Source organism: Saccopteryx leptura, chromosome 7 (genome assembly GCF_036850995.1).
Source record: "Saccopteryx leptura isolate mSacLep1 chromosome 7, mSacLep1_pri_phased_curated, whole genome shotgun sequence".
Lineage (NCBI taxonomy): Eukaryota > Metazoa > Chordata > Mammalia > Chiroptera > Emballonuridae > Saccopteryx > Saccopteryx leptura.
The window spans coordinates 14,929,999-15,002,087 of NC_089509.1; the positions used below are offsets into that span (position 1 = coordinate 14,929,999).

Sequence of the window (72,089 nt, forward strand, 5' to 3'; positions counted from 1 at the left end):
AGTAATTCTTTATCTGCATACTTGTCAGATAGTGTTCAGCCCGCGGAGCATCAGGGCTTTAATACCGTTTTGTTTGTGGATCTCTGGGGCTTGGCACACGAAGGTGGATTGCTTGCAGCCTCATGAAGTCATATAGGCCCATTCATGGATCCAGCACCTGGAACAAAGCTTTTTACTTGTATTAATCTCTAAGCCTATTGATTAAAATTAAAAGCTACTATTATTAAAGCTAAATTTCTGACTCTTGAGTTCCCCTATCATGACTAGTGTGGCATTATGTCAGCCCCTTGGACCTTTGCATATCTCTCTTGGGAACTTGGTCCCCAAAGTCATTGAAGTTGATAATTTCTCACTAGTGTGGTAGAGCCTGGTGAGAATATAGTAGTCTGTGCTGCTTAAGCAGCACATATACTCAAAAAAAGAAATTAGAATGCTATAGAGAAGATTAGTATGACCCCTGAGCAAGGGTGAGATGCAAACTCATAAAATATTCCATTAAAAAAAGAAACGAAAAGAGCCTGACCTGTGGTTGCGCAGTGAATAAAGCATTGACCTGGAATGCTGAGGTTGCTGGTTTGAAACCCTGGGCTTGCCTGGTCAAGGTACATTTGGGAGTTGATGCTTCCTGCTCCTCCCCTCTTCTCTCTCTTTCTCCCTCTTTCTCTCCTCTCTAAAATGAATAAATATCTAAAAAAAATAAAGAAAAGAAAATGTAGTATTCTTAGTCACCTCATTTTGTGCACTGATATTAATTCATAACATATTGCAAATGTGTACGTAACTCCATCACTGTTAATGTTTGCTGATTGGGGTTAAGATCAAGTTCTTTACTCACCTTTAAACATATATTGGCACAGACATTTTGAATCCAGTTAGAATCTCACAAGAATAGTCTATCTGGTTGTCTACACTGTCATAATGAGAAGCTTCATCTGCCATTCTTCTTGTAGCAGCTGAGTCTCTTCAGCTTGAGCTTCCAGCTGCAAGTACTGCAGATGTTACTGAACCAAAGGGGGCCATTTACCTCTGTGCATCAAAGCCCAAAAAGATATAAACAGGAGTTTGTAGCCAAGAAAGTAAGGATTTACTAAGGAGATGGCAGCATGCCCAGAGTCACAGGTAGCTAGCTCAAGGACATGGCTTCCAGGGGATGGTTTATATAGGGAAAAAATCATTAATCATGTTGACTAAAGGAGTTAAGAGTGTGGTCTCTACTAATTGGTTAGAATAGGGGGTAATGGATCATTGTTTCTGGTCCTAATGTCAACCATGGAGTTGTTCAATCCAATTTTATAAGGATTTGTTTTGTGGAATTGTTCTGCTTTTCTGGGTCTAAAGCTAAAATGCAACTGAGGCCAAAATATTGTCTGTAGTTTGATTGAAGTCTGTTTCTATGATCACTAGAGCTAGGACCTTGTTCTTAAGACTACTGAATGCTGACCAGAATCTCCTTGTCCTGAGGGCTTAATAATTAAGCAAGGGAGAAGGAGGTGGATGAGTTAGGGTACTGGTTGGGGCCAGTTTCAGTCAAAGGAAAAAAAGTCAAAATAAAGAGCAAGTTAAAGAAAATAAGGATTCTGTGAAGTTTACACAGATAGTTACCTAAAAATGACAACTTAAAACAAAATTCAGAACTCTGGCTTACATAAAGCCCCCCTTGCTAAGATGTCTTGTTTGATGGCCACTTTAGAAGGGCATTCTTGGGTCCATGGACAGAGCATTGGTTGCTGTACTTTACTATGGCAGGAATCAAAGGAGGACAAAAATGCCCAGACAACTTGATGAAGGAAGTGGGATTTATTAAAGTCGAAAGAGCATGTGAGACTTGTAGCTCCAAAACGTAGCTCCCCAAAGTTGATTTTCTTACAGGTTATAAACCTTTACCGTAGCTAAGCAATGGGCATGTGATTTCTTTGTTTAAGGTTTCCCAGGACTCAAGGAGAGGGGAGGGAAAATTTCTGTGGGGTAAACAAGGGGGAAGGGATTTCCAGATCACTGGCCATAGTTACATACAGATCCTGCTCTTTTTTTTTTTTGAGAAACAAAACCCAAGTTTATTTGTTCATTTCTTGCATTTGAAGTACTCCTCAATGACATCGTTTGCCTGAGATTCTTTGCCATAGTCCTTAACTACCACACAACTGTAACCAACCACTTTCCGGTGTTTTCCCTCTGTCGATTTTACAGAGGCCTACCCATTCCCCTAGTTTCTTGTTGTCGTCAACCTTACTTAGGTTGATCTGGTGTTCAGCACAGAGGGCCTCCACCAACTTGACATACATAGGCTCGTCACAGTTGGATGCAAGTATACAAAGGTGGGCTTGGCGCTTATCTAAGGCTTTGGCAGCTTCACGAATTCCGTGGGCTAGGCCGTCGTGGATGAGGGCGGTCTTCAGCACCTCTTGTAAAGCAGTATAAACGACCCTTACACCTCCAGCAGCAATGCCTTCCTCGGCGTGGCGGTGGGTTTTGGGTGGAGCCGCAGCGGCAGGGCAGATCCTGCTCTTCTTGCTTTGTATTGTAACTATGCGTTATAGTTAATTTATTACTGGCTGACTTGGTTACACCTGCTGGCTCCTTTCTCTTGTATTTTTGTTTCTTCCTTCTCAGGGAAGAGGGAGCCTGCCCCTCCTTCCTCACTACTGCAGATCTACCTTCATTGTCTCTAACTGGCCAGTAATAGCAGAGGCGCAAATGTCCTGGTGAAGCCAGCTAAGAAGGTGGTGGCTGCTTTTATGGGTCATTGTGATAGCAGAAACTCATTAAAATTTAGGGATGATGGCTTTGGTTATGGTCAGTTGTAAGGTGACTAACTTTTTTATAATGAAAAGGACAAAAATAAATTGAAGAAAACAATATCATAAATAAAAGAAACATTTTTCATTGCAACAATACACTATATGATAAATGCATAATAACATTTGTGATCTTTTATATTGTAATTATGCTTACATGCCTATTAATTTTTAATAATTGTAAGAAAAAAGTACTCATTTAGATACAAATACATCACATCACACGCAATGGATCAACTCTGCATTAATTGAATACAGACATTTACAGATTAGTCTTTCAATATTAAAAAGGAGGACGTGTAGGAAGACACTTTTCAAGGGAGGATGGAACTTAATAAAAGAAGGACTGTCCTCCCTAAAGGAGGATGATTGGTCACCTTATCAGTGGGCATCATGGTTAATGCAAGTACAAGGTTTGTTCTAGGAACTGGGATACCTAAACAGGCCTGACTTAATGAGATCTGGGAGTGATGCACATTTGTACCCCAGGGGACTGCAAATAATACCCTTTTGTGCCCCAGGAGATGTCAGCGACCCACCTTTGTGCCCTAGACTACAAGCAAAGCCTTTGTGCTCCAAGGATTGAACTATGATCCAATTAACTTTGACTATAATCTGATTAATTTTCCCTTGAAATTCCAGAACTTTTGCCTATTCTTTTTTCCCTTAGGATTTTGGCATGTAACCTCTACCTCCCAGATCTTCAGCTGTCTGAATAGAGCACCCATAAATATGAGTCAATCCTGTCTCTACTTTTTTGGCTGAATTGGTGACAGGCAGCATAAATGCCAATATTCTGGTTTCAATTGCATGTTCTAGGAACTATTTTCTGTGTTTGTACTAGTGAAGGTTATTGAGGTTGAGCTGCTTAGATTCACTAGAAGAATCAAACAAGTAAGCCTTGCTCAAATTCCTGACTCACAAGGTTTTAAGTTTGCTGTGTTAAGCCACTAACTTTGGGATCTTTTACTATACTGCAATAGAAAAAGGTGGAACAATCACAAAACCATTATCACTCTTAAAATAATTAGCAGTAATTCCCTAAAATATCAAATAGCCAATGTTCAAATCACAAATAATCATTAGTCTCAAATTTTTTAAGATTTTACTTCAACCTGGATCTAAGTAAAGTTTCCTTTTCCTGCCCCCCCCCCCAAATTATTTATTTAGAATACTGGATTATTTGTCTTCAGAGTTTCCTACCATCTGGATTTTAGTATTGTTTAATATGTTCTCCTAATCTCCTGTGCTTTCTGCAAATGGTAGAGGCTTGATCAATTTCAGGTTTCATTTGTGGCAAAGCTGTTTCATAGATGGTGGTGTGTATTTCTTTCAGGAGATACAGCACATCAAGTTGTTTCTTGTATTGTGATGTTAGCAGCCATTAACTACCATTGCCTACATTCATTCATTAATTTGGAGTTGCAAATTGGAGATGGTGTCAGTTAGCTATTACTATATAAAAAAGGATCAAAGGATCTCAGCAGCATATACTAAGTATTTATTTAGCTTATTTACCATCCCTTGCATCTCACCTTTCTGTCCAAATCCAAAGTAAAGATGTGGAAAAGTAGTTTTGTCTCCAGTGGCAGATAAAGAGGTAGGCACCAGGCCAAAGCCCTATATATGACCTTTCAGGACTGATGACAGGCAATTACAAGGCCTTGCCTTGCAGGCCTCATGTGGAGGCTGTCCTTCCCACGCCAGGCTTAGTGCCAGGTAATTATAGTCTCTGGAGGTGCCGTTAAGGACTTATTTTATGCCCTCCCTACCCCAACCAGCCATTTTTTACACAGGAGCACATTCCTAGCCTAGGTGCCTCTGTGAAGAGTTCTCTTTAGTGAGAACCTTAGCTAAGGCACTTCTCAGACACATCCTCCAAATTCTCTTTATTTGGGCCTCAGTTGAGGCATTTTTCTCCCTTTTAACCTAGTACTCTTACATTCTGTGCTTTCCCCCCTCTTCCCAGTTCCTGGACCCACAAACCAGCAAGAGCCTTTTGTTTAGAGATCTTCCGAAGGTAGATGATTATTCCTGTCTGCAAAGTATATACCACACCCTAGTCCAGTGTTGTTTCATGGGGAAAACTACACAGGGGGAGCTGGTGGCTTTCTTTTGCCTTTGGCCTGCATTGTTACATCAAGTGTATAAGGCTTAACTGTTGTTTTCATTTGATCACCTTGACACCTGGAGACTCAACAGGGGGACATTGCAACATTACCTAGACAAGTGTGTGGTTACTAGTCGAAGTGAAGAATTCGGTCAATAACACAATCTATCACCATGATATTTCATTACATTTCTTCCTTTATTAATTAGCTAGTGTATTTCTGTAAAAGAAGTATGCTAGTCTTTCCAAATAGTTATTCTTAGCATTTAGATGTCTTAAATGAGTTTTAAAAGATTTTTTAAATGATGCACTTCAAACATATTTGGTATTCAAAATTTATTGCAATTGCTATTCTGATTTTGCTCAAATTGTCCCATCTTTTGCTAGTAGAAACTTGGCGAAGCTGCTTCTGAATCTTTTTGACATGTACAAGTAATCTTTGATAGATTCCTTTCTTCTGGTGTGACAGGATGCTCCAGTCCTGAAATTAGGCATTAACACTTAATTTTATGATACATAGACAGATCTAATGATGGTCAACTTAATTTTTAATGTATGTGACGAGTTTTAGTTGCTGAAGGATTAAGTAATTTTGCAAAGATAACATATATGAAAAATGCTTTAAAAATTCAAATTGTTTAATATGGTGGTGTAATTATTTTTACTGTATTTCTAAAGGAAAGCCAAGACATATTTAGAGAGGGCTGACTTCAGAGAGAATAAGGCAGAAAGATTACTACTGCCATGTATCATGTCAACCTCACCCCCCTCTTCAGTCTAGAAACCGAAGCCACATGACATCTTCTATCCATATCGAGAACTGGGATTCATTTCTGGCTTTTTCCAAAACTTAAAGACAGCTGCTGCATCTCTCCTGTAGTCAAATATATTTAATTCAGTACTCAGTTTGATTCAACAAGTGCTCATTGAGCTCTAGCATTGTGTGAAAGCAACCAGCTGGGCTCTGTGTGAAATATAGAACTACATGAGAAAAATAAAATACATTCCCTGATTATACTATCAAACTGGAGAGAAAGATAAATGCAGGAAAAGCTAGATTATGATTCAGGATAATATACAATTATATGTTCAAACAAGCGGTACAAATATTTATTGCCATAGGATTTCAGAGGAGAGGCAGTTTAACATGATCTGAGATGGATTTATGGATTTGTTCCTGGATCCAAACTCTAAAGAATGAGTTATTTCCATGGGCTGTTACAAAGGTAAGCGTAAAAATGAAAGGGACAGTGGCGAAGCTAGCCACCTTGCAATGCAGAACTGAGGCTGGGAAGTTGGGCAGATCCATTTGGAACACATGGCCCAGAATCAGCCCCTTGTCAAGCCTGAATGTTAGCTGAAGAGATTAGATCTCGAATAGCCATCTGTGCCCTTTATCTCCTCAGCTGCCACGGTGTTTCTGTTCACCAGTTGCTGGCATATTTGTTTTCGAAAAAAAAAATCCAGGCATATGATTTAATTAGGAAAAGAACTATCAGAGATCAAGTAATAAAGAAGAGATATACAGAATAGAGACTTAAGTAAATGGCAAGACAATGAGGTAGTAAACTCAAAGATGGGCAGTCTACTCATTTATTTAACAAATATTGAATACATGTATGTGCATGTCATATGCCAAACTCTATGGATAGAGAACAACATTATTCATTAAGAGCTTATTAATGGCCTGAATAATTGAAGAAGAATCAATACCTTGATGTCGATGACTTAATAATTTAATCCTTAAGAATAGAATTTCAGGCTATGTAATAGTTTAGTGGAGAAGGTATTTTTTGTCACAGATGCCTTTCCTATCGTCTCAGATGATCCCACGTGTTTGGGCACCTACTCAACCACCTATATGTAATGCCAAACCTGAAAAGCGAACAGATCTCTTGCAAGCTGTTGATTCTTTCTCTACCCTCTCAGATTCCTGGCCTCTAAGAGCTCCCAGACGAATAAGGGGGCAGTAAAAGGAAGACTTTTGAATAGTTAAGGGAAATGGTCATTGCCCCTCACTAAATAGTCAGGTATTGCATGTTTTCAAAGTTCCTGGGGCACACCAGCATGCCGCGAGCAGCAAAACAGGTAAAAATCGCTGCTCTGATGGTGGGGGTGCAGCAGTGAACAAGACAGAAGTTTCTGCACTCATGGAGCTGATATTCTGGTGGAAAACAGAAAAACAAATAAATATATACTGTACTTCCAGTTAGTGGTAAATGCTGACAAAACGTTTATAGGTAGGAAAACGAAGAGTGTTAAGTGCGTTGGTGTGCTGTCCCATTTACTGAGATGGTCCAAGGTTGGGAAGGGAGGAGGTTGGCACTCATTAATTTTAGTTTGGGAGAATTGGAGAAAATCCCTCTGAGGTGATAACTTGGAACAGTCCAGGAACAGTGTTTCAGGGAAAGGGAATGGCAAAGGCTCTGTCAGGAAAGGATAGGGATGGTGCAGGGACAGCAGGAGGTGTGGCTGGACTACTGTGCGCTAGGTGGTCAGTGGTAGAAGGGAGAGGAAAGAGCCAGGGTATTTAGGGCTTTGTAGGCCTCAGTAAGAATTTTGGGTTATTGTGATGGGAACTGTGGGATGGTTTTGAGAATGGGAATGATCTAATGCAGGCGTCCCCAAACTATGGCCCACGGACCGCATGCGGCCCCGAGGCCATTTATCCAACCCCCCGCCGCACTTCTGGAAGGGGCACCTCTTTCATTGGTGGTCAGTGAGAGGAGCACTGTATGTGGCGGCCCTCCAACGGTCTGAGGGACAGTGAACTGGCCTCCTGTGTAAAAAGTTTGGGGACCCCTGATCTAATTTATAGTTTTAGATAATTCTAAATGCAATTTGGAGAATAGGCTGTACAGGGCAAGCCTGGAAGCAGATCTATAAGGAGGCAGTTTTGGTAGTCAAGGTGAGAGGTATGATGGTTTGAATGGGGTGTGGGGGTGGAGGCTTAGAGAAGTGTCTCGTCTCAAGATGTATTTTAAAGCTGGGGATGGCAGAACTTATTGATGTACTTGGGTGTAAAGAAAAGAGGTGACTAAAGGGTAATACTCTTTCTTCTTTTTAAGATTTTTTTTAAAATTTCATTTTAGAGAGGTGAAAGAGAGAGAGAGAAGAACAGGGAGAGGAGCAGGAAGCATCAACTCCCATATGTACCTTGACCACACAAGCTAGGGTTTTGAACTGGTGACCTCAGTATTCCAGGTCAATGCTCCATCCACTGAGCCACCACAGATCAGGTGGGAAATACTCTTCTGTACTCCAGGGTGAATGGTAGGCCCACTTACTGAGATGGTGAAAGGCTGGGAGAGGAGGAAGTTTGGCACTCATTAATTATTCATTATTAATCCAATCAACCAATCAATGATGCTCCAAATTTGGGGTGATGGGGATGATGAGTAGTTAAATTCTTCACTCTTACAAGATGATAAGAATGTATAATGGCTTAAAATCACTCTCTAGATTATGATCGAGTTTTTAGAATTTCAGGTGTCAGGGGTATAGAAATCTCTGAAGAAATACAGAATATTTTAGAGTACCACAACTGAAAAAAAATTAAACTGGTCATCTAGAACAGTGGTCCCCAAACCCCGGGCCGCGGACCGGTACCGGTTTGTGGGTCATTTGGTACCAGTCCGCAGAGAAAGAATAACTAACTTACATTATTTCTGTTTTATTTATATTTAAGTCTGAACAATGTTTTATTTTTTAAAAATGACCAGATTCCTTCTGTTACATCCGTCTAAGACTCACTCTTGACGCTTGTCTCGGTCATGTGATACATTTATCCGTCCCACCCTAAAGGCCAGTCCGTGAAAATATTTTCTGACATTAAACCGGTCCGTGGCCCAAAAAAGGTTGGGGACCACTAATCTAGAAGAATTAACACTGGACTGGAGGTCAGAATATTTTCACCATTTGAGATAAGGGAGGGAAAAAAAAAGAATTAGGCATTTCCCTCCAAGGCCTCTGACTTTCCCCTTGACCATGTTCCTCCATTGATCTACCACTTTAATGAGTCAAGGGAAAATGGAAAAGTACAATTTTTTCTTGACAGTGTAGGAATAAGCAATTGGGCACTGCCCATTTGGCTGAAACAGGAAGTTAGAAAATCTTTCTATCCAAGTTTTATAGGCTTTTATCCAAATGCAGCTTTGGCATATGTCACCTAAGAAGAAAAGTACAACACTTCCTTATTTGGCTTAATCCATCTCACACACGAACCTTTCTGTAGCTACTTAAGTAAACGGTATTTACTGCAGATGGCAAAGGTGTAATTTCCATTCCAGGAAACTATCTTTCACTTTTGTTTGCTGTATGCATTCAGGCAACTGCCAAGCCAAAGTTAATTTCCTGTACAATATTTTCTATATATATAATTTTAAAATTCTTTACTTTGAAAAATTTAAACTTACAGAACAATTGCCAAGAATAGTATAATACACTCTTCCTCTGGATTCTCTTTTTGTTAGCACTCTGTCATATTTGCTTTATTACCATCTCTTTATAGCCATATATACATAACAATGCACAGGCACATATAATTAATACTGCTACAGGTATTTGTGTTGTTGAAGCATTTAAAAGTAAGTTGCAGATACCTTAACTCTTATCCCTTTCTTGATGAATCTTCTATGAACAAGGACATTGTCTTTTATAACCACAGAAAAATAACCAAATTAAATTTAATTTTTTTTGTGTTACAGAGACAGAGAGAGAGAGACAGAGATAGGGACAGACAGACAGGAAGGGAGAGAGATAAGCTCCTGACTGTTATATACTGGGAGTTATTCATAATGCTACCGTTTTTTCAGTTTACTATAAAAAATGTAGCTGAGTAATTTTAACCATATGATCAGCCTGACATCTTCAAGTTAATGAAAGAATACAGCAGATGCTGAAAAAATTTGATTAACCAAATTTTCCCTCAGTGGTAATTTCAAGTAGACAGTTAACATTTTTCTGGTCTGAATGATTTATTAGAGATGCTTCATGCTGATAACTTATTGTACCCAACACACGAAAAGCCCATTAGATGGTTTAGTCATCTGAATGCATATTGAATTGCAAAAAACCCCACGATTTAAAAGGTAAGAAATGCAGTTACATTGTGACTACAGACTTAAAAAATTAATTTTTCATTAACTGATAAAGACGTTACAAATGGTTATAGTAGCCTTATGTCTCATTTTCTGTTTTCTAAATACAAATCAGGACCTGGCCAAGCCTTTTTTGCGTGTGGAATATTCAAAAGATGGTTTAAAAAAATCTATACTGTTTAACAATTATTACTTGTGGAATTTTTACTATACACCTTTCACATTTGTACGCACGTAATACTGGCATATGTACGTATATCAGTCAGGTGGTATCATTATGCCCTGTTCTCGAGGAGACTGAGGGCCAGGTAGAAGGAGCTTGCCTTGCGGACACGGCTTCAAACTGCAAGAGCTGGGACCCAGTTTACATACAAAAGGCTGCAGAAAGCAAGAGTCCTCCCATGCCTCCTTGCTTTTTGGGTCCTCTCCTTCAGAACAGGATCTGGAGAGTTTCGTAGCGGAACTCTGTAAGAAGCAGAGTTGCTAGCTCCGGTTCTAGCACGCGGCGCCCGGGCGGCTAGGCCACTTCCCGGGTCCTAAGCTCCGCCCAGCCACTCACGCGCACCGGCAGCCCTTTCCTCTCCCACCGCGTCCTGCTCGGCTGCTTGCTGACTCCGCTCCTGCCGGGCGTCCCCGCCGGGTCTCCGCGCTCAGTGCCTAGCGCTCGGCAGTAGCGCGGACACGCTGCGGAACCACCCAGAGGACACACCCCCAGCGGCCTGCCGTCGCGTCACCGTGACGTAGCCCATGCGCCCTCGCCGTCAGGCCGGGGGCGGGGATGCGAGGCGGGGCGGTGGGGCCGGCGCCAGCGTCCAGCTCTGGGCCTCCGCGGCCATCGCTGCCTGCGCGGTCCCTTTCCCTCTCCGGGTCCCCGCCCTCCGGGGCCGAGTGGAGCTGGGTGGCGTTGGCAGCCTCGCCCAGAAGGGCAGCGCGGCTTCAGGGGCTGGGCCTCCAGCGCAGCGCGATGTCAGGCGCCGCGACAGCTCTGTGAGTCCGAGGCCGCGGCCGTGGCGCTGGGCGGCGGCGGCGGGGCCGGGCCGGGTCCGCTCATGGTGCCGCCACGACGCCATCGCGGGGCAGGAAGGCCAGGTAGGCAGGCAGGGGAGGGCCCCGAAATCGGCCGGAGCCGGCGCTGGCGCTGAGGCCGAATGCCCGCGAGCAGCCCCACCTCCCGCCTCGGGGCGGCCGCGGTGTTTGGACCGGAATGGTAACGGCCTGTCGCGGCAGAGCGAGGGAGAGGCTGACGGGGGCGTGCGAACTGGGTCCGGACCCGGGCGGGGGGACAGCTGCTCCGGTGTCGCCGCCCCGGGACGTGAACGCCCTCCCCGGGGAGGAGGATTCCCTGGAACAGCTGTTTCCTCCCCGTCTCGCGAATTGCTAATTCGGTCTAAAATACAGTGACGGGTGGGTGGAGGAGAGTGGAGGATCCTTTCCTTTTACTACGTGATTACAAACGTGCCCCCAAGACTCGCAACAAATTATAAATCGAACCCCACTCGAGATCAGGGACAGAAAAGACCCTGAGAAACAGGCGCGTGTCTTGGAGTGGGGTGAATTCCTCTGGAGTTCTATATTTACGGAATTCGGAGAAGCTATTTTTCAGTGGTTAGCTATTCTTATATATACAGTTTGTGGAATATTGCTTTTTTTCCTGTACCGTGTACTTCTCTGAATATAATTTGAAGTCTTGAGAATAGTGTAATTGTGAATAGTGTCATTTATGTTTAACAACCTTTGGCATTTTTCTTTTATTTGCGTTTATTTTATTTTAAATTACTGGTTGATTTGAGAGAGAAAAAAAACATTGATTTGTTGTTCCACTTATTTATGCATTCATTGGTTAATTCTTGTATGTGCCCTGACCAAGGGATGGAACCCACAACCTTGGAGTATTTGGACCATGCTCTAACACCAACGGGGCTACCCGGTCACGACACATACCGGGTTCAACCAATGAGTACATTATCAAGTTGAATAATTAACCCATGTTTCTCTCTCTCTCTCTCTCTCTCTCTCATATAAATAAAGAAAATTAAAGATTAATAAAAAAGATGTGATGAATCTTATTTTAAACTCTTCACCTCCAATTAGGTGCATTGAATTCTTCACCTCCGTTTAGACTCAGATCTGCCAAGTTTTCAGGCATTGCTCTTGAAGATCTCAGAAAGGCCTTTAAAGTCAGGTAAATTCTGCACCTTTTAATCACTGTGTGACTTTCAGACTGAAGATTAGTTAACAGATGTCAAATGTTTCTGTTATATTTATTTTCTCATTATTGTATGGTTATTTTTTTTAATCCCTTTTGTATTTTCTAAAAAACAGACTGCAAATGGTGTGTGTATTTGTCATGAACCGAATGAACTCTCAGAGCAGTGGTTTCACTCAGCGCAGGCGAATGGCTCTTGGGATTGTTATTCTCCTACTTGTTGATGTTATCTGGGTAGCATCCTCAGAACTTACTTCGGTATGTAGTGCTTGTCTTGGAATGATGTTGCGTTAAATAATATTGGTGTTAACCTATAGTATCTCTAGTCATTACTATCTCTCATGCTTATTTAATGCAGTATTTTGAATGTTGTTGAAGTATTTGTTGTTGTTTTTTTATATTGACCTAGTGTCAACTTGTTGAAACTGAAAGGATACTCTCATACAATTTTCTTTACCTTTTAAGGGTGATTATTTAGAAAGTGAGTTTCTGTGTATTTTCTTAATATTTGAAGGTGTTTCTGTTTTTATTTTTCTAAATTCAGCTTCCTTCTCTATAAATACTATTTTCTAGAGGAACAACCATCTAGGATGCAAAATTATTTGTCACCATTTAGTAGAAAAAAAGATGCTTTTGGACAAATGAGTGAAAGTGATTAGGGTTTCATGTACAGGTCCCTGCTGTGTCAGTGCATGCACATTGACCTGTTTGCTGCTTCAAACATCACTGTAAAGCACAGTCATTGCCTTTAGGTGAATTTTATTTTGTCTTTATTGATGATCTATTGGTTCTAATATATCATTCTGAATTCACAAGCTAGTTTTTCTTTCTTCTTGTGCAGTTACCTCATTCTGGTTAATGATCCCTGAAAAAAGCCAAGCGACTTTATTTTTAGAAATTACTGCATTTCTACTTACATGTTGCAATCCTAAGGCTAATATACAAAAGTAAACTAGCATTTATAAAATTACCTTAAATGTTATAGAAGTGGTTTGATACTGCTGGTCATCTCACATCATACCTAAGTAAATCATTGACATTGACATTGTATCTAATGAATAAATAAATTTTTATTCTTTTTGGAATTAGGCTCTGGAATACAGGCCAACTGTAATAAATACAGTTAAATTTATTTTTAACTGTTCTATTGCCTTTTTAAAAAATTAACATTCTGTGTTTTAGATACAAAGAAATCTTTAAAGTTGACCCAGAAAAAAGGCCTATCTTTAAATTTTTATTTTAGTTTTAAATAAATAGTTTGGTTTTTTATTTATCGGACAGTAAAATTTACGGCAAAAGAGCACCTGATTGAATTATAATTTACCAATCTATATCTAAGGAAAAAAAGCCTGTCTCTGTTTTTAAAAAAGTAATCACTCTTAGTAAAAGAATATTTTATCATTTCATTTTCCAAGAACATATGTAATGTGTCTAATTCTTCAGCCAAATGTGCTTATCAAACTTTTGAGGTTAATTGTATATTTCATAAAGAATCCTTTTATTGTGGAAAAATATTTAATATTATATATGCAAAGTAGCTAGAGAGTAGTATAATAAATTTTCATGTGCCTATCATTTACCTTTTTTTTTTTACAGAAACAGAGAGAGAGTCAGAGAGAGGGATAGACAGGGACAGACAGACAGGAACGGAGAGATGAGAAGCATCAATCATTAGTTTTTTGTTGCGCGTTGCGACACCTTAGTTGTTCATTGATTGCTTTCTCATATGTGCCTTGACCATGGGCCTTCAGCAGACCGAGTAACCCCTTGCTCGAGCCAGCGACCTTGGGTCCAAGCTGGTGAGCTTTACTCAAACCAGATGAGCCCGCCCTCAAACTGGTAACCTTGGGGTCTCGAACCTGGGTCCTCCGCCTCCCAGTCTGACGCCTGGTTAGGCCCCTATCATTTACCTTTAACAGTTACAATTAACCACTCCCCAAACATTTTTCCTAGAGTAGTTTAAAGCAAATTTTAGCTACTTGTCTTTTCATGTAAAATTATTTCATATTTGTCTCAAGATGAAAATGATTCTTAATTTTATTAAATATAATCACCATGTCATTAGCATATCTAACAACACATCAATTATAATTCCTTAAATTTGGATATCCAGTCCATATTTAAATTTCTTTGGTTGTTTCAGGGACATCGTTTTAGTTTAATATCTAAACAAAGATTACACATTGCATTTGTTATAACTTATAAATCACTTTTATTTCTTAACTGGATTCTCCCCCTTACTGCCCTTTATCATGCCATAGATTTGTTTGAGAAACTATCATTTTTCCTGTAGGATCTGTCACACTGTCTTAGTCTGTTCGGGGTGCTATAGCAAGACTACAGTAGACTGGGTGGCTCGAACAGCAAACATCTCTCACAGTTTTGTAGACTAGAAGGTTCAGGATCAAGGTGGGCTGGCAGATTCTGTGTCCGGTGTGGAACTGCTCCCTAAGTCTTAGATGACAAGACTTTCATTGTGTCCTCACAAGGCAGAAGGGGTGGGAGAGCTCTCTGGGTTCTCTTTTATGTGGCATTAATCTCATTCACGAGGGCTCTTTCTTTACCCATAGGCCCACCTCCTGTATCACCACATTGGAGGGGAGTTAGGATTTTAACATGAAACTGGGGGGACCCAAACATTTAGGCCAGGGGTCCCCAAACTTTTTACACAGGGGGCCAGTTCACTGTCCCTCAGACCGTTGGAGGGCTGCCACATACAGTGCTCCTCTCACTGACCACCAATGAAAGAGGTGCCCCTTCCGGAAGTACTGGGGGGGGGCGGATAAATGGCCTCAGGGGGCTGTAGTTTGGGGACGCCTGATTTAGGCCATAACAGACATTCTGGATTTGGCTAATTGCTTCCTTGGGGTATCATTTAATTAACTTGTTCCTCTTTCTCTTTTATTTCATGTAAAATGGTAGGTAGGAGTAAAATCTTGATTTGATTCAGTTTCAGTATTTAGGAAAAAATACCTTGATGGTACTGGGTACTTCCTTTCATGAATCACAACAAGAGGCACGTAACAGCTTACAAGTCTTACTTTGGGTGATGCCAATTTGAGAACTATAAAGTTCTTTATCAAACTGTAGGTAATAATTGAATATCCTTATGGTAATTGCCCAGATAGAGTATTTCATTAGGAGCGGTGAAGTGGTGATTTTTGTAAGGGTCATTCCTTTTGCATTTATTGGCTTAAATTCTTTAAGAACTTTTTCACAACTACTGTTCGGTTATCCCAAAACATGGTTTTTATAGAAGAGGTTGGATAAGTCTTCATTCTTTTTATTTATTTTAGTTTAATGTTACCTAACAACATGCAGTAGTAACCATTGAGGTTTTTTGAGTGTCATTATACATGCATGGATTTTTGTGTATGTGATGTTTCAAACAATTGTAGTTATTTCTTTTGATGCCTAAACTGTTCTATCTTTGACCACCATTGAAAGCCCCTCAAGTTGTCTCTCCTACACTTTTAATGTGATCCCATTAATCTTTAACATCCTGTTTGCTTTCTGGCAGAAGATACCCTGGGCTTATCTGGTACATTTCTTGTCCCATACTTGAATGTAGTCATTTCTTCAATAACTTCTTTTTTTTTCCCTTAAGATTTGACTTTAGAGGGGGGGGGGGGAAAGAGAGAGAGAGAAGCATCAGCTTGTAATTGCTTCACTTTTAGTAGTTGTTCATTGATTGCTTCTTGTATGTGCCTTGACTGGGCAAGGCCACGGTTTTGAACCAGCGACCTCAGCGTTCCAGGTCAGTACTCTATCCACTGCACCACTATCGGTTAGGCCCATTGTTTCTTTTTTCTTTTCTTTTTTTGTTTATTGATTTAGCGAGGAGGAAGGAATACAGAGAGAAAGAGACAGGAACGTTGATCCGTTCCTGCATATGCCCTGACTGGAGATCGAACCAGCAACCTTCATGCTTCCAGATGATGCTCTAACCAACTGAGATATCCAGCCAAGGCAGACCCATGGTTTCTTTTATCCGAATGGTTCAGTTCCCTGTTTGGATTCTAGAAGTGTTCATTCCTCCAGGGTTGTCATTTTCTCTGGGTCTTTCAGTGCACAAAGCTAGGATTTTTTTTTTTTTTTTTTTTTTTTAGGAAAGAAGAAATCATGAGTTCATACTGATATTTTCAATTTAAACAAAGATTACATGTTTTGTATAATTTCCTAATAACATTAAATTTTATGTAGTTTTCTTCATACACCATTCTGTTTCATTACCTTTTTCTCTGGGTTATTATTCAGCTCTTCAGACAGCTTAAGAATAGCTTTTCTGGCCTGACCTGTGGTGGCGCAGTGGCTAAAGTGTTGACCTGGAAATGCTTAGGTCGCCGGTTCGAAACCCTGGGCTTGCCTGGTCAAGGCACATATGGGAGTTGATGCTTCCAGCTCCTCCCCCCTGTCTCTCTGTCTCTCTCTCTCCCTCTCTCTCTCCTCTCTAAAAATGAATAAATAAAATAAAAAAAATAAAATAAAATCAATCAATCAATCAAAAATGTTCTTTCTTTAAAAAAAAAAAGAAGAAAAAAAATAGCTTTTCTCAGGAAACTTCTATAACCTTCAAAATGGTTTATCTTCCCTTTGGTTCTCTTATGGTACCTTCTATACTCCTGTCATGAGCACCTTATCCTATGTATTCTCCATATATATTTCCTTTCAGGGAATCCTGTCTTATTTTTCATTAGCCCCTAACATAAATACTGTTGCATAGTAGGTTTTCACTGAATGTTGAACAGAACTTTTTTTTGCAAGTTATTCCTGCTTTGTGTGGGCAGATTATCCTTTTTATGCAAGGTAAATACAATGTTTAGAAATTAATCTAAAATATTTTTATAATACCTATAGAGGTTTCCCTTTCAAGTGAACTTCTAGAGTTAAAAATTATATAATGACCTCATTTTATTAGCAATAAGAAATAAGGTTTAAAGTAATATCATAGTTTAAGTAACTTCTTTCTTTACAGTATGTTTTTACTCAATACAACAAACCATTCTTCAGCACCTTTGCAAAAACATCTATGTTTGTTCTGTACCTTTTGGGCTTTATCATTTGGAAGCCGTGGAGACAACAGTGTACAAGAGGATTTCGAGGAAAGCATGCTGCTTTTGTAAGTTTTAAATTTGAAGTGTTTGTTGGAGAGAGCTACAGTTTTTCAAAGTTGAAAGATGTATTAGTTTCTTGAAGGAGAGTCCAATTTTAAGTGGTTCAGTTATGTGAGTGAACATAGTATAAGAAAAACCTACTTTTGTCCAAAATTTTAACTATATTTTAATCACCTTGGTATAAGAATAACTTGTGAGTGGGAGGGAGGTAAAGAGGGACAAATACACAGTAACAGAAAATGATTTGACTTTGGGTGATGGGTACACAATGCAATCAATAGTTCAAATGCTAGAGATGTTCACCTGAAACCTATGTACTCTTATTGATCAATGTCACCCCATTAAATTTAATTTAAAAAAAGTAACATGAGAGTTCAAAGGTATGTAATCACCTTTTTCTCTTTACTTCAGGGTATCTTGAGTAGTTAAAATTTTTTCAGCTGGCCAAAATCAGTTAATGTGAAGAAGAAAATGTAAGTAAGGAATAGGAAGGATGCCTGGATCTTTGATCTTCTGCAGAGTGAATGAGAATCATCTAGTTGGTTGTAAAGTTTATTGTAGAAGCAAAATAATTCAAGGTTTATGTATTAAAATGAAAATAGCATATTTCAGGGCATGTTTCAGATGTTTGGCTAATCAAATTATAATCTTTCAATGATGTAGCATAACATGCTGATTCATGGAAATAGAAATTGAATTTTTGAGAATGAAGAATATAAAACTCTCATATCCTTTTTTTTAAATCCTTATTTTTCATTCTTTTTTCTCTTTTTAAAATTGTGGTAAAATATACATAATATCAAATTTATCATTTTAACCATTTTATTTTTTTCTTTTTTTGTTGTAGTAAATATATATAACAAAACTAGCCATCCAAAACATTTTTAAGTGTCTATAGTTCATTGGCATTAACTACAATTATTTGGTTGTGCAACCATCACCACTATCCATCCCCAGAACTTTTTCCTCTTCCCAAACAGAAACACTGTCCCTATTAAACAACTCCCATCTTCCCCTCCCCCCAGCCCCTGGTAACCACTGGATTACTTTCTGTCTCTGCTACTTCTTTTCTTTCCTCTTTTTTGTGGATTAAAAAACTATTATTTTTGTCTTATCTAATGAGTACATTCTTGAGAAATGTACTCATTTGATTTTTGTCAGGGGCCTTTCAGTAACAATTTTTGAGGTAAAATCTGGAAGTATATACTAATGTATGCACAAAAAAATTAACGTATGAAAAATATGTGTATAGAATACACATATATATACATTATATATATATAAAAATATATATAATATATATACACACACAGAGTAGGGCTAAATTAGGTTTGCACTTGTTCACATGGAAAATAATATAATAATAAATAATATAAGAATAAACTATGTTTCATGTATTCACAATAGTAAGCCTACTGTGGCCCCATCCTGTATATAAAATATTTAACCTTTTTTTTAAAATTTATTGACTTGGCATTGGACAACAAAATTATACAGGTTTCAGGTGCATAGTTCCACAGCGCATCATCTGTATGCTGCATTGTGTGTTCACCGTCCCAACAGTAATACATATACACTGTAAGAATGCAGATGCATTGTCCTATTACATTCAGGCTTGTTGTATGTATGTGTATTCATACATGTACATCATAAAAAATTTAGAAAATATAGATAGACAAAAAGAAGAAAACGATAAATTCTACCATTCAAGGAATAACTGTTGACAGTATTTTCACATATATCCTGCTATTCTTTTTCATGTATGCATTTTTGTTTCATTTTTTACAAAAATAAAATTTATTGTTATATCCTGTTTTATAACTTGCTATCATGAATAACTTTCTATGTAACTTAGTATTACTAGAACATCTTTTAATGCTAAGTTTTTTTGTTTTTTTTTCTGAAGCTGGAAACGGGGAGAGACAGACTCCCGCATGTGCCCGACCGGGATCCACCCGGCACGCCCACCAGGGGGCGATGCTCTGCCCACAGGGGAGGATGCTCTGCCCCTCCGGGGTGTCGCTCTGTTGCGACCAGAGCCATTCCAGTGTCTGGGGCAGAGGCCAAGGAGCCATCCCCAGCGCCCGGGCCATCTTTGCTCCAGTGGAGCCTCAGCTGCGGGAGGGGAAGAGAGAGACAGAGAGGAAGGAGAGGGGGAGGGGTGGAGAAGCAGATGGGCACTTCTCCTGTGTGCCCTGGCCGGGAATCGAACCCAGGACTTCTGCACGCCAGGCTGACGCTCTACCACTGAGCCAAGCGACCAGGGCAATGCTAAGTTTTTTAATTGTAGTAGTGATAAATGTTTATTGTAACAAGAAGAACAAGAATAGTCCATCCATAATCTCATCATTCTAAGGCCACTATAAATATTTGATACTAAAAATATAGTTGCTAAACTTGTAGACCTTGGCTGTAGAGAACATTTTATGAATTTGACCCTAAAGACAAGGGATATAAAGGCAAAAATAAATGAATGGGACTACAGTGGTCCCTCATATATGGCGGGGGTTAGGTTCCAGAACCCCCCTCCCCACGATAGGTGAAAATCTGCAAAGTAGCAACCTTATATTTGTTTTATTATTTATATATATTTTAAGGCTTTACAAGCCCTCCCCACAGTCTTATAAACCTTTCCCACACTGTTATTAACCTTTCCCACACGCTTATGAACACTTCCTATGCTCTGAAACACTTTCTACAGTCTTAAACCTACATAATTTTAGCAACATGCAAAATTCTATATGGGTACTCAACAGTGAATACTAATATGTTTTAATTAATATCTTTTATATATTTTTTATATTTTCAATTTTTTAGGCTAGAAAATGCTTATTTTACTGCAAAAATAATTAAGATTATAAATATATAAAAATACCTATATACTGCAAAATCCTGCAATATAGTGAAAAATCCGCGATATAAAATTAGATATATACAATTTAAAAATCTGCAGTACAGTGAGACTGTGAAAAGTGAACTGCGATATGGCGAGGGACGACTGTATATCAAACTAAAAAGCTTCTCTTCAGCAAAAGAAACCAACAACAGAACAAAAAGGTAGCCTAGCCTACCAAATAGATATTTACAAACGAGATCTTATAAAAGGTTAATATCCAAAATATATAAAGAACAAAGTTCAGCAACAAATAAGCAAGCAATCCAATTAAATGGGGAGAGGACCTGAACAGACTCTTCTCCCACTAAGAGACACACAAGCAACAAATAGATTTATTAAAAGATGCTCATCTTCACTAGCTATTAGAGAAATACAAATCGAAACCACAATGAGATACCACCTCACACCTGTGAGATTGGCTGTTAATCAACAAGACAGGTAGTAGCAAGTATTGAAGAAGCTGTGAAGAAAAAGGAACCCTCATTCACTGCTGGTGGCAATGTAAACTGATATAGTCATGGAAGAAGTATGGTAGTTCCTCAAAAAATTAAGAATAGAACTACTCCCTGGCCGGCTGGCTTAGTAGCTAGAGTGAGCCAGCAATTCCTCTACTGGGTATCTACCCAAAAAACTCGAAAACATTGATATGCAAAGACATGCACCCCTATGTTCATTGCAGCATTATTCACAGTGGCTTAGACATAGAAACAAACAAGGTGTCCCTCGATAGAGGATTGGATAAAGAAATGTGGTACATATATACAAGGAATACTACTTAGCCATAAGAAATGATGATGTATTGGCATTTACGATGACATGGATGGACTTTGACAACATTATGCTAAGTGAAATAAGTGAATCAGAAAAGCTAAGAACTATATGATTTCACACATAGGTGGGGTATAAAACTGAGACTCATGAACATAGGTAAAAGTGAAGTGGGAACCAGGGAGATAGGGTTGGGGGGAGGGGAGTAGACAAGGACAGTACACTGATGGAAAATGATCTGACTTTGGGTGATGGGTATACAACACAACCAACAGTTCAAGTGCTATAAAAATGTTTACCTGGAACCTATGTACTCTTATTGATCTGTGTCATACCATTAAATTAAATTTTCTAAATAAAAAAGTATTTGTTACTACCTATAGCTATGTATTTATGCAAATACATTAAAAGTTATTTATATGTTTGCCTGACCTGTGGTGGTGCAGTGGATAAAGTGTCGACCTGGAATGCTGAGGTCGCTGGTTTGAGACCCTGCACTTGTCTGGTCAAGGCACATATAGGAATTGATGCTTCCTGCTCCTCCCCCCTCCTTCTCTCTTTCTCTCTCTCGCTCTCTCTCCTCTCTAAAATGAATAAAATAAAATGATAAGTTTAGCCTTATACCTAATTAAATAAGTTTAGTCTTACAGTTATACCTAATTTACATCTGTTAGCAGTATATGAGATTGAACCTTTACCAAAACCCCAACATTTGTCAACTTGAGTGATCAGTGGCATCTTGTTTAATATGCATGGTTTTGGTTGCCTTTTCATATATTTATTGCATAATAGAATTCTTTTGCCAGTTGTCTATATCTTGTTCATTTTTTTTTTTTTTTTGTATTTTTCCGAAGCTGGAAACAAGGAGGCAGTCAGACAGACTCCCGCATGTGCCTGACCGGGATCCACCCGGCATGCCCACCAGGGGGCGATGCTCTGCCGCAATCAGAGCCATTCTAGTGCCTGAGGCAGAGGCCACAGAGCTATCCTCAGCGCCTGGGCCAACTTTGCTCCAATGGAGCCTTGGCTGCGGGAGGGGAAGAGAGAGACAGAGAGAAAGGAAGGGGGAGGGGTGGAAAAGCAGATGGGCGCCTCTCCTGTATGCCCTGGCCGGGAATCGTACCCGGGACTCCTGCACGCCAGGCCGACGCTCTACCACTGAGCCAACTGGCCAGGGCTATCTTGTTCATTTTTTGCATTGACATTTTCTTATTGATTTAAGCATCCCTAAAAGCATGGACTCTGGTGTTTGAATCTCGTTCTGTCACTGCTAATTTTGTGACCTTGGGCAAGTTATTTAACCAGTCCCTGAAAACCATTTAAGGATTTCTTGAGGTTAATACTATTATGATTATACTAAGATGGTATTTTTCTTTTTCACTAACTCATCCATTCTTTCCTTTTCCTACTAATCTGAAATGTTATAATAGTATTGTGAAAGGGGTGTAAGTTTTGGAATTAGACTAACTTGGGTTTTCATTCTGTGTTACTTAGATGAAATCTCTCAGCTTCAATTTTATTTATCAATAAAATGAAGATGATAATACCTTGCATGGTTGAATACTTGGCATTAGCTGCTATTATTATTAATAACAGTTATATTCTTACAGGTCTACTCTGGCTTTTTATTTATTTACTTATTTGTTTGTTTGTTTATTTTTACTCATTGAGAGGAGAGGAGTCAGAGAGACAGACTTCCATATGCACCCCTACCAGGATCTACCCAGCAAGCCCACTACAGGGCTCTGCCCATATGGGATGTTTCTCTGTTGCTCAGCAACCAAGCTCTTAACACCTGAGATGGAGGTCATGGAGCCATCCTCAGTGCCTGGGAACAACTCGCTCCATTCAAGCCATGGCTGCAAGATGGGGAGCGAGAGAGAAAGAGAGGGAAGCAAGAGGGGGAGGGGTGGAGAAGCAGATAGGCACTTCTCCTGTGTGCCCTGACCAGGAATCGAACCCAGGACATTCACAGACCAGACTGACGCTCTACCACTGAGCCAGCTGGCCAGGGTCTACTCTGGATTTTTGGTTCTATTCTTTTGACTGACACTAATCCTACTTTATAACACGAGTTTAATAGAAATTTTTATCCTGTTATCTGTAGTTTGCAGATGCTGAAGGTTATTTTGCTGCTTGCACAACAGATACAACTATGAATAGTTCTTTGGTAAGTGTTTCTTTTCTTGTCAGGAATGAAGTGGGTGGAGTTGAGCCATAGCGAGAAGGACTGAAATAGCTTTGATACCACCACAGCTATATTAGGATATATACATTATATATAACAGGATAAAATATATTTTACATATATATATTGGGTGCCCTCTATGATCATTTTAGTTTGGTACTCTCTTTCCTTAGGGATACCTGGGGCCAAAAGTAAGCAGTTGGCCCCTCCTGGGGAGAGGTGAAGAGGAAATAGTTAAGGAGTGAAAATAGTAAAGGAAAGTCCTTTGTCCTTTGTTTTTTACCAGTTTTGTCACTCTGTGTTTATTACTATATTATCACTTAGAAACAAATGTATTTGCGTAACACTGAGAATATATAAGATTGTTTATTTCACAAATTTTTAAAGAGTGCTTTGTATGTATTAAGCACTTGTTTTTGACTTTGGAAACATTCTAGTGTTTTGAGAGCATATGTTTGGGAAGGTAATAAACAAGCAAGTAAAATAATTTATTCACTTACATTTTAGGCATTTATAATCTCATTGGAGAGATAGTATGTAAAAATCATTGTTCTTAGACCATTACTAAAAAATCTCTTTTTAATTTCTTGTTCAAAATGTGGCATTCTATTTGAGAAGAATTTTAAAGTTACTGTAAAATGTAATAGCAGTTTATGAAGCCCAAGCTTGGTGACTTTACTGACAGTACAGTTTCTGATTGTTTTGTTTGTGTATGCATGGTAGGTTATCAGGTGCTGTGAAAGTATATGAAGCTTACAGAAAATGTCATTTCTTTTCTCTGGGATATTAAGCAGCAGTAAGATTATTGTCAGTTAGAAGGCAGAAGTGAGATGGCAGCCTACTCTTCTAAGAGTACTTCTACTAATTTTTGCTGTTTCTGTAAGATGGATATGTCATATTGTTCTAGGCCAAATGCTGTAATGAAGAGTTCACTATAACAAAGACTATTTTCATTTAACTGAGTATTTCTCACTGGCAGAGTTCTATTCAGGAGTTAAAAGAGAAATCAAAGGCATAAAATACAATTTTATGTTAATGTAAGAAACAACTTAATTGAAAAATTGTTTCTTAAATATAGATCATCTGAAGAATATTTGCAAAAACAGTTGAGGAATTTAGAACCACTTAAAAGTATAGACCTTTAGAACATGGTTGGACAAACTTGGCTTTAATTCTTTTGTCTACCACTGGGTTATTTTATAGTTCAGCTTTTAGAAAAGTTCCTTTAAAATACCAATTTATAAAATTGTTGTAAGGACTAATGAGAAATGTACATTTAACTGCTCTGGACTTTATACCTGGCACATAGTAAGAACTGTTAAGTGGTAGCTATCCTATAAAAGTTTTCAGGAATTTTTAGTTTTAGTTGAATCTTAAGTAATAAGAGAAGCAATTTGGCAAATTGCTCACCATATTAAATTGCTCATACATATTATATGGTGAATATCTATTTATTGTCTGTTTTCTCCTTTGGACTACCTGATCACTGAGACAGAGACTTTGTCTTTAAGATACTATTAATTGATTTTAGAGAAAGGAGAGAGAGACGGGGGCGGGGGGTATAAGGAGTAGGAAGCCTTAACTCGCAGTGGTTGCTTCTCATATGTGCCCTGACCAGGAGAGCCAGAGTTTCGAATCAGTGACTTCAGCATTTCAGGTCGATGCTTTATCCAATGTGCCACAGCAGGCCAGGGACTTTTTTATTCACGCTTATATTCCAGAACTTAGAACAAACAGTGTCGACATAGTGGGACTCAATACATGTTTGTTAAAATAATGTATGAAAAGGAATGGGAGATAATCTGTTTATTGAGAGAGAAGTCTGCCTTTATTAAATTTGAATATTAGTGTCATAGCATACCAATGCTGTATTGTTACACTTATAAACGTTAAACTGATTATTTTCTATCATTGTACCTATGTGAATCATTTGAATTTCCTTTTTAAGTCTTGAAAATGAATTTTGGGAAAATTATGCTGTATAAACATGGTGGTCAAAGTCATGTTTTGGGTGCTATCTGTGCCTACATACCATCCACTTAAATTTTAGCCAATATATCAGCTATTATATTTTTGTTTATATTTGTGTCTGTTTCTGTGATGTTACAGAGTGAACCTCTGTATGTTCCTGTGAAATTTCATGATCTTCCCAGTGAAAAACCTGAGAACACAAACACTGATACTGAAAAAAGTAAGCAAAACTTAGTATTTCATATCTTAGAAATGGGTGAAAATCTCAGTTTCATTCAAGCCATCCCAAAACTTAGTGATTTTTGTGATCACTTGGCAGTTCTTCTGTTGCATGTGGTGTTGGCTTGACTTGTAGTCTTCCAGAAGTTTGACTGGAAGCTCCTATTTTTTATATATATACATATATATATATTATGCACACACACACAGACACACATATTTAGCGAGAGAGAGAGACAGGAAGGGAGAGAGGTGAGAAACATTAACTCACAGTTGCGGCACTTTTGTCGTTCTTTGATTGGTTCTCGTATGTACATTGACTGGAGGGTTCCCGCCAAGCCAGTGACCCCGTGCTCAAGCCAGCAGCAATCTTGGGTTCAAGCCAGCAGCCTTTGGGCTCATGTTGATGATCCTGTGCTCAAGCTGGTGACCTTAGGATTTTGAACTTGGGACCTCAGTGTCCTAGGTCAATGCTCTTATTTACTGTGCCACCACTGGTCAGGCCATATACATATATATCTTTTTCTTTTTTTTTTAATGAACAATATTTTCTTCAACAGTGCCATCAAAAACTTGATAGCAAGTTATAGGAATTTTGCTGCTTCTTTGAGTTAAGAACATCAGCTTCAATATAAGGCACTGTACTTACCCATAATGTTCTCTTGCACAAAATGGACCTATAGAGGAGTGTTCTGCATGCTCAACTAGAGCATTATTCTCATAGATTGAGTATGAGAAAAAATCCAAAGTTTAACTATAAATGCTAATAATAATCATACTATAATCCTAAACTAGGCAGTTGTATACGTATATAGTTGCAGAAATCTTGTTTGAATATTGGTCCTACCTTAAACTGTTAAAACATTTTTATAGATGAAAACATTTTTCTGTTAACTCTTTGAATGAGCAAAGCTGCCCCAGGTAATTATATAATTCTAGGGTTTTTTTACCTAGTCTGATCGTAGATGGGTTAAATAATATGCACTTATCAGTAAATTAAAACTTGTGATTTTTGTTAGATGTGGGGAGGAAGTTTAATGATTTGTTCTATACTTTTTCTTTTCAGTTCCCAAAAAGTCTCGTGTAAGGTTCAGTAATATCATGGAGATTCGACAGCTTCCGTCAAGTCATGCATTGGAAGCTAAGTTGTCTCGCATGTCATATCCTACTGTGAAAGAACAAGAATCCTTACTCAAAACTGTGGGGAAACTTACTACAACTCAAGTAGCAAAAATTAGCTTTTTTTTTTGCTTTGTGGTAGGTCTTCTCTTTATTATATGTTTGGAACTAGAATTTTGAGACCATATACATGCTAACTCTACTGTTAAAGTGTAAGACTATTAGGTTGCTTAATCATAACTTTAAACTCTGCTACCTGGTATCATTGCAGAATTACAGTATTGAACTTAATAAATACTTATACACAAAGAATTTAATAAATGCTTTAATGTTACAATTAGTATTCAGAATTAGGCATTGCCTTATGGTCAGAATAATCAAGAGTTTTTTTAAGATTTTATTTATTTATTTTATTTATTCATTTTTAGAGAGGAGAGAGAGAGGGAGACAGAGAGACAGAGAGAGAGAGAGAGACAGAGAGAGAGAAGGGGGGAGGAGCTGGAAGCATCAACTCCCATATGTGCCTTGACCAGGCAAGCCCAGGGTTTCGAACCGGCGACCTCAGCATTTCCAGGTCGACACTTTATCCACAGGTCAGGCTTAAGATTTTATTTTAGATTTTATTTATTGATTTCAGAGAAGGGAGAGAAAGAAAGGGGGGTGAGTGGAGGCATTAACTCGCAGTAGTTGCTTCTCATATGTGCCTTGACCAGGCAAGTCTGGAGTATTGAACCATTCCCGGTTTACGCTTTATCCATTGTGCCACCACAGGTCAGGCAATGAATAGAGTTTTTACACTGTGCTGTATATAAGGACTAGTAAATATACAGATAAGAGTTTACTGTATATATTGATTTAGTCAAATAGTGTTTTTATAGTTTTATATTAAATTCATGTAAGTATGGTCATATTTTAGAAAGTACAGTAAACATTTTTGCAGAATTTCTTATAATGCTATAGTCTCTCTATTATTATTTTAATATAGAAACTGAAAGTATGCTTAAGATTTCACAAAGAATAATCATGGCAAATAAAATACTATTTTGTGCCTGACCTGTGGTGGCGCAGTGGATAACAGCGTTGGCCCCAGAATGCTTGCTTAGGTCGCCTGTTCAAAATCCAGTGTGAGAAGCAATCAATATTAACAACTAAAGTGAAGTTACTACAAGTTGATGCTTCTTGCTCCCTCTCTCACTCTTCTCTAAAATTAATAAATAAAATATTTAAAAATAAATACTATTTTTGATTCAGTTGGCATTAGACTTGAGTTTGTGAAAACTGAAGTTTAGAATAAAAAAATGTATACATATATACGTGTGTATGTGTGTGTGTGTACCTAAACATTAAAAGTAGCCTAATCCAAGTTTATTTAGCATGAGCCTTTAAGATTTAAATTTATACTGAGCATCTTTAAACTCTAGATCAGGGGTCTCAAACAATTTTGTGCGGCCCGCAGACTAATCCACGAAGTTCAAAATATTTTGGATAAAATTAAGTAAGCCTAGGGGCCTACTTGTATTTTTCATTTCTCTAGCATCCTAGCTAGATATTAGCTTAGTTAACAGCAGTTGTGATGCGAACTACAGTTTCTGGTCGTTTTGTGACACTGAGTAAACTGCTTGTTGTACTGATTTTTTTTTGTTTTCAACTGCAGTGAGAAAAGTGTTGCGAAACAGTTGCCTTTTGTAGACCTAGTGCGGCCCGCCGAACAGCTGTGATCTTGCTCTGCGGTCCACATGCTGAGTTGAGTTTGAGACCCCTGCTCTAGATTATGTAGTGCTAATGTTAACATTGTTAGCCTGATGATGGGTTTTTCATCACAGTTTACCTCTCGTACTTACTGCATATCCTATTTCCTGCATCCTCTGCCTGAATAACCTCTATTTTAGTGGTACCTTGATTAATTACATTCTGCACTATAAATCAAGAAGTCTTTGGGAGTTGAAATATGGTAATTAGATATATAATAAAATTAAAGGCTCATATATTTTGATTATGCTGTTCTTATTTCTTTTTACTTGTTTAAATAAGTGTAAGGTAAGACTAACATTTATTTATTGAACCATAACATTTATTATGTTTCAACTCAAGCTTCCTTTGAAAATTGAACCCTAATTTTCAAAGGAAGCTTGAGTTGAAACATAATAAAAAGATCTATGTAGTAAAAGTTAAGAAAGGGGCAGGGGTGAGGAAGATAAGAGCCAGATTAAACAGGTACGATGTGTCTGGGCAGGGCTGTGGAGGAAGCTGGCCACGAAATTGGATGATTATATCAGGAATGAACTTTGACTTAAAGGAAGAAAGCTATTTCAGCTGAGCTCACAGTTCATCTCCAGGCAAATTGGCAAGAAGGCAGCGAGGAAAACTTCCTGGGTCACACAGCCTATTTGTCTATTAAAAGCAAGTCTCTTCTTTCATTGGATAAAGTAAACATTTTCCTAATTCAGAACTCTGAGAGAATGCATTGAGGCACTATTTTGTTTAGCACATTTACTGACAGATATGTGCAGATAATAGCCTTTTAAAAATATTGTGGTAAAAAAGAAAAATAAATAAAAATATTGTGGTAAAATATGCATATCATAAAATTTACTGTTTTAACCCTTTTAAGTGTACAATTCAGTATACCTAAGTACATTGATTTTGTTGTGCAACCATTACCACCTTCTATCAGTAGCACTCTTATCTTACCAAGCAAGCTCTATACCCAGTAACTCCCCCTCCTACTTCGCCTGCCACCATTCTTTGTCTTCATGAGTTTGACTACTCTAAGTACCTCATATAAGTAGAATCATGCAGTATTTGTTCCTTTTTGACTCGCTTATTTTACTTAGCATGACATCCTTGTACATGTGTCAGAATTTCCTTCCTTTTTAAAGATGACTAATATCCCATTGCATGTACATACCACATTTTATTTATCCATTTACCTGTTTATATACACTGGATTGTTTTCATCTTTTTAAAAAATCAATCTTAAGTAAGTAACAAATGCAGAGCATCTTTATTAAAAGCAACTCTGTAGAAAGTTAAAGCAATACAGTCCAGATCTGTAGCTTTTTTGGAAGCTTCATTTAATGGAGTGATAAGCTTAGATGAGGGCTAGAGCGGTGCTGTTCAATAGAAATACGTATGAGCCTCAAATGCGGGTCACATATATATTTTTAAATTTTCTAGTAGCTAACTTAAAAAAAAACAAGTTGAAGTTCTACTTTGTTCTATTTTACTACTTTGTTTTTATTTAACTCACTATATATAAAATATTTCAACATACTTATATAAAAATTATTGAGGTAATTTACATTCTTTTTTGTACTGAAATCTTTTAAACACTTCAATTTCATTTCAATTTTTATTTCAATTTCAATTTCTAAACATGTCAGTTTAGATGAGCTCTATTTCAGTTGCTCAGTAGCTGCATTGGCTTATGTACTGAACAGCTCAGGTCAGAGGGGTTAAGGATTTATATTTGCCAATCTTCCTTTAATATCTATTGTCTAAGGGTTTATGGTGTTTTAATTTTTTTCTGTAAGATATAATAAAGGTCATACAGTCTTTACCAAGAAGGAATACCTTTTATGGTCATTTAAAAATGAATTACCACTCATGAAATAAATACTACATAAATTTTTGCAGTAGATTAATTTTTAGTAAGCAGTTGTCCTTAACTCTGGCATATTGAAAGGAAACATTGTAAAGGTAATTTTTATTGCCAGGTAATTGAGATGGATCTTCTTTGTGATGAGGGTGAGGTGGGTTTGAGAGCCAGAGAATGGAGGTTTGAGAGAGGTGGAGAACTAGAGTCTTTCTGGAAAAACTTCATAAGTAACAATAAGTTGTTAATGATCTTTGAATGCCTGCCATTAAGTGTTCTGTTTTTACTTTTTTATCTTGCATTAGCAGAGACTAGTGAGATTGTTTGGAAAATGAGCACAATATTTAAGGATTAAAGTGGTAAGGAAAGTGGTCCAAGAAAACTAATTATCATCTGATGAGCATTATCTGTTCTTAAAGAAAATCTCCAAGAGATTATTAAAGGCAGGATCTTCTTCCTCTTTTCTAGCACTTCTGCTACAAGTAGATTGTGGCTCCTGTTGCCATATAAGTTTGATATTGCCCGTCTTACCAATTGCAACTTCATTTTCTTATTTATAAGTCAAGTGAAATGATCAGTCAGAGGACTACAGGTAGAATCAGAATAACTTTGCCATAGTTTCGTTATGGCTTTAGCCTTGAGGTACAGTTTTGACTGAATGGAAACTCTCAGCTCTCTGCTACCTTTTAGCAGTGCTCTAAAGTGTATCTATACTGCTTCATTGAAATGAAATGTAAATACTAATAATTAGAATACTCATTTAACAATTAAGTTCCGAGACAAATTAAGAGTTGTCTCTCATAATAGAGACAAATCATTCTTCAGTGGAATGTTACTTAAACAGATTGACTAGATAATTGCATTCCAAGAACAGACAAGTTGTTAATGTACTTTGATAGACTCAGCAACCTGCTTCTTAGTATATATGTTAGCGACACTCATGGACATATGCCCCAGAAGGAATACAGTAGAATGTTCATGGCAGCATTGTTTAAAATAGTCAAAAAGTGTCCATCAACAGAAAACTGGATGAGTTGTGGTACTAATATGCATTAGAATATCTGATAGCAGTAAGAATAAATGAACTCAATATACCACATGCAAGACAGACAGACACACACACCAGGCTTCATCAAAAGAATTATTTGTTATTCTCTAAATCAAAGTAGGCACATGATTGGGAACAGAAGAATGTCCTAGCCTAGATGAGCAAAAGGGAAGAAAAAAAGAAAAAAAATTCTCATAGCTGTAAAACTTCCTTTGTTATATTTAAAGTTGTGAGAACTCTGTACTTTGTCTCCAAACTGAGAATCAGAGAAACAATCACAATTAGCCAGTAAATTCACCATTTTCTTGGATATTTGTGTATTTTCAAAGTGAAGATAGCCTTTTATCAAGCAATCTAGCTAGCTAGCGAGTTCTGTTCATCCTTCCTGGCACCATCTTGTTCTTTTCTCATTGTGCTACGTTGTCAATCCACACATTTTAATGTTTGAGAATTTCCCCTAACTTAAGTTTGATTTATGTAAACTTAATATAGTGCTAGCAGTGCTTGGTTAATGAAAGTTTTACAGTTGATTTGATATTAAATTTTGTTCGGATATTTAAAAAGATCTGAATGTTAATTTTTAACTATTGTTATTTTTTAAGGGAAAATATCTTAGGTCTGATTATAAATATTTGTTCTTAATTTGGACCTATGATTTTTCAGTACAAAGCAGATTTTAAAACCTCTCACAATAACAGTGTATAGGGGGAGAATAAAAGAGGGCTCTATACATTTTAATGGCAAATATAAACGTCATTCATTAGTTTTACTTTATTTTTTATTTGTTTAGTGGTTTTTGGCAAATCTGTCATATCAAGAAGCACTTTCAGACACACAAGTTGCTATCGTTAATATTTTGTCCTCAACTTCTGGTAAGAAATCTACTTTCAAAATCTGCATTATGAATTGAGATTTATTTCTAATACACTATATATACGTGTCTACCTAATACTCATTTTTTTGTCTTGTTATAAGTTATTTTGTTTTTTCTCATTACATTAGTGTACTTCTTAATCTTTATATGCCATACCCTTGTGCCATTTTTATTTCTAACAAATACTTGACAGTATTTTTTATAACAATATGCTGGTTCTTTGTATTACAGTTGTTTTTTCTTTCGCATATTCCTTCCAAAGATCTTTCTCTAGACCCTTTAACTAAATATAATTGCTTATCTTAACTTAGAACTATAATTTGCCTTATGAAAGGTGTTTTTATTTTTAAAATTGAATCACCATCCAAAGCTAGAAGGTAAAAAAACCCTGCTTTTGAAGCTGTAAAAATAACTAGCATACGGCTTGATTATGATGAGGTCCAGATGCTCTCTGAATGCTCAGTTTGACCCTCTTATTTGTTTAAAAGAATAGGACTGTACTTGATCTATATTGTTGAAATAAACATGGTTTAGTTTGGAGGCTGTTTTTGTGCATGATACTTGAACATTTCAGCCTAGGTAACTGCAATCTTATTCTTAGTTATTTTAAAAATGACAAAGCATTAGTTTAAAAGTTGGTGTATAATTTACTTATTTGAATGATTAAATTGGTAGTAAATAATTTTGACAGTATTTAAGCTAGTGTATCTTTTTTTTCACCTCTTTCTCTCCATAGGACTTTTTACCTTAATCCTCGCTGCAATGTTTCCAAGTAACAGTGGAGATAGATTTACTCTTTCTAAACTATTAGCTGTAGTTTTAAGGTAAGAATGTAGTATTTAGTAGCTTGTTTACTCTGTTTAAAAATATGATGTTTAAAATTTTTCTGGTAGTGATAGAAGATAATTTATATTATAATATACTGTATAGACAAAGAAAGACGAGGATAGAAGAAAGTTTGAATAGGCATTTTACTGCTCAGCCCTGTGCCACATCCTTGACGAGTGCTCTAAGCCTCCGAGGAAGGGTAACAGGAGGGCAGGACCCCAAGGCAGCTTTGGTTCCCATGGATGTGACTGCAGACTTCCTGAGTATTGTACTGTCATTCACAGTTCAGTTTGTGTGGCAACTGAGTGCCTATAAACTCCCAAATTTCCATTTCCTTTTTTTAAAACAAGTCCTCCTTTTGGTTTGGGTTTTGGTTTTTATTTCTCCCATAAGACATGCAGTCTTCTCTGATTTTCTCAGCTTTAGTCATTCATTTATTTTATGTATAATTTATTAGAAAATGTTGTATGACATCAATATTGTCAATAAGTGTATTTAAATATTTTATTTTTATATAACTTTGTGAATGTCTTGTCTTCCCTGTGAGACTGTAAGCCCTTGAAGGCCAAAACATTTATGTCACCAAAGGCATAGCTTAGGGCTTTGCTCACCAACAGTACTCAAAAAAGATGTGTTGATTTGATAAAGCTATTGTTTTTGTGAGAAAAAAAAAAACCAGAAAGCAGCGAAGGTAGCCGAATGATTTAATGGAGAGATGAGTGCATATTAGCTATCAGAGTTGTGTTTGCGTCACTGCTCTGTGCCTGGACACTTCCCTTAAACTCCCTAGGAGGACTTCCTGCGTCTCAGCTGTCTGATTTTGATCAAGTACTTCCTCTCTTTGTGCTTAGTTTTCTCTTGTGTAAAATGGGAATGGTAATAACAATGACATCATCTTTATAAAGTAATATTGTTAGATAGTAATTAGATTACTAATTCTTTGACATTTTTATCCCAAAATTAGTCTTGATCATTTATAAGTTTTATCTATATGATTAGTCCTTTTAAGGAATTTATTATTTTGCTCATCAGTAATGACTGTTATTCTCATAGCATTGGAGGTGTTGTGCTGGTAAACCTGTCAGGGTCTGAAAAATCTGCTGGAAGAAATACAATAGGTAAGTGTCTGGTGCTGCATTCTTTGTCTAAGAGCAGACAAGGGAGTTTTGTCATGTCATCATCACACACTTGCACAGAGGGTGTGCACTAACAGGGTGTATGTTTTTATGGGTTTTTTTTGTATTTTTATGAAGTGAGAAGCGGGGAGGCAGACAGACAGACTCCCGCATGTGCCCGACTGGGATCCACCTGGCAAGCCCACTAGGGGGCAATGCTCTGCCCATCTGGGCCATTGCTCCAGTGCAACTGGAGCCATTCTAGCTCCTGAGGTGGAGAGCATGGAGCCATCCTCAGCGCCTGGGCCAACTTTGCTTCAGGGGATCCTTGGCTGCATTAGGGGAAGAGAGAGACAGAGAGGAAGGAGAGGGTGAGGGGTGGAGAAGCAGATGGGCACTTCTCCTGTGTGCCCTGGCTGGGAATTGAACCCAGGACTTCCACATGCCGGGCCGATACTCTACCACTGAGCCAACTGGCCCTTGGAAATAATGTTTAAAAAGTCAGAAATAGTTCACAGAATTTTCATATAGCCTTTACCCAAATTCTCTGTAAACCAGTGGTCCCCAACCTTTTTTGGGCCACAGACTGGTTTAATGTCAGAAAATACTTTCACGGACCGGCCTTTAGGGTGGGATGGATAAATGTATCACATGACTGAGACAAGTGTCAAGAGTGAGTCTTAGACGGATGTACCAGAGGGAATCTGGTCATTTTTAAAAAATAAAACATCGTTCAGACTTAAATATAAATAAAACAGAAATAATGTAAGTTATTTATTCTTTCTCTGCGGACTGGTACCAAGTGGCCCACGGACCGGTACCGGTCCGCGGCCCGGGGGTTGGGGACCACTGCTGTAAACTACATAACTAGAGTACAGTTATAAAAATCAGGACTCAACATTGACTAGAATTATATTATCTAGTTTGTGGTCCGTTTTAAGTCTCACCATTTTTCCCACTAATGTTCTTGTTGCATTTACATGCATGTCTCCTTAATTTCCTTTAATCTGGAATGATCCCTCAGTTTTTGTCTTCAATAACCTTAACACTTTTGAAGGATGCTGTCCAGTTGTTTTGTAGAAAGTCCCTCATTTGAGTTTGTCTAATATTTTCTTATGGTTAAATTTATGTTACACGCTTTTGGTAAGAATACCATGGAAGCGATATTATGTTCTGATAAGGACATTCTATCAGAAGAAACATGATGTCGATGCTAGTGGTGACGTTACCACTGATGTTAATTTTAAGGTGGTATCTGCCAGATTGTTCCCTTATTTTGGATCCATTGTTTAGATTTAACAAAAACAAATATAATCTGAACCCAGCTTAATGGATTTCCTCTGGGTACTTTAGATATTTGAAGTTTATTGACTAGAATAATACTTTTAAGCTATTCCTGGTTCCTGTCCAATGAGCTCTGTTTTTAATTGCCTCACCTCCTCCTCACCTAGAGCAGCTTTGTATGTGTAAAACAATATACGTATTTGTTGTGTGTGTGAGAGATTTTGTCTACAGGCTTTCCCTTTGCTATTAAAAAATGTTTGATAATAAACATATAACAAAACATTGGACTTTTGGATAATAGATTAAAGTATTGAATGTGGTCACTTGGCAGACAGCACATTATTTAGCTGTTTTTAAAGGCTTAAATGTTTTTGAGAGTAAGTTAATACATTAAAGAGAGAATTTATTATGCATGCACTGTGAGCCCTGAATTATGTTAGATATTTTGGAACATTAAAAAGTATAAATTATGTGTTTTCAGTTTTCAAGGAATTCTTGATTGTATCAGTGTAGGAAATTTACAAAGTGAAGCCACTAGAGAATAAAATAATACCACATTTAACTATAGGAAGTGTGATATTATCTAAAATAGAAGACGGGGTAGGGTGGAAATTCAGCAGAATAGAGAGAGGATGCTGCTCTGTGACAGATGGGACTTTAACAGGACTTTGAAGATGGTAGTGGAATATATGTTAAAAATGACACATGGCAACAGCTTAGAGATGGAAAAAAGCATTGTTAAGTTGGACTGTGTCAGGTGGTAAAAATTGTTTATGTAGGGGAAATAGGAAGTATGCATTCCAAAATTTAAAACAAGTTACTTATAGGAATTTAATATTATAATGTATAAATATTTGGTGAAATCATTGAGGTGAACGTTTTTGCATATGGGATGGGCTATGCTTTAGCTCTTTGTATTGGTACGCTCATTTCTTGAAATAAGATCTGACACATTGCTAGATTTTAAATAGGTGTGTGTTGAATGAGTTAATGAACAAATGCTTTAAATCATTATCTTGATATTTACAGGTTCCATTTGGTCTCTTGTTGGAGCCATGCTCTATGCTGTCTATATTGTTATGATTAAGAGAAAAGTAGACAGAGAAGATAAGTTGGATATTCCAATGTTCTTTGGTAAGAATATGTTTAACTTGTGAGGCTCTTTACCGTAAATGGTCAGTGTAGGGTTTTGTTTTTGTTTTTTGAAGGGAATAGGGAAGCCTTCCCCCAACCCTGCATATAATTCTGTAAAACCATTAGGTTTTAAAGATTATGAAGTCCAATTTCCATTTTTCTCTCACCTTGTCCAGCATAGTGGTATACCTATGAGGAATTGCCCATTCCCTCAATGTGACATTAAGAAAGAAACTCATTTAACACCTTTTTTTGCATTAATGTCTTCAGCCCGTGTCAGACATTTTCCTCATTCATATGACAGAATCATGCTGTTACAAAGTGCGTGAGATATACCTGTTGTGTTACACATTTTGCCATTGGTGAATTCTCTGAAGGATTAGACTTGGGAGACTGCCCCCAAATGATATATAAAATACTGGTCCAGTCTATGTACTTTTCATTAAAATTATGGGCCATTTAAGGTTTTTCCATTTGTACTTTATCTTTAAGACTGAGACACTTTTATGACATACATTTTTCAAATTACCCAATTCTAGTTTCTGGCATTTGTTCTTCATTTTGGTAAATAAAATACCTGGTATGATTTATAAATTCTCTTTTTCCAAAAAAATCAGCTCACTAAAAGGCTTCTGTTGTCTGTAGGAAATCTGTGGATATCTTTCAAAAGATACCAGAATACCAAAAGATAAGAAGCCTCAGGTCTGAAGCCTTCTAATGAGGGTTCAAAGTACAGGTTACAGGGTGTCAGGAGGCCTGGAATATAGCTGTTATAACTTCAGTTATCTCCTACTTCTCTGAAAAATGAGGACGTTGGACTAGATGAGCAGCTTGCCAACTGATTTACAGAGGATCTTGGGAAGGCCGGGACGTGGAGTTGTGTGTGGGGTTTGATTCTGGAAAGCACAGCTTTGTTAGGCTTTCTGCATTGTCATTTAAGTTGTAGAAAATATTTTTATACTAAAAGCAGTTTGAATATTTTTATCTAAAGAGTAACAAAAATAGAATGTTTGAAAAATTATCGAACTGAGTAATTCCTCAAGGTTTTTTGAAGTACAGAATTCATTAATCATACCTTAAATATGAAGGCCATTTTAATAATATCTTATTTTAGAGTCATAGAAAATTCCATCTGGAATAGAATGAAATGCTAATATTTTTGTGTTCTTTTTTAAGTTTGGCAACTTGCAAGAAAAATTCCTTAATTTAATAAAGAGAACACACATGGACATGTAGCTTGATTGGTCTTTTTCGTATGTGATATGATGTGGACAGCAATATTGATTTGACCTGAGCTTTAGAATAGACAGGGTTGGTGTATGGCCAGTAGCCACGGCCACCATCACAGCCGCCTGGCCCATGCAGGTTCACATTTGATTTGGACAGACGGTAATGAAACAACGGAGCCAAGAACTGGTGGGCCATTAGCTTTAATCCTAGCTTGTACCCAGCGGGCAAGAAATACACACAGTGGGAAAACACTTCCCTTTGCATTCAGGGCTCCCAAAGCCACTAACTTATCCGAGTTTCCTAGAATCAAAGGTTTCTAGCTCACCAGCCTTATTCACCTCTGTTCCCCATCTCCTTCTCTCTGCACAAACTGCACAAACTGTGACTTCTCCTTCAGCACTCCGCCATCTTGGCTGCTTCTCCTCTCCTCCACGTGGCCTTTCTCTGCCCTCCTTCAGCATGGGCTCCTCTGCCCCATTTTATAGTGTAGGAATCAAAACCTTTAGTCGAATATACAAACAAGGAAGTCTCTGATACAAAGTCACTTATCTGAGGCATAATGGGATTCCTCTTAAGAATGCACCACTCCCTATCATGCAACACTCAAGGGTGTGGGGAAAAGCTTAACTTTAAAACTAAGCCTTAGGGTATAAGGACCCTGCCTGCTTACAGCCTGTCCCCCACACACAATGCAAACTATAAGTGAGCAAACATATATGTCATATTTGCAAACTTATTTGACCAACAGTTTTTTTTTCAAAAAAATGAAATTATTTCCTGTTCAGGTTTATTAACTTAAAATCATGTTTGTTTGATAACCAATTTATGGAACCAAGAAGAACATACATTTGCCTTTTTTTAATGTTGTCTTACACGTTTTTAAAATAAATTTTTGTACTCGTACTCTGTATAGTCAGGAGGCACGAGGACGTACATGAACATTCGTATTGCTCAAATTAGGCACAGGGAAGCGCCAGCATTGGGGAACAGCGAGTAGGTCGCATGACTGTGTGGAGCGCTCACCTCAGTGAAGAACAGGAAAGTATGCAGGCCCAATACTGGAGGGTCTGGAGAATAGATTAAACAATTTGTACGTCCAAATGTCATTAATTTCTGTAGGGTTTTACAGCCTTGGTAGTTTAGAGACCAGAAAATAGATTTGGTTCCTAATTATGCCAATTTTGGCATTTTAATTACAACTTTTTAATGTTATATAAGCCTTTTAAATCATGAGGCCCTTCTGTATGGTTGTCATTTTGTTTGATTTTATTTTTATCACTAGATGTCTTTAATTTGGTTTTGTAGATGCAGGGTACGAGACAGGGATTTAGTGTGAATGAGTTATTGAGGGGGTGCTCTGCAGGAAAACTGCAGGGACGAGAGAAGCAGGGTAGAGAAGAGGAAAGAGCCACATGGTCTCAGGCTCAGTTGAGGGTTGGCCGAATTCATGGCTGGGGGAGGCAGGGGTAGTAAGTCTAGGCACTCCTCAGAGATGTCCTGACCTTGAGCCATTAGGATTTCAGCCTCAAGGGCCAGCCTTGTAAGTGAAGTCATTGGCTGCAGATGGTGCAGAGTGGGTTGGTGGGAGACTTCCTGGGAATGGCAGACTTATTTGCTGTGTGAGGCAGTTCTATAGAGAAGGCATTTAGAGGGCGGCTGTGAGATGGCAGCAGGTAGAGTAGGTGCTCCAGTCTTGTTTAGAATTAAGGAAACATCGTAAACACTTGTTTATTATTTAGCAGCTAATATAAAATATATAGCTATTGAAAATTAACTTTCTTTAAAAAAAAAAGGCTTGATAATTACCTCATGGATTTTATAGTGGATCTGTGATATTAAACTGTATAGAAAGTGCAATAAAAATTACTATAAAATTATAATTTTATAGTCTTCTCTGTATAGTCCTCACATGTATATAAATATGCATTAGTATATTAACTTACATTTCTATAATAGCTAGCCTTTATTAACTGTATTCTTTGCCAGCTACTGTACTATATTTTATATCTTACCTAATTTTTCCAGTAGCCTAATTAACAGTAAAATACTGTTTTACACTTATAGATTGGAAAACTGAGGCTTAAAAGAGCTTCTTCTCTTTCCTAAGGTCTGTGCTACTAGGTAAATGGTAGAGCTAGGATCAGAAAACCCAGGGCAGTCAGATGGCAGATCACACACTTCTAACCACTGAACACGACACTCTCTCTTAAAACTAGTCTACTGAATAGGTACCTGTGCATGTGTTATCTCACCAACCAGCTGATGAGCTCTGGGGGGTCAGGAACCAAGAATTTTATTCTTTCTGGAACCTTCCTCCATTATTCCTAGTATAGCACAGGTGCTTTAAATGTAACTATTTTTTGGGTCCCCAAACTTTTTACACAGAGGGCCAGTTCACTGTCCCTCAGACCGTTGGAGGGCCGGACTATAAAAAAAAAACTATGAACAAATCCCTATGCACACTGCACATATCTTATTTTAAAGTAAAAAAACAAAACAGGAACAAATACAATATTTAAAGTAAAGAACAAGTAAATTTAAATCAACAAACTGACCAGTATTTCAATGGGAACTATGCTCCTCTCACTGACCACCAATGAAAGAGGTGCCCCTTCTGAAAGTGCGGCGGGGGCCGGATAAATGGCCTCAGAGGGCCGCATGTGGCCCGTGGGCCATAGTTTGGGGACCCCTGCTTTACAGACTTGTCACTGACTGATGGCCTACCAGAACGGGATTTCTCCACCAAACTGCCAGTTTCCTTCAACTGCTTATCCCACCAAGTAATGTTACTCCTATGTGGTGGTGCTTCGTTATAAATGTGCTGATATTCACGTTGCACTTTGGTCACGGATTCGAATTTAGCGAGCCACAGAACACACTGAACTTTCCTCTGTACCGTCCACATCTCGACTGGCATAGCCATGGGCTACTTCACTGTATACACGGTGTTACGTCATCATCTGCACATGCGCACATGCTGCCATATCATTCTACAGAAACTGGGAGGGTTTTCCTTTTATTTGGTGCAGATTTCACACTTCTGTCGTCTTTTGTTGCTTTCCTGTGACCGGTCAAAAGTGCACCATGACTTTCCAGACACACTGTATGTTATTAGTAGCTAAAGTTAGCAACCTTTCTTTCTGAAGGGGTTTATTAAGGGGTTTATTCTGCAGTAGTTGTTCCACGCAATGTGGACATTTGAATCTTGACTCTGTGATCACCAGTTGCTTGGTACAGTTTTCTTTCTGGTGTTGAGTTATTCACAGGACTGACTATAAAGACAAAGAAACAGAAGTTCCAGTTAAGAAAAGCTATGGGAACCCTTTGTACAAAATCTGTTTTCTAAGTATAGAGTTATAAGGTTGGAAAATTTAAATGAATTACGAACACTAACTTTTTTCTCTTTTGTACATATTTAGGTTTTGTAGGTCTGTTTAATCTGCTGCTCTTATGGCCAGGTTTTTTTTTACTTCATTATACTGGATTTGAGGACTTTGAATTTCCCAATAAAGTAGTATTAATGTGCATTATCATTAATGGCCTTATTGGAACAGTTCTCTCAGAGTTCCTGTGGTTGTGGTATGTACTGTTTCTTACCCTATGATCTATTAGTTACCAGGTTAGGGACTTTTGGATAGTTGAAGCATTTATGTTTTGTCTTCTGCTGGCCCTTCCTGTACACCTTCTCACCTCACACACTGAACAGTTTGATATAATAACTTCGTTAGGGCGCTTTGTTGTTTAACTTTTAATTAGTCCTGTGTATAGTCGTGTCTTGAACATAAAAGCTCAATAAATATTTAATGAATGAATGACTATGAATGATCTGAACTTGCAAAGTTATTTTTGAAAGTCCATTGTTATGCAAATTAAAGGTTTCCTGGACATCCAGTCTTACAAGGTGTGTGTCTTGTATGAATGACATGAGCTCTAAGTGAGAATCGGAGGGACTGCTTGTTTAAGAGCCTCACTTATTTTGAAGACTTTATTTGTTTATTCTCAGGACTCTTTATGTGGGTGAGCCAGAGATGTAAACCCTAATCTCTGACTAGAGATATTGACATACTTTGAAATGTTATAATATCAAATATGTTGATATGTGATAATAATACTAAAATAGTTTGAAGAAATATCATGTATGTAGTTTAAGAAAGCTTTCAAATATAGTGCTTGATAGGAACTTAAAGAGAAACACAAATTGTACTTAAACTCCTAAGTGAATTTTATTATATGACACGTAAGACTGCTGGCTAGTTTTCCCTTGCAAAAGGCTGCAACAAAAATAGCCTTTTCTATGAAGTCATTCTTTATGTTCTGCCTATGCTTCTTCTTCACCAGTTTAAAATAAAACTCTCTATTTTCTTGATATCCTTAACACTCACTCTTTCATGTAGTATTTAAAGATTTATTGTGTACTGTAGTAATTTATGTACTTACATTCCTTTGCTAATCTAAAACTCTTTGAATTCAGAATACATTTGCTCATTCATTTTTTCATCTTTTTAAAAATTTTTTATTTATTGATTTTAGTGAGAGAAGAAGGGAGAGAGATAGACAGGAATATCAATCTGTTCCCGTCTGTGCCCTGACCAGGGATTTATTTCCATTTTTCTTTACATGCGTTTTAGGTGCTCACTTTTAACCAAAATGACTTACATATTTTGTTCTACATATTATTATTATTATTATTATTATTTTAATTTTAATTTTCCAAAGTGAGAAGCGCAGGTTGGCAGACAGACAGACTCCCACTTGAGCCCAACCACGATCCACCCCACATGCCCACTAGGGTGCGATGCTCTGCCCATCTGGGGCGTTGCTGCGGTGCAACTGAAGCCATTCTAGTGCTTGAGTCAGAGGCCATGGAACCATCCTCAGCACCCAGGCCAACTTTGCTTCCATGGAGCCTCGGCTGTGGGAGGGGAAGAGAAAGACAGAGAGGAAGGAGAGGGGGAAGGATGGAGAAGCAGATGGGCGCTTCTCCTGTGTGCCCTGACTGGGAATCAAACCCCGGACTTCCACATGCTGGGCTGATGCTATACTGCTGAGCCAACTGGCTGGGGCCTGTTTTACATATTAATACATATATATGATAACATGTATCATACCCTTCTTGTGTCCTTGTCCTGTCGCTTCTTTTGTTCTGTCATTTCTCTTGCCTCTCTTCACTCTTGGCTCTGAGCAGGTAAAAGTACTTGTTGTGATTTGATTTAATTTAGTCCTTGTACACTGTTCACTATAGGTGAACCATAAGAAGTTACTGATCTTAAGCCATTTTTTTTTAATATGAGGAAGGGAGATAGACAGACTCCCGCATGTGCCCTGACCGGGATCCACCCGGCAATCCCTGTCTGAGGCCGATGCTTGAATCTGAGCTATTTTTAGTGCCAGAGGCTGACTCTTGGACCAGCCAAGCTATCCTCAGTGCCTGGGGCTACACTCAAACCAATTGAGCCACTGGCTGCAGGAGGGGAAGGAGGGAGAGGAGGAGGAGAGGGAGAGAAGCAGTTCCTTCTTATGTGTACTCTGATTGGGAGTTGAACCCAGGATGTCCATACGCCAGCTGATGTTCTATCCACAGAACCAACTGGCCAAGGCTATAGCCATTTTTGACTGCAGTTTCATATGGTTCAACCCAGTGAACCATATCCTTTAAGTAATTATGTGTTCATTGTATTTTAATACAAATTCATATTTTCTAGTTTTCTAAGTTTAGTTTAAATTAGAAAATTCCAAAGCAAAGCATTTTTACCTATTTGAAAGAAATAAATTTTTCTTTGGATATTAGACTAAAGGGTTTGGTTTGATCCTTATTACTATTATTACATTGAGGCTCATAGTAAACATGAACTGTGTCACCTACAAATTTTAAAAGGCTCATTCTTTATCAAGAGCTTTATTTTTAACAAACATAATACAATAGAGTTTCATTATGTTCAGAATTTAATGTAGGCACTGGGGATGATCAAATATGAGTTGTGACATGTAATCTCTCCATTATGTGAGATTTTAGAAGTGACTCCCTTTGAAAATTTTAAATTTAAAGGAATTAAAAATTGCATGTTTTACAGTATTTTATTGCCTTTTAATTTAACATTTAAAATTAGAAGAGTAACGCATACAATAGTGTACAAAAGGGTTTACAATGAAAACTAAATCTCTCTTCTACCTCAGATTTTCATTTTATTTCCCCTAGAGACAACACTGTTACCTTGTGAACCATCTACACTATTTCCTTTACATACAGAAACATGTATCAGTCTCTTAATATTCCCCTCAGTTTATTTTTAACACATAAAATATTCAGTACTTTATTATTATTCAGTACTTTATTTTTTTCACAAATTTTCTTATGAATCTTTACATAACAGCACTTAGAGTTAATTCATTTTTTAAAAGCCTATATTTTAAAATACTATATTGTAATCCATTGTGTTACACAATGGATAGAACATAATGTTTTTACCACTTTCTTATTGAGAAACCGTATTGAATATTCTCATATATGTCCTTGCATATATGTTAGCATTCTATAGGATAAATGCCTGTGGGTGAAAAAGACTTCATCAAACATGTAGATTTTAGATTTTGATAGCTGCAAAATCGTTCTCCACAGGAGAATACAATTTATATTCCCAACAATGTATTAGGAGTATTTATTATTGAATAGTTAAATCGGACACTGAAAGTCAGATATGATCAAAGCTATGTTTATCTTTATCTAGAATGGATTTTTCATTACTTCAAGGTTTATTTTTCAGATATACTTCTACAATCAAATGTTTAAGAGTACTTATAGTAATAACTCGGTAACAGTAAAGTTAATAAGTAATGAAACAAACATAGCCCTTAAATTCTATGTGTTGGTAATTCAAAACAACCATAAGAAGCATATCAGACTTTTTATTGTATTTTGCATTATAAATCTCTAAGAACATATGCTACATTAAAACACACACACACACACACACACACACACACACACACACACACACACACACAGAGGAGAGGGGGAAAGCAAAATAAAAAGAGAGAAAAAAGGAAAGAAAAAAAGACATAAAACCCCCAAACTCTCATTTTACAGAGCAGCTTCTGAGTAATGGGCACCTACTTGATTTCTCTGTACTGTATCAGTTAGAACTAATTGATTGTCCAGTGTTTATTGAATACTTCAAGTGACACTTTCAAGAGATAGCCTCTTTTTTTTTTTTTTTGCAGTGGTAATTCTATACTGAGCTAGAATTTGCTTGCCTATAATTTCCATGGGTCTGTAATCCTAATCCTAATTATATATATTATGGTTTTATCTTGGCCTATAATTCATTTTTGTACACCCAAATTATTAGTCTTTATAAAAGACTCATCTATTTGGTATAATGCTTTCGTTCATTTTTTTCTCCAACTGAACCAAATTATATGCAGATTTATATTTTAAAATTTGATACAAATATTTGATAGTTTAAGGTGAAAATAAAATAATTGCTAGTCTAAGGTGGAAATAAAATCAGTTTTGGTTAGGACAATTACTAGAAAAATAGAAAACAATAAGGAAATATCCTTTAAAAATACTCAGGTTTTTTTTTTCAATGTTAAGTCAAACCAAAAGAGCAACATGCATCTAATGACTTAGTTCTCAGGAGGGTGAGATATTTTTGCTTTGAAGACAGACTCACATTTGCTTATCACTTTCTTAAAATCTATGTTGTGAGATACTGTCCTAAAATTTTAATAAAGCTGCCTTCTTTTTTTAGCAAATTATTACTATACTAACTCTTGAGAGTTTTGTAAAATACATTAAGGACATATAAGCTCTACATTCAAAATTGAATAATATCTGTAAGCAGATCTTGATAATAGCATAAACCACCTCAAAATGTTTATATTTATATATTTGGATTTCTACTATTTCAAGATAAACTTTAAGAATTATCCTAGTAACTTCATTATTTATTGTGTCTCCGTTCATCCTGAGCTTTTATTTTTGCTTTTGATCTCTCACATCTATATTTTAGGGTAGGTAGTCTTTGATCATTGTTTTTCTTTAGTTCTTTTACTTTTTTAATATGGAAATGAATGTTTTCTTTTTTCTTTTTTTAGGGGCTGCTTTCTTACCTCATCATTGATAGGCACACTTGCACTAAGCCTTACAATACCTCTGTCCATAATAGCTGACATGTGTATGCAAAAGGTAAGGCGAAACTATTTATTAGATATTCTATGTTTATTGTTACTTATTATTTTTTTATTTTTATTTTTTATTTTTGTGAACGAGAGAGACGGGTAGGAAGGGAGAGAGATGAGAATCATCAATTCGTAGTTACATCACTTTAGTTGTTCATTGATTGCTTCTCATATGTGCCATGACCTAGGGGCTACAACTGAGCCAGTTGACCTCTTGCTCAAGCCAGCGACCCCATGTTCAAGCTGGTGAGCCTGCTCTCAAGCTGGTGACCTTGGAGTTTCAAACCTGGGTCTTCAGTGTCCCAGGTCAATGTTTCATCCACTATGCCACCACTGGTCAGGCCTATGTTCACTATTAAAAACTGGGATAATGAAAGTTAAGAGATGTGACTAAATTATAAGAGATACAATCATGAATAATACTTAATGCCCTCTCTCCCAAGGTGCTTTACTACATAGAGATTTAAAAAGTAGCTAATCTCTTATATTAACTTTTCAAATTTTAATCTAAGAGCAGTATCTTCATATGTAGTTCACCAGTTTGTAGCTGATTATGTCCCTTACGTTCTTTGTTAAGTTAGCAGTGTGGAGTAGAAGATTGATTTTACATGTAAGTAGGAGTTTTGATTTCTAAGATAACCTGCTTAACACTGTGCAATACGAGCAGTGTTGTTTCTCCGCAAGTGCTTGTTTCTCTCTAAGTCAGCAGGGCAGGGCTTCTTCTTCTATGAAGTCTTGGTCTGGATACGGGGATCGTGTTATAAATCTTGGCAATATTGCAAACATTGCAGAAAAGAGAATTTGTGTTTCTTCCAGCAGCCTGAAGGGAGGAGTTTCTTTAGTGCTCCTTAGGGTTAATGAAGAGAAGAGGTGTGCCATTGGCTAATGCTAAAAGATGTAGTGTAGCCATGTATCACTCAGTTCGATATTTGTAAGCTTCTAAGTAACAAAATGGTGTGTGTTTTGGGTGTGGGGGTGTTTGGGGGTAGTTTAATATCATTAGAAAAGGAAATACTTGAAAGCCTAAAGGCTTATAATATGTAGAAGTTATAATTTTGAAAGCTGTTTTTCTTTAGATCTTTGTGCATGTTTTAAGATAAAGGCAAAATACTCTCAATAATATCTGTCTTTTTAAAAAAATGCTGTGCTGATACTTTGTTTTTTGGTATAATAAATTCTTATTTGTCATGGTTAAAAATGAAGATCTCCTTAATTGAGAATTATCTTATGTACCATGCACTTATAAAGAATGTATTATAAAATATATATAACACTAAATTTACACATATTAGATTCTTATATAGATTTAAATAATATCCAGGTCCTTCTACATATCAGGGTTATAATCTTGAATAATAACTAAAATTATTCTAGTGAAACGGGATGTGCTTCTGATTAGAGGATTTTGGTAGACCATTGTACAAATTAACTTACCGATATTTTGAAAATATCAGCTCTTTTAGATTTGAAAAATAAAAATTGAAGGTTAATTTTTAAAGGAGAATGGTCACAGGGGATCTAATTTTATTAAATGATTTTATAATTTGTTTAATCAGATACTTTAAGATGAAGGCAAAACACAAGAAATGGAGTGTGTGTGTGTGTGTGTGTGTGTGTGTGTCTGTCTGTCTGTCTTCACATCTGTTATTGGACAGCTATTTAAATGACTAGGCTGTCTCTGGTGGGAATTGAGAGTAAGAAGGTACCTTCTGGAAAAAGCAGCAGGCTGTGGCCCAGAGCTGTACCAAAATCATGATAGAGAAATCTACTCATGAGCCTTTTTGATTCTATTAACCAGCTATATTTATATATTGTTTCTGAAATGTTAGCATTTATTAACAGTATTTATTGTGCTTAAAACAAATTGATATTTTAACCTATTTATAATTGATATTTTGAATAATAGGAACCATCCCTGATTGTATTCAGATTTATATTTAGGAATTAGACTTTTTTTTGTTTATATGGGCAATTTTCTTTGTTAAAAAATGTCTTCATTTTTAAAAATTGTCTTCCTAGCTCTTTGAAAATCAAAGTAGAAGTTTTTAATTATGTGGCAACACATAACTGCATTGTTAAAAGTGAACTTTGCCTTTAAAAGTCACCTAGGGTTTTAGTTGAATATTCATGAAGTCATTCTATCAGCTATATCTACATTTTTAACTCTCATTAATCTTAAGTGTTTCATATTTTTCTGCTCTTGAGTCGTTTAAGAATATCATAGTTTTTCTAGATTATTAAGTATGCTGGCAAATGTTCCTAGAATTGGTTACACCAATAACTTAATAACAATAAGAAGGCTTTATATTTTCTCTTACTCACTGATCTTTCCTCGGTGTTATTAGGCTGACTCAGCCTGTGTGTGTACCATATGAGCAGAATGTGCATGTTTAAAATTGTCAGTGATTATTCATGTGTTATGCATTGTGAGTCCCTCATAAAAAACTCCATTGCTGTATGGTGCTACGAGATAGTATGTTTCCCACTAGAGGGAGTCTTGTCTATGATTCTATACCTTGTTTTATTAACCCTTGGAGAGGGCAAGCATAATTTTTACTCCCTATTTTAAAGGTAGGAGTTACTATTCTTATTAATTTTAAAGCAGACCACCTTATGTTGTAGTTAAGTCTCTGAATTTAATCATGCAGGGTTCTTTTTTTGTTCTTTTCTGAGTGTGAGAGAGAGACAGACAGAAAAGGAGAGAGATGAGAAACATCAACTTGTAGTTGTGGCACCTTAGTTGTTCATTGATTGCTTCTCATATGTACTTTGGGGAGGCTCCAGCTGAGCCAGTGTCCCCTTGCTCAAACCAGTGACCTTAGGTTTTCAAACCTGGGACCTCAGCATCCCAGGCCATTGCTCCATTCACTGCATCATCACTGGTCACACAGTGCAGGCTTTTTTTTTTTTTTTAATTTTTATTTTATTCATTTTAGAGAGGAGAGAGAGAGAGAGAGGAGAGAGAGAGAGGGAGAGAGGAGAGAGAGACGGAGGGAGGAGCTGGAAGCATCAACTCCCATATGTGCCTTGACCAGGCAAGCCCAGGGTTTCGAACCGGTCACCTCAGCATTTCCAGGTCGACGCTTTATCCACTGCGCCACCACATCAGGCCTAGTGCAGGCTTTTTTGACATTTGTTTTTGATATTTGTTAAATCTATGTGGTAAAGGTCAACTACTTGAAAGAAGAAAAAGAGAAGAATAATTTTGGGGCGTCACTTTACAGCATCTCGTTATTTTTCATTTCCTCGTCCACCCCGATGAAGTGATGGGTTGGCGGGTCAGCGTGGTGATGCCGAGCCCTGTGCACGGCGGAGGCGGACTGGCTGCCGTCCTCTCTGCCTGGCTGGTGATGCCGAGCCCTGTGCACGGCGGAGGCGGACTGGCTGCCGTCCTCTCTGCCTGGCTGGTGATGCCGAGCCCTGTGCACGGCGGAGGCGGACTGGCTGCCGTCCTCTCTGCCTGGCTGGTGATGCCGAGCCCTGTGCACGGCGGGGGCGGACTGGCTGCCGTCCTCTCTGCCTGGCATTTCTCCATGAAAGGATTCCTGTTCGTAGCCTTTATTTTACATAGTCATGATTTCCCTTTTGAATTTTTCTCATTTGTTACTAGATAATCAAGCCCCTTTTAAGTGTTAGGATTAAAGTTTCTTGCAGATTGTTAATAAAAGGTTTATAAAAATTGCATTTAAGAGTTTTATCTGTTTTTAGTACTGTCTCAAGAAAAAAATTATGACAATACAACATATCACAACGAGAGCTAACAGTTTTTTAAAATGTGAGTTTTTGATGATGACTTCAGAAACTGAAGGGAGTAATCAACTTGAGAATAAGCAGTAATCGGTAAAGAAGAAATAGGTGATGTGATGCGTAAAACAAAAGCTTAAAGTTTTATAATTCTGGTCTCAGCCATACTGTGCCTAGTAGATGAAATGCATATCTTCCTGGCTTTTCTCTCAGCTGTTTTCCAGAGAGAAGTAGTTTTGTTGGTAATTTAAACATGGGATTAGTATATTGAAGTCCTGAATCCTTTTATTTAATACTAGTGTACGTAGTAGTATTTTCTTGATGTTTTAACTTATTCCTGCAACTCTTCATAAATGGAAGGCTTTATTAAAAGGGAAGTTTGTCTTCATGATAATTGTGGGGTTTCTTTTCTTATTATTTTCAGGTGCAGTTTTCTTGGTTATTTTTTGCAGGCGCTATCCCTGTATTTTTTTCATTTTTTATTGTAACTCTCCTATGCCATTATAATAATTGGGATCCTGTTATGGTGGGAATCAGAAGAATTTTTGCCTTTATATGCAGAAAGCATCGAATCCAGAGGTAGGTTTAATCACAATGTAAATTTTTTTAAAATAATGTTTACTAAATAAACTGAGATTCATGCTGGCCTCACTTTTAAAGATTTATGTGAAGAATTATTGAAAGCATATAATTTATATATGTATGTTGCCAAGTAAAAAGTAAATAATTTGTGCAGAATTTTAGGTTGATAAGATAGTTTCTTCACAACTACTTTTTCTTTTTTTTTTTTTTTTTTTTTTTTTTTACAGAAACAGAGAGTCAGAGAGAGGGATAGATAGGGACAGACAGACAGGAATGGAGAGAGATGAGAAGCATCAATCATCAGTTTTTCATTGTGGCACTTTAGTTGTTCATTGATTGCTTTCTCATATGTGCCTTGACCGTGGGGCCATAGTAGACCGAGTAACCCCTTGCTTGAGCCAGCGACCTTGGGTCCTTTGCTCAAACCAGATGAGCCCGTGCTCAAGCTGGCGACCTCGGGGTCTCGAACCTGGGTCCTCGGCATCCCAGCCCGACGCTTTATTTACTGCACCACTGCCTGGTCAGGCTACTTTTTCTTTTTTTAATGTTTTTGATTCACTGGTAAAACCAGAATGCTTACTGTTTTGCTATAACAAATTTAAATGTAGAAAAATTTTATTGGTTTAAATAAAATTCATAATATAACATTGCCACAAATTTTCTTTTTCAACTTTTTTTTTCCTTCTTTCCAAGTCAGAGGAGGGGCGATAGAGAGACAGACTCCTGCATGTGCCCCTCCTGGGATCCATCCAGTAACCCCCATCTGGGGCCAAGCTTGCAACTGAACTATTTTTAGCACCTGAGGTGGAGACTCCATGGAGCCATCCTCAGTGCCTGGGGCCAATGCGCTTGAACCAATTGAGCCATGGCTATGGGATGGGAAGAGGGCGAGAGAGAGAAAGAGAGGGAAAACAGGGGAGAGGGAGGGGTGAAGAAGCAGATGGGCGCTTCTCCTGTGTGCCCTGACTGGGAATTGAACCCTGGACATCTACATGCTGGGCCGACGCTCTACCACTGAGCAAACCAGCCAGGGCCTTTTACAACTTTTTTTTTTTTTTTTCATTTTTCTGAAGCTGGAAACAGGGAGAGACAGTCAGACAGACTCCTGCATGCACCCGACCGGGATCCACCCGGCACGCCCACCATGGGGCTACGCTCTGCCCACCAGGGGGCGATGCTCTGCCCATCCTGGGCGTCGCCATGTTGCGACCAGAGCCACTCCAGCGCCCGAGGCAGAGGCCACAGAGCCATCCCCAGCGCCCGGGCCATCTTTGCTCCAATGGAGCCTTGGCTGCGGGAGGGGAAGAGAGAGACAGAGAGGAAAGCGCGGCAGAGGGATGGAGAAGCAAATTGGCGCCTCTCCTGTGTGCCCCGGCCGGGAATCGAACCCAGGTCCTTAGCATGCTAGGCCGACGCTCTACCGCCGAACCAATCGGCCAGGGCCAACAACTTTTTAAAGAGAAAAAACTTTTCACATTCTACCATAAAAAGAACTTGGGACAAGTTATTGGAAAATTTTGCCCTAGTCTTAGTTCTGACTACACAGCTGCAGTCATTTGTATGGGTCATTTTTAAGGGTTTCTTTCAGCTCTAAAGCTTTCACTAACTGTTGTGTGTTTTTTTAAAGGGTTCCAGAAGACAGCGAACAGTGTGAGAGTCTTATTCCCATGCACAATGTTGCTCAGGAGGATGGAGCTAGTTAGCTCTTGTCAGTATTCCAGGTTTGTATGTTGGCTGGCATCAGTGTTGATTAAGGTTCTAATTCTTATATTGCTTAAATAAAGAATTGAATTTCCATAATTAGTTGTTTGAGAGGCAGTTTAGCCTAGAGCAGGGGTCGGGAAACTTTTTGGCTAAGAGAGCCATGAACGCCACATATTTTTAAATGTAATTCTGTGAGAGCCATACAACGATCCATGTACATTAGGCATTATCCAATAAAAATTGGGTGTTGTCCCGGAGGACAGCTGTGATTGGCTCCAGCCACCCGCAATCATGGACATGAGTGGTAGAAAATGAATGGACTGTAATACATGAGACTGTTTTATATTTTTAATGTTATTATTATTTTAAAAGATTTGTCTGCGAGCCAGATGCAGCCATCAAAAGAGCCACATCTGGCTCATGAGCCATAGGTTCCCGACCCCTGACCTAGAGGCTAAACTGGGTTTCAATTCTAGCTTCTCCATGCACTAGCTGTGTGACCTTATACAAAGTTTTTAATCTCTCTCTGCCCAATTTTTTTATTTGTGAAATGGGGTTACAACAGAATCTCTCTCATAAGGTTGTTAGAAGTATTGAATACTTTATAAGTTTGAAGTATGTACAATATTAGTACTTGATTCAAACTAAGTGATCCCAAGTTTTAACTGTTACTTTTATTCATGGTAAGGGTCATCATTTTACTTAATGATATACTTTAGAAACATATTTTTTCTCTATGAGTATAAAACTCAGAAAAACAGTAATACTTTGATGTATGTTCAGTCTTTTTTCTATACATGTGTGTGTTGTCATAACTGGCACAGTGTGTATTTTGACTGTGCTTTTTCACGTAACAATGTTTCAAGAAAATTTCCCCAGTATTTTTTTTTTTTTTTTTTAATAGAGGAGAGGGAGAGACAGAGAGAGAGAAGGGGGGAGGAGCTGGAAGCATCAACTCCCATATGTGCCCTGACCAGGCAAGCCCAGGGTTTTGAACCGGCGACCTCAGCATTTCCAGGTCGACGCTTTATCCACTGCGCCACCACAGGTTAGGCCAGTATTTTTTTAATTTTAAGAAATACCACCTGACCTGTGGTGGCGCAGTGGATCAAGTGTTGACCTGGAATGCTGAGGTCACTGGTTCGAAACCCTGGGCTTGCCTGGTCAAAGGCACATATGGGAGTTGATGCTTCCTGCTCCTCCCCTCTTTTCTCTCTCTCTCTTTTAAAACGAATAAAGTCTTTAAAAAGAAACTGAAATATTATCTTTTATATTTCTTACCTAACATAAAGTACACGATATTTTATGTTTCACTGAATGCTTGAAATATACATACATCATTGGCAGGTACGAAAGTGATTATTTATTGAGAATGAGAGATCACAGTAAGTTACTGAAATTCTGGACATTCGAGTCCCTTTCTTCTGAGATAACTTTAGGCAATTTAGACTGAAGTGTCTCCTGATTGCAGCTGGGTTCCCGTAGCATTCACCTAGAACATTGCGTTCACCTGCTGTCAACTAACTTCTTGTAGTCACACTGATCTTGAAGCCTAAATAAATTCTTCATGTTAATTGCATATCTAAACTGAAAGTTATGGTCTTGGTTCTGTTTTTCTGTGGTTGGCCATTTCCCCTTCTGTTACGATGGCTGTGTATGCCTGTTGTCAGCAGAGTTAGTTCTGCAGGACGTCCTGTAGGAGGCAGCTGTGGCCCTGCTCTGCACCAGCGCTCCTGCTCTCCTTCCCCATTCTCAGGGCTTACTCCAAACTCTTGTCTCGTCTTCTGGTGTTTTCCTCGCTGTTGCTCTAAGTACCATGTGTATACTTCTGTGTCTTGATTCCTCAGTTTTAGGTATATTCAGTTGATTTTCCCACTGTGGTAAAAGAAGAGGATAGATTCCTTTTACGTGTCCACCTCCTCTGCGCCCCCCCCCCCCCCCCGCCTGTCTCCCAACCCTGTATCGTTCCTTCTTCCTTATCAGCTTATTTAGTGCATAAATTTAGATAGATCTATTATCAGCATTTACATTGTTAGGATTATACAAACGTTACTTTTACCTGAGCCACATAGATTGTGTTGGCATTTTCCCAATCCAGAAACCCTGTTTTTTAGGGAATAAACCTCAAATTTTCTCCTGGGTTGAGGCACCAACTGTGAAAAATAGGGAAGGGCATTGGAGTGTCTAACTGCTTTTTATATATAATTTGTACCCAACTGCTTGTTTTTAGTTGTTTCTTCACTTTAGGTTGATGCCTGATCATATTTCTCATTGCTGGCTATGAATTAGCTGCTGTTTTCTTATCTCTGCTCTTCTCTTTGTCCATATGGTTTATTCCATTAAAAAAAAATTGTTTACTGTCTTTTTATTGAGGATTTAGGGACCAATTAGAACTAACTATGTGTTTATTTTCCATCTTTAAATGTTAAAAAATCCACAGTTATTCTTTAAAGCTTTTTATTGCTATAATTTATCCATTTCCCTCCCTGGTATGCTCTGCATTATTCCCATGCTCACATTCATGCCCACCCCCACAGGGGGAAGTGAGAGCTGGAGGGAGGGGAGCCAGTGAAGCCTGCGGAGCAGGGACGGCGGCAGCGTAGAGTGGGACAGGTTGCAGGAGCCCCAGTGGGGCGGTGGGGAAAGGCACCGCGATTAACTTACTACAGGGTCTTCCACTGGAACCGGGTTAGTACTCGCAAGTTTCAGTAACCAGTTATATAGAATACATATCATGTAATTATAAATACACATAGATACAGTCTTTGATATATATTTCAATGTTAAAATAATTTGCTTTTTAAAATATAAATTATAGAAAATTAAAGCTATGACATTTACTATCTAATGATAGTTTTTTATACTTATTCTTATTTTCAGCTTGACAATGGAACATTATACAGCGAAGAGACAATCTCCAGCAAGTTTTTGGAGAAAAATGATTCAGTGCCTAATCTGAAAAATCATAGTTTCAGTTCTTTGGAACTCTAAAATATATTTTCCTCATACCAGTGTTTTTCATTGTCATACTGCAGTCCTGTGCTGTGTGGCTGTGTGTCAGGACAGCTAGCTGCAGGAGGTCTCCGCTCACAGCCCCCGAGGGACGCCCTGCCCTACACTCTCAAGGAATTCAGCTGATGAAAGAATTGGAACTAATCCTAATGCTTTGGAGACTTTTATCTTCACATATTATTTGTTTAGTGCTGGACTGTATTATGAAAATGTTTTGAAGAAATCGTTTAGTTTGTAGATCAGTCTTACAGGTCAAATGCTAAATTAAGCTTCCTATAATAGGTACAGATTATATTTTTGAGTTTGTAGAATATTGCAAATTAACATAAAAATGTTTAATTTATGTAACAAATGTTCTCATGCAGATTTGGATTCGGAAAGAATGAGAAGATCTGGTACTTACACTACGTATACTGTATTGTCCTTTCATAGCGTTAGGTGCCTTATATTTTAAATTGGACAAACCACGACAAATTTGAAAGGGGAAATATTGTAAAATGAAGAATTATGTATTTCTAAAGGCTGTATTGCTGTAAATTTAATTGACAAAGCTCTGCTTAATTTAGAGTTTTGAAGAAATAGTCTCTTCAATTACGACATTTTCATAATGGAATGATTTAAATTGAAGTGATAAAGAGTATTATTAAAATAAAATTTTATATCTATTTATATTTGCATATTATAGATCTACCAGTTGGTTTCTGCTTTTTTCCCTTCATATAAATCTGCTAAATTACTATAGAACTGGATGCTGCTTCTTTAAATAATTCTAGTTTTTAAGAAATAATTTTTAATGGGTAAAATACCAAAGAAGAAAAGCAAGAAAAAATCCTACTTTAAAAGTTACATTTGAGGCCCTGGCCGGTTGGCTCAGTGGTAGAGTGTCGGCCTGGCGTGCAGGAGTCCCGGGTTCGATTCCCAGCCAGGGCACACAGGAGAGGTGCCCATCTGCTTCTCTGCCCTTCCCCCTCTCCTTCCTCTCTGTCTCTCTCTTCCCCTCCTGCAGCCGAGGCTCCATTGGAGCAAAGTTGGCCTGGGCGCTGAGGATGGCTCTGTGGCCTCTGCCTCAGGCGCTAGAATGGCTCTAGTTGCAACAGAGCATCGCCCCCTGGTGGGCAGAGCATCGCCCCCTGGTGGGCGTGCCAGGTGAATCCCAGTCGAGTGCATGCAGGAGTCTGTCTGTCTCCCCGTTTCCAGTTTCGGAAAAATACAAAAAAAAAAAAAAATTACATTTGAATTTTCTCTACCAAACTTAAATTAAATGTAAAATACACATAATTTTAACTCTTAAACTTAGGTCTTATACATCTTTTTGGTTCAGTTGCTCCTGGACCCTCTTCACCGTACACATCGGGTGAGTGTGTGTCTCAGGATTCATCCAGGTCTTTCATTTATCAGTACCAATTTCCTGTTCAAGTTTTGTGAGATTAGTTCATTTCTCTTCAAAATTTCTTCCCCCCCCCTTTTTTTTTGCATTTTTCTGAAGCTGGAAACGGGGAGAGACAGTCAGACAGACTCCCGCATGCGCCCGACCGGGATCCACCCGGCACGCCCACCAGGGGCGACGCTCTGCCCACCAGGGGGCAACGCTCTGCCCCTCCAGGGCGTTGCTCCGCCGCAACCAGAACCATTCCAGCGCCTGGGGCAGAGGCCAAGGAGCCATCCCCAGCGCCTGGGCCATCTTTGCTCCAATGGAGCCTCGGCCGCGGGAGGGGAAGAGTGAGACAGAGAGGAAAGGGGGGGGGGGTGGAGAAGCAAATGGGCGCCTCTCCCATGTGCCCTAGCCGGGAATCGAACCCAAGTCCCCCGCACGCCAGGCCGACGCTCTACTGCTGAGCCAACTGGCCAGGGCCTCTCTTCAAAATTTCTTAACAAATCAGATTTTTAAAATTCTCTTTGCCATGTTCAGCTTCATTTTGTCTCACATTCTTAAAAATGCTTTGGTGTTACCATGAGTCTAAAATGAAGGTTAGCTATCTTTCTCCTTGTCCTGAGCACTTTTATGTTATGTTAATTAAAAAGATTGTTTATGATATAGTTAAAAACCACACAGCTCTCCTATTTGGTGCCACTGATAATTCCTGTTAAGCTAACAGTAATTTTGGTTTTATAAGCTTGACATGGGGTAAGGGAATGTAAACAGTGTTGATATCTAAGGAATTTTCTCCTGAAAAGACCTTAATGAGGCCCTGGCTGGTTGGCTCAGTGGCAGAGCCTTGGCCTGGCGGGTGGAAGCCCCGGGTTCGATTCCCGGCCAGGGCACACAGGAGAAGCACCCATCTGCTTCTCCACCCCTTCCCCTCTCCTTCCTCTCTGTCTCTCTCTTCCCCTCCCGCAGCCAAGGCTCCATTGGAGCAAAGTTGGCCTGGGTGCTGAGGCTCCACCTCAGGTGCTAGAATGGCTCTGGCCGCAACAGAGCAATGCTCCAGATGGGCAGAGCATCGCCCCCTTGCTGGGTGGACCCCGGTTGGGCACAGGTGGGAGTCTGTCTGAGTGCCTTCCCGCTTCTAACTTTGGAAAAATACAAAAACAAAAAAACAAACATACAAAAAACTTAATGAAGTAACATTTCAATTACGCAAAGACTAATTTTGGCTGAAGTTTATTATCTAGCCACCTCCACTTTGTTTCTGCTGTTTGGCAGTTCACCAATACCTTAAACCCCTGGTTGACAAACTGGCTCTTTGGCCCCTTGAGTGTGGCTCTTCCACAAAATAGCACATGCGGGTGCTACCTCGATAAGGGATGTACCTACCTATCTAGTTTTAAGTTTAAAAAATTTGGCTCTCAAAAGAGATTTCAATTGTGGTACTGTTGCTATTTGGCTCTGTTGACTGATGAGTTTGCCGACCACTGCCTTAAACAAGTGGAAAAGGCAGAGTAAGAAAAGGGGAAGAGAGATGGGTTTGGGTGGTGCGCTCTCTACCCCTGTAACTTCAGGTTCACTCTTCAGAAATGACTGTGCACTCTTGCCTTCTGCTGGACCACTAAGGTACCTACTCTTGGGCCTTTATTTTTTTCAAAATCTTGTGCTCTCTTTCAGAACCATGTCAATGTCATCAAGTGGGATTCTTCCGAGATGTTGCTAGCATCCTGCTCAGATGACATGACATTAAAGGTAGTGTGGTCTGGAAGCATGGGCTGCTCGATCCTGGACAATCCCTGTAGTCTTGCATTCGTGGCAGCTGTGACTGAAAGTTTTGTAACGGACGCTCTTCCTGACACTGTAAATTCTCCCCATCGCTACTCTGTCTCGCTGTCACTATTAACTTCTGTTGATTATTAGAGGATCATGCTGAGACCTTCCCCTCCCCTGTGGCCTTATCACTGGTGCCCCCAGGATTTTGCCCACCCCTCCACCTGGGCAGTGACCTGCGGGTAGGTGAACTTTCCTGGAGCTGCAGACCTAACAGCCACTCACAGAATGACTGATGTTGAACTGTTCCCAGCTGCAGAAACATCATTGGCTTACGTTGTCCCCATGTGTTCTCTAGATCTGAAGTATGAAGCAGGGTACATGTGTTCATGACTTTCAGACTTAGAGCAAAAAGATATACACCATAAAGTGGAGTCCGACCGGCCTGGTCACCATCAACCCAAACTCCACCATCATGCTAGCAGGGTAAACCGGAGATGGCCCACGGTTCTGTCTCCCACTCCTCAAAGCAGCTTTGCCCACAGTGGCCTTAAACGTTATCTGACAGTAACTTTTTCTGTCTCCTTTTGTAAATGTTATGGCCAGTGAATGTTATTTGCATCAAAGAGAACAGAAATGTCACCAGTAAGCATTATTTGTATCAAAGAGAACAGAATGTTTTGCTAAGGTGTGTCATAATTGTCAGCACCCTTCCAAATTATACAAACGGAAGGTCACCTTGAAAGGGCACCATGAGATAGAGCTATTAAGTGACACCCAGTCAAGGTAAGGATTCTGTTAACCCCCAGGCCGGTCTGGGGCTGGGTGTGTGCCCAAGCTCCTGCCACTTTGTTCTGTGAAAGGTTTTATTATGACACAAAAAGGAAACGGATTTCAGTGTAAGCTTTGAACATGATCTGCTTTACTCGAAGTGGAATTGCAGGTGCTGAGAATTCTGAGGGGCAGCAGCAGTTCCCCTACCTTAGCCAGTTTTGTCTGAAGCATTTGCATAGTGACCCGCTGGGGCACCAGTCGGGAAGGGTGGTTATAAGTGGTCACAGCGGTCTCCCCAAACCACATCGCTTTAGGCTGCAGTCAACAGAACTGTTACATCTCTACGCTCAGAGGACCCCATTCAGGATACAACATTCCACTCTCTTGTGTATCAATAAGAACGTTTATAAGAATAAGTTGGTGTGATTCAGAGGCTGTGTTGGGCTACTTAGGGGTCAGGAATCCATGATGAAAAGAAGTGTGTGTGTGGGGGGGGGTGTTTAGTGGGGAAGTCAGAATTGGAGGGAGGGGGAATGTCTTACTATCAGGAAGCAGCAGCAGGTTTATTCCATGTCACTGCAGAGAAGGAGTAGAGGGAGAGGTGACAGGTGGCACAGTTCTGTCAGCAAGGGGAACCAGCCCTCGTCTCTGATACAGCGGTGGCTGGGCAGTCACCCCAGCAGCAAGAACCCTTGTTGCTGACAGCGCCTCATCCAAGGCCATTCCTTAGCAAACCCTGGAAGGAAGGAACTCCTTCATCAGCTGAGAGGCTTAATCCTGAAACCACAAAAACCCACGTGAATGACGATTATAATGCAGTATGAACATTAGTTGTCCTTTTAGTTGGAAAGGGGTGTAGCATTGCCTCGGGAGGCCTCATAGAAAGAATTTCCAATAGCAGCTCTGTATTGTGTACTGTTATTTCTTTCAAAATTAAAAAGAACTGAAATTGCAGGTCTCAGGAGTATGAGTGCATATATACAGATGGTTTGGTGAGGAAACCACAGCTCCTTGCCAACAGTCACTACTGTTTTGGGCCGCAGAAATACAGCCGCCCCAGAAAGACATCTGTCTTTATTTCTGGGTAACATGAGCCATTAGCAGTTCAATTTAAGTTTCCAAGGCAACTCAAAGACAACCCCCACCATATTAGTCAAGCTAACTTTACACCAAGAAGAAACTCGCTTCTAGTCTCTTCCCATGAACATGGGCACACAGAACGAGCAGAGAAGAACAGTTCCTTGTGAATTTAATTAGACAGGTGAGGTGGGGGGTTGGGCAGATGCCAGTACACAGCCAGCCAGTTCCCAGTACCTCTGTCTGCAAAATACAGACTGCTAAATACCATGTGTTGGTTTTTTTTTTCCGATCCCTACACTGACCCATCTTCCCTGACTCTACATTTCTGCTTTAGAACTGTGTTCTTGCCTTCCCATCTCTACTCTGTCAGGATGGAGCATCCCACAGGCCCAGTCTCAACATCATGGTGCAGCGTCTCCCTGAGGGTCCTTTCTGTGATAATAGAAATGGCCCACGAGTGTGCTCTCCAAAATGGATAAATTCCTTCTAGACCAGTTATTTTCAAACAGTGTGCTGCAAGAATTTTTAAAATACGCGATACCTCACTAGTGAGGGGCACTGAGTCCTTTCCCTTAGATAATCAGACTAATAAACTGACAATAGCCAACACAACAATAATCATGTGGTGTGAATAAATCAAAATTATAACTATCATTCATGTCAGACCTCTCTTCTGCATAATTTTAACAATTAGTTTGTGTGCCACAAGAGTCAAAAGGTTAAAAATCGCTGTTCCAATCAAATGCTCAGCAACTTCTGTAGATGTTGCAATGAAATGCCAGGTCCAAATCATTTGTAAAGTTAATAAAATCATTGTAATCAGTGCTTTTTTTTATGCTTTTTTTTTTTTTTTTTTGTATTTTTCTGAAGCTGGAAACGGGGAGAGACAGTGAGACAGACTCCCGCATGCGCCCGACCGGGATCCACCTGGCACGCCCACCAGGGGCAACGCTCTGCCCACCAGGGGGTGATGCTCTGCCCCTCCAGGGCGTCGCTCTGTCGCGACCAGAGCCACTCCAGGGCCTGGGGCAGGGGCCAAGGAGCCATCCCCAGCGCCCGGGCCATCTTTGCTCCAATGGAGCCTCAGCTGCGGGAGGGGAAGAGAGAGACAGAGAGGAAGGAGAGGGGGAGGGGTGGAGAAGCAGATGGGCGCTTCTCCTGTGTGCCCTGGCCGGGAATCGAACCCGGGACTTCTGCACGCCAGGCCGACGCTCTACCACTGAGCCAACCGGCCAGGGCCCAAATTTATGCTTTTGGCTAAAGTTATTGATGCCAGAACGCAGCCAAGTGGAGAGGCAACAGGCGAGCCGGGCACAGGGAGTTGCTGTGCTGCAATGTTGCTCATGCACCACGAGATGGTGCAGCAAGCAGCTACCATTAGAAAGCATTCAGCCTTTGGTCATAATATGGCACTGCAATGTCCTCCAAATGCACCACAAGAGGGCGCAGAAGAGCACGTATAGCAATTTCAACCTTTAATTTACTGCCGTTTTCAGCAGCGACAGTCTTAAGAATTTTTGGAATTGATTCATGTTCAATTCACTGCGTATATCTCAACCTTTTCATTATTTGGAAGGCATACATTTATATTTGTAGTCATAAATACTGTAAAATGCACTGGAGTTGCAGGCTAGTCAGGTGTCTGCAGCAAAGCAGGATAGTATTTTCAACTGACAGTGAGATGGCTCTGCCATGAGACAGCTTTTACAGTAAATGCTCCCCAGTAAAGGTACGGATGATGCCAAAAGACATGTGGAGAAGCAGCAGGCTAGCAGGACAGAGAGCTGTTGTGTTGCAATGTTGTTCATGAACCATGAGATGGCAAAAGCAGCAGCTACCATTAGGATGGATTCAGCCTTTTGTGCCCACGAGGGCACAAAATGTTTCTATTGCACCACAGGAGGGCAAAGAAGGGCAGCTTTGATAGGAATTCAGCCTTTAGTCTCCAAGCTGTGTTGAGCAATGACAGGGTCAGTTATCCTTGCAACTGATTTATGCTCACATCACTGACTATGTCTCCACCATGCCATCAGTTGATATTATAAAAAGTGTGTGTATGTGTGTTGTGTGTGTTTGTATTTGTAGGCAGAAATAATGAAATATTCCCTGGTGATGCAAACCAGTCAGGTGTCTTTAGAAAAGCAGGATAGTATTTTCTTTTTAAATAATTATTTTAAAAAATCATTTTAGAATGACATGAAGGAAAAAGAGAAAGTGAGACAGGAACGTGTACCTTGACAAGGAATAGAACCAGCCATCTCTGTGCCTTTGGATAAAGTTCTAACCAGTTGACCCATCCGGCCAGGACAGCAGGATGCTATCTTCTGTGGGCACTGCACACAGCTCTGCTGCGTGACAGCTTTTACAGCAAATGCGCTCGGTTGAAGTTACTGATAATGTCAGAAAGTAGCAGAGTGGAGAGCGATAGGGAAACAGGGCACACGGGGAGGCTGAGCTGCAATGTACTTCATGCACCACGAGAGGGCACCAAAGGGCGGACTAAATCACAAATTCTGACAGTTTCCAGAGCAGCACTGTAATGTTTCCATTGCACAGCAGGAGGGCGCGGGAGGGCAGCTTTAACACTGCACTCTGTTGAAGTGCAGTTACAGGCTGATTTGAGGGTGGAGCCACAAAGGGTGGGAGAGGCTTTGAAGATTGCATCCCTTCTCTATGGTGGCAAAGAAGAGGGGCTGGTCGAGGAAATGGAGCTCGGATGTACACAATATGGGTTATAGCACATAACGGGGTGTAGGGGGGAGGCATGGGCATGTAGGATATGGAAGCTGTCATTGGAAGAGTCCGGAGAATCATGTCCTATTCAGAGCATAGTGGATGGATGTGAGCGGCCTGCCTCTATCTCTCCCACAGTGTCTCCTATCTCCTCCAATTGCTTGTTTTTCCCACTCTTCTCTGTTCTGAAACACAATTTCCTCTTTCCCATGACCCATTGCTCCTAGTGTCCCACAGGTCTCCATTCTCGCCCATGACGACCTTTCTTCACCACGCTTCTCCCATTCCCACATTGCCTTATGTACCCACAATTTAGTCATAGCATCTGTAATTTTACCTTCCCCGATAATGCTTTGTTGTTTTCCACAATTCTCTGTCCTATATCCTATGTGTCGTTAAGGAGTTTGAACACATACTTTGGTGTTTTCAGATGACTGTCCAACTGAGCTAACCCACCAGGGCAGTTCTGGACTTTTTTCTACTCATCCACCTCCGTGGCCCATGGTGAGTGATTCAGGCTGTGTACACTGGTGTGAAGCCACACACTGGGCTGTATGTACTTAGCCAGTCAGCATGTGTTCTTGAGCACCTTCCACGTGCCAGGTGTCCCATGAGGATCTACACACACTGAGACTCCATTCCTCTGGGAGAGAGAGAAAAACAACAAATGATTATGTTCTATTCCATGTACTGAGGAGGCTATGAAGAAAAACAGTCAAGAGAGTGCAGGAGGGTTTAGGTAAGGCGTCCTGGATATCTCCGTGAGGACATGATAACATTTGAATTGAAACTTGCAGGATGGGTATGAGAATATTATGGAGGAACAATGGCCTGTGGAGAGGTGAGCTTGACATGTAAGACAGAAGGAGGCTGGAGTGGCCGGGGGACATGAGAGGAGGCTGCAGTTGTCAGCCAAGACCCTTAGTGGAGACAGTAGGAATGCTGGTGATTTCCATGGAGGGCTGTCACTTGCTCCATGCTGGTTGTAAAGGCCACTGTGATTTGTGGCTTCCATATCTGCATTCTTCACATGCAGCCTAGAACCTGGCACCTAGCTGGGTGTTTGCAACTGACAGAATGACTCTGACACCTATTCCAAAGGCTCGCACAGCCCTGAAGAAAGGCGTGTTCTTGGAATGAGTGTGCAGCCCTTCAGGATGTCTTTAGCAGAAACAATGTTGTCTCTTTTTCTATTGATAACCCACTACAGTCACCCCCTGGAGACTATGTGGCACCATCAGTTGAAAAGACAACTTAGAGGTGTCCTGAGAGGATGCTGGCCTCTCTCTTTCTGGGGACCTTCTGGAGTTGAATGCAGGAGGCCAGGCAACAACAAAAATGCACTGTTATTTCATTCTCACATGCGACCTTCCTAAAGAATACGAGACACCTGCCAGGACACTGACACTATCACAAATTTTTCTTACTTTCTCTCCAAATTTTAATGCCAGTGAAATCAAAATTAATATTGCAATTGGGTCCCGCAGCCTGTATGAGGTTGACTCTGTTGCAAAAATCTAGGGAGATCTGTGAGGGGTGTGGCACGGTCCTGACCCATTGTCCCTGACTCTACATTACTCATTTGTTAGAGTTCTTTTCTTGCCTTTTCATCTCAATTCTGTCGAGATGTAACATTCCACAATCTAACCCTTATCAGTATGTTATATCGTCTTCCTGAAGGTCCTGTCTGTGATTAGAAAAATGGACCATTGGCGTGCACTTTGGAAAGCATGTATTCCTTCTGGAGTAATGATTTTCTTTTTTTATTATTTATTTAATTTATTTTGAGAGAGAGAGAGAGAAATAGAGAAGCAGAGGAGGAGTAGGAAGCATTAACCTCTATCTGTACCTTGACCACTCAAGCCTAGGGTTTCAAACTGGCAACCTCAGTGTTCCAGGTTGACACTTTATCTACTCTGCCACCACAGGATAAGCGACAAGTAATTTTCAAACAGTGTGCCACAAGAATTTTTAAAACATGCAATATCTCTTTAATGAGGAGCAATGGCCTCTTTTGTATAAGACAATCAAATATAAAAAATAAAAACAGCCAATAAAACGATAGCCAACCAGTGTAAATAAATAAAACTTTTACCTATTTTTTTTTGTCAGATCAGTGTTTTGCAAAATTTTGATAGTTAGCTTGTCTGCCACGAGAGTCAAAATGTTGAAAATTGCTGTTCTAGACAAGTGGTCAGCCATTTCTGTAAATGCTACAATGCCAGGGCGAAATCCTTTGTAAACTGAATAAAGTTGTTTTAACCAACTTCCCAGCGTAGCTTCGGTTCAGTCTGAACAACACTTAGTGCTAATTTATGCTCTCGGGTAATGTTATTGATGACAGAACGCAGCCAGATGGAGAGGCAGCAGACGAGCAGGACACAGGCAGCTTCCCTGCTGGAATGTTCTCATGCACCACGAGATGCCGCGGCAAGCAGCTACCATTAGGAAAAATTCAGTTTTGGTCCTGACGTGGCACTGCAATATTTTCATTGTACTAGAAGAGAACGAAGAAGCACAGCTTTGATAGGAAGTTAGTCTCTACCCCCTACACTGTCTTGAGCAGCAACAGTCTCTGGAAGCCTTATTTCTGCTCACATTCCTTCCCATCATTCGGTAAATAAAAAGTATATATGTCTGTGTGACTGTGCATGTGCATTTGGCAGAAATACTGTAATATACACTTGAGCTTTATACCAGCCATGTGTCTGAAGCAAAGCAGGATGTTATCTTCTTTAAAAATTTCTTAAAAATTGATTTTTAGAAAGACAGGAAGGGGGAGAAAGTGAGATAGGAACATAGACTTACTTGTTCCTGAATGTGCCCGACCAGGGATAGAACCAGCAAACTCCGCACCTTGGGATACAGCTCTAAGCAATTAAGCCACCCGGCCATGACTGCAGAATGCTACCTGTGGCCAGCTGTGTCGTGTGACAGTTTTCACAGCAAATACTGTGCAGTAAAGTTACTGATGAGGCCAGATGGCAGCAAGGTCAAAGAAACAGCAGTGAGCAGGGCACACGGGCGGCTTGCTGCAATGTTCTTCCTGCAGCTTGAGAACGCGCCCAAGTGTAGTTTCCACTTGGGATTCAGGTCTTGGGTTCCCACACGGCGCTGCAATGTTCGTCTTGGACACCGGAGGGCGCGTAAGAAGAGCTCCGACTGGAATTCAGCCTTTGCTCCGCACGCCGTTTGACTTGTAACAGTCTTCCGAACCCCTGAAACCTGGGTTATGCTCACATCACTGCCTCTGTCGTCACCTTCCCACCATTGGTTAAAAAATATGTGTGTGTGAGTGTGTACCCTTGTGCGCATGTGTGTGCACGCACTTTGGTTTCTCCAGTTCATACAGGAGAAGTTAAGGTGAGAACCCAGACAACCGCGTGGGATCTTCCAATACGTTCTTACCATTCAAAGACCAATGCTGAAATCTTCACGTTGTGCCCTACAAACTCGAATTGATCCTTCAGGCACCTAGGAAATGATTCAATTTTCCTTTCAAACTGCACAGAAAATTCAGAAAAAGTGAACATGGCCGAGTGTAATCAAATACAAACTGGCCTCGGAACCACGAACCTGTCCTCTTCTCCGACCTGGGTGCCTCACTCTGGGAGCTGGAAGTGACGTTCTCCCAACCTCTTTGTGTAGTGAAGACTATTCTGGAATGGCAAGATAATCTAGCCTTAGATTTCAGCTCCTTCGGCATTTAAAACCAAATGTTTTGATATGCTGCAATTAATTGAAAAGCAAAAAAGCTAAATGTTCAAGTGGTGGAGACTTCTGGGAGACCTCCACCTCTGGTTTGGGAATTTCATGTGGACTGAAGCAGCCCTACTGGCTCCAATGACACTTTCGTTTCACTTATAAAATCCGCATCGTCATTATATGTCATAGAGTGGCCACAGCAGCACTGTCTTGTTATATAAGGATTTTGTTATATGTAAATGAAATTTTGTTATATGTAAGTTTTAGTCTTCACAAAAATCTATTTCCCTGCGAGAGAAAAGGTTTGAAATCACTGCTCTGACCACAGTCACTATGACGTTTTCTCTGAACTGTTTGAAATGTCGCGGCAAAGTGATCCTTGAGAGAGGAGTCGGTGGAGCTGAGGGTGACAGGACTGGCTGGTGGGCTGTGAGGGAGGAGTCGGTGGAGCTGAGGGGGACTGGCTGGTGGGCTGTGAGAGAGGAGTCGGTGGAGCTGAGGGTGACAGGACTGGCTGGTGGGCTGTGAGAGAGGAGTCGGTGGAGCTGAGGGTGACAGGACTGGCTGGTGGGCTGTGAGAGAGGAGTCGGTGGAGCTGAGGGTGATGGGGACTGGCTGGTGGGCTGTGAGAGAGGAGTCGGTGGAGCTGAGGGGGACTGGCTGGTGGGCTGTGAGAGAGGAGTCGGTGGGGCTGAGGGGGACTGGCTGGTGGGCTGTGAGAGAGGAGCCGGTGGAGCTGAGGGTGACAGGACTGGCTGGTGGGCTGTGAGAGAGGAGTCGGTGGAGCTGAGGGTGACAGGACTGGCTGGTGGGCTGTGAGAGAGGAGTTGGTGGAGCTGAGGGTGACAGGACTGGCTGGTGGGCTGTGAGAGAGGAGCCGGTGGAGCTGAGGGTGACAGGACTGGCTGGTGGGCTGTGAGAGAGGAGTCGGTGGGGCTGAGGGGGACTGGCTGGTGGGCTGTGAGAGAGGAGTTGGTGGGGCTGAGGGTGAGGGGGACTGGCTGGTGGGCTGTGAGAGAGGAGTCGGTGGGGCTGAGGGTGACAGGACCGGCTGGTGGGCTGTGAGAGAGGAGTCGGTGGGGCTGAGGGGACTGGCTGGTGGGCTGTGAGAGAGGAGTCGGTGGGGCTGAGGGTGACAGGACCGGCTGGTGGGCTGTGAGAGAGGAGTCGGTGGGGCTGAGGGGACTGGCTGGTGGGCTGTGAGAGAGGAGTCGGTGGGGCTGAGGGTGACAGGACTGGCTGGTGGGCTGTGAGAGAGGAGTCGGTGGGGCTGAGGGTGACAGGACTGGCTGGTGGGCTGTGAGAGAGGAGTCGGTGGGGCTGAGGGTGACAGGACTGGCTGGTGGGCTGTGAGAGAGGAGACGGTGGAGCTGAGGGTGAGGGGGACTGGCTGGTGGGCTGTGAGAGAGGAGTCGGTGGGGCTGAGGGTGACAGGACTGGCTGGTGGGCTGTGAGAGAGGAGCCGGTGGAGCTGAGGGTGAGGGGGACTGGCTGGTGGGCTGTGAGAGAGGAGTCGGTGGAGGTGAGGGTGACAGGACTGGCTGGTGGGCTGTGAGAGAGGAGCCGGTGGAGCTGAGGGTGACAGGACTGGCTGGTGGGCTGTGAGAGAGGAGCCGGTGGAGCTGAGGGTGAGGGGGACTGGCTGGTGGGCTGTGAGAGAGGAGCCGGTGGAGCTGAGGGTGACAGGACTGGCTGGTGGGCTGTGAGAGAGGAGCCAGTGGAGCTGAGGGTGACAGGACTGGCTGGTGGGCTGTGAGAGAGGAGCCGGTGGAGCTGAGGGTGACAGGACTGGCTGGTGGGCTGTGAGAGAGGAGTCGGTGGGGCTGAGGGTGACAGGACTGGCTGGTGGGCTGTGAGAGAGGAGTCGGTGGGGCTGAGGGTGACAGGACTGGCTGGTGGGCTGTGAGAGAGGAGTCGGTGGGGCTGAGGGGGACTGGCTGGTGGGCTGTGAGAGAGGAGTCGGTGGAGCTGAGGGTGACAGGACTGGCTGGTGGGCTGTGAGAGAGGAGTCGGTGGAGCTGAGGGGGACTGGCTGGTGGGCTGTGAGAGAGGAGTCGGTGGGGCTGAGGGGGACAGGACTGGCTGGTGGGCTGTGAGAGAGGAGTCGGTGGAGCTGAGGGGGAGTGGCTGGTGGGCTGTGAGAGAGGAGTCGGTGGAGCTGAGGAGCTGAGGACTGGCTGGTGGGCTGTGAGAGAGGAGTCGGTGGAGCTGAGGGTGACAGGACTGGCTGGTGGGCTGTGAGAGAGGAGTCGGTGGAGCTGAGGGGGAGTGGCTGGTGGGCTGTGAGAGAGGAGTCGGTGGAGCTGAGGGTAACAGGACTGGCTGGTGGGCTGTGAGAGAGGAGTCGGTGGAGCTGAGGGTGACAGGACTGGCTGGTGGGCTGTGAGAGAGGAGTCGGTGGAGCTGAGGGGGACTGGCTGGTGGGCTGTGAGAGAGGAGCCGGTGGAGCTGAGGGTGACAGGACTGGCTGGTGGGCTGTGAGAGAGGAGTCGGTGGAGCTGAGGGTGACAGGACTGGCTGGTGGGCTGTGAGAGAGGAGTCGGTGGAGCTGAGGGTGACAGGACTGGCTGGTGGGCTGTGAGAGAGGAGTCGGTGGGGCTGAGGGGGACTGGCTGGTGGGCTGTGAGAGAGGAGCTGGTGGAGCTGAGAGGGAATGGCTGGTGGGCTGTGAGAGAGGAGTCGGTGGGGCTGAGGGGGACTGGCTGGTGGGCTGTGAGAGAGGAGTCGGTGGAGCTGAGGGTGACAGGACTGGCTGGTGGGCTGTGAGAGAGGAGCCGGTGGAGCTGAGGGTGACAGGACTGGCTGGTGGGCTGTGAGAGAGGAGTCGGTGGAGCTGAGGGAGAGGGGGACTGGCTGGTGGGCTGTGAGAGAGGAGTCGGTGGGGCTGAGGGTGACGAGGACCGGCTGGTGGGCTGTGAGAGAGGAGTCGGTGGGGCTGAGGGTGACGAGGACCGGCTGGTGGGCTGTGAGAGAGGAGCCGGTGGAGCTGAGGGTGAGGGGGAATGGCTGGTGGGCTGTGAGAGAGGAGTCGGTGGGGCTGAGGGGGACTGGCTGGTGGGCTGTGAGAGAGGAGCTGGTGGAGCTGAGGGTGACAGGACTGCCTGGTGGGCTGTGAGAGAGGAGTCGGTGGGGCTGAGGGGGACTGGCTGGTGGGCTGTGAGAGAGGAGTCGGTGGAGCTGAGGGGGACTGGCTGGTGGGCTGTGAGAGAGGAGTCGGTGGAGCTGAGGGGGACTGGCTGGTGGGCTGTGAGAGAGGAGTCGGTGGAGCTGAGGGTGACAGGACTGGCTGGTGGGCTGTGAGAGAGGAGTCGGTGGAGCTGAGGGGGACTGGCTGGTGGGCTGTGAGAGAGGAGTCGGTGGAGCTGAGGGGGACTGGCTGGTGGGCTGTGAGAGAGGAGCCGGTGGAGCTGAGGGTGAGGGGGACTGGCTGGTGGGCTGTGAGAGAGGAGTCGGTGGAGCTGAGGGTGACAGGACTGGCTGGTGGGCTGTGAGAGAGGAGCCGGTGGAGCTGAGGGTGACAGGACTGGCTGGTGGGCTGTGAGAGAGGAGTCGGTGGGGCTGAGGGTGACAGGACTGGCTGGTGGGCTGTGAGAGAGGAGTCAGTGGGGCTGAGGGTGACAGGACAGGCTGGTGGGCTGTGAGAGAGGAGTCGGTGGGGCTGAGGGGGACTGGCTGGTGGGCTGTGAGAGAGGAGTCGGTGGAGCTGAGGGGGACTGGCTGGTGGGCTGTGAGAGAGGAGTCGGTGGGGCTGAGGGGGACTGGCTGGTGGGCTGTGAGAGAGGAGCCGGTGGAGCTGAGGGTGACAGGACTGGCTGGTGGGCTGTGAGAGAGGAGTCGGTGGAGCTGAGGGGGACTGGCAGGTGGGCTGTGAGAGAGGAGCCGGTGGAGCTGAGGGTGACAGGACTGGCTGGTGGGCTGTGAGAGAGGAGTCGGTGGAGCTGAGGGGGACTGGCTGGTGGGCTGTGAGAGAGGAGTCGGTGGGGCTGAGGGGGACTGGCTGGTGGGCTGTGAGAGAGGAGTCGGTGGAGCTGAGGGTGACAGGACTGGCTGGTGGGCTGTGAGAGAGGAGTCGGTGGAGCTGAGGGTGACAGGACTGGCTGGTGGGCTGTGAGAGAGGAGTCGGTGGAGCTGAGGGGGACTGGCTGGTGGGCTGTGAGAGAGGAGTCGGTGGAGCTGAGGGGGACTGGCTGGTGGGCTGTGAGAGAGGAGCCGGTGGAGCTGAGGGTGAGGGGGACTGGCTGGTGGGCTGTGAGAGAGGAGTCGGTGGAGCTGAGGGTGACAGGACTGGCTGGTGGGCTGTGAGAGAGGAGTCGGTGGAGCTGAGGGTGACAGGACTGGCTGGTGGGCTGTGAGAGAGGAGTCGGTGGGGCTGAGGGGGACCGGCTGGTGGGCTGTGAGAGAGTTGTCGGTGGAGCTGAGGGTGACGGGGACCGGCTGGTGGGCTGTGAGAGAGGAGCCGGTGGAGCTGAGGATGACCGGCTGGTGGGCTGTGAGAGAGGAGTCGGTGGAGGTGAGGGTGACGGGGACCGGCTGGTGGGCTGTGAGAGAGGAGTCGGTGGGGCTGAGGGGGACTGGCTGGTGGGCTGTGAGAGAGGAGTCGGTGGAGCTGAGGGTGACAGAACTGGCTGGTGGGCTGTGAGAGAGGAGTCGGTGGGGCTGAGGGGGACTGGCTGGTGGGCTGTGAGAGAGGAGTCGGTGGGGCTGAGGGGGACTGGCTGGTGGGCTGTGAGAAAGGAGTCGGTGGGGCTGAGGGGGACTGGCTGGTGGGCTGTGAGAGAGGAGTCGGTGGAGCTGAGGGGGACTGGCTGGTGGGCTGTGAGAAAGGAGTCGGTGGAGCTGAGGGGGACTGGCTGGTGGGCTGTGAGAGAGTAGTCGGTGGAGCTGAGGGTGACAGGACTGGCTGGTGGGCTGTGAGAGAGGAGTCGGTGGAGCTGAGGAGGACTGGCTGGTGGGCTGTGAGAGAGGAGTCGGTGGGGCTGAGGGGGACTGGCTGGTGGGCTGTGAGAGGGGAGCCGGTGGAGCTGAGGGGGACTGGCTGGTGGGCTGTGAGAGAGGAGCCGGTGGAGCTGAGGGTGACAGGACTGGCTGGTGGGCTGTGAGAGAGGAGTCGGTGGAGCTGAGGGTGACAGGACTGGCTGGTGGGCTGTGAGAGAGGAGTCGGTGGAGCTGAGGGTGACAGGACTGGCTGGTGGGCTGTGAGAGAGGAGTCGGTGGAGCTGAGGTTGACGGGACTGGCTGGTGGGCTGTGAGAGAGGAGTCGGTGGAGCTGAGGGTGACAGGACTGGCTGGTGGGCTGTGAGAGAGGAGCCTGTGGAGCTGAGGGTGACAGGACTGGCTGGTGGGCTGTGAGAGAGGAGTCGGTGGAGCTGAGGGTGACAGGACTGGCTGGTGGGCTGTGAGAGAGGAGTCGGTGGGGCTGAGGGTGACAGGACTGGCTGGTGGGCTGTGAGAGAGGAGTCAGTGGAGCTGAGGGTGACGGGGACCGGCTGGTGGGCTGTGAGAGAGGAGTCGGTGGAGCTGAGGGGGACTGGCTGGTGGGCTGTGAGAGAGGAGTCGGTGGAGCTGAGGAGGACTGGCTGGTGGGCTGTGAGAGAGGAGTCGGTGGGGCTGAGGGGGACTGGCTGGTGGGCTGTGAGAGAGGAGTCGGTGGGGCTGAGGGGGACTGGCTGGTGGGCTGTGAGAGAGGAGCCGGTGGAGCTGAGGGGGACTGGCTGGTGGGCTGTGAGAGAGGAGCCGGTGGAGCTGAGGGTGACAGGACTGGCTGGTGGGCTGTGAGAGAGGAGTCGGTGGGGCTGAGGGTGACAGGACTGGCTGGTGGGCTGTGAGAGAGGAGTCGGTGGAGCTG

The 72,089-nt window shown here is 41.3% G+C and overlaps 1 protein-coding gene and 2 pseudogenes across 2 annotated transcripts; 2 read left to right on the forward strand and 1 right to left on the reverse strand.

The window, feature by feature from the left end:
* Positions 1-388: 388 nt before the first annotated feature.
* LOC136379239 (U6 spliceosomal RNA) lies at positions 389-502 on the forward strand (annotated as a pseudogene).
* Positions 503-2,062: 1,560 nt separating this feature from the next.
* LOC136378756 (small ribosomal subunit protein eS12-like) lies at positions 2,063-2,744 on the reverse strand (annotated as a pseudogene).
* Positions 2,745-10,794: 8,050 nt separating this feature from the next.
* Positions 10,795-55,485, forward strand: SLC35F5 (solute carrier family 35 member F5). Of its 2 annotated transcripts, XM_066345553.1 has the most exons (16): positions 10,795-11,093; positions 12,096-12,186; positions 12,327-12,468; positions 17,186-17,329; positions 23,096-23,158; positions 25,286-25,367; positions 26,433-26,623; positions 31,919-32,000; positions 32,739-32,826; positions 33,884-33,948; positions 36,259-36,363; positions 41,013-41,172; positions 45,691-45,781; positions 49,943-50,097; positions 51,728-51,821; positions 54,685-55,485. In XM_066345553.1, exons 1-15 carry the CDS (start codon positions 11,054-11,056, stop codon positions 51,801-51,803), a joined length of 1,575 nt encoding a protein of 524 aa, XP_066201650.1. In that variant the 5' UTR covers positions 10,795-11,053; the 3' UTR covers positions 51,804-51,821; positions 54,685-55,485. The 2 variants fall into 2 exon arrangements, with proteins under 2 accessions (XP_066201650.1, XP_066201649.1); XM_066345552.1 differs by lacking the exon at positions 23,096-23,158 and having other exon boundaries at positions 10,853-11,093.
* Positions 55,486-72,089: the final 16,604 nt, after the last annotated feature.

Excerpts from the sequence above, each read along its gene's own strand:
- SLC35F5 (XM_066345553.1), top strand. The coding sequence starts at position 11,054 with ATGGTGCCGCCACGACGCCATCGCGGGGCAGGAAGGCCAG. Across the intron at positions 25,368-26,432 it reads AAACACTGATACTGAAAAAA|TTCCCAAAAAGTCTCGTGTA; the intron begins GTAAGCAAAACT and ends TTTTCTTTTCAG. Across the intron at positions 26,624-31,918 it reads GCTTTTTTTTTTGCTTTGTG|TGGTTTTTGGCAAATCTGTC; the intron begins GTAGGTCTTCTC and ends TTATTTGTTTAG.